General features: G+C 37.5%; 1 protein-coding gene across 4 annotated transcripts; it reads right to left on the bottom strand.

Annotated features, from left to right (window-relative positions):
* Positions 1–28,339: 28,339 nt before the first annotated feature.
* Positions 28,340–40,196, bottom strand: LOC104891005 (uncharacterized). 4 transcript variants are annotated; one of them, XM_057394340.1, is made up of 13 exons: positions 39,861–40,196; positions 39,626–39,730; positions 38,529–38,649; positions 34,916–35,050; positions 34,495–34,604; positions 34,235–34,412; positions 31,307–31,426; positions 30,905–30,949; positions 30,316–30,435; positions 30,089–30,133; positions 29,461–29,580; positions 28,862–29,006; positions 28,340–28,609 (listed from the first exon to the last, which is right to left on the bottom strand). In XM_057394340.1, exons 1-13 carry the CDS (start codon positions 39,929–39,931, stop codon positions 28,494–28,496), a joined length of 1,431 nt encoding a protein of 476 aa, XP_057250323.1. In that variant the 5' UTR covers positions 39,932–40,196; the 3' UTR covers positions 28,340–28,493. The 4 variants fall into 4 exon arrangements, with proteins under 4 accessions (XP_057250323.1, XP_048499211.1, XP_048499212.1 ...); XM_048643254.2 differs by lacking the exon at positions 29,461–29,580 and having other exon boundaries at positions 39,861–40,187; XM_048643255.2 differs by lacking the exons at positions 29,461–29,580; positions 30,089–30,133 and having other exon boundaries at positions 39,861–40,193.
* Positions 40,197–72,089: the final 31,893 nt, after the last annotated feature.

Here is a 72,089-nt window from a genome sequence, read left to right on the forward strand (position 1 = left end):
AGTTGAACATGAGACAGAGGAGATGGCTTGAACTTATTAAGGATTATGATTTGGAGATATTGTATCATGAGGGTAAAGCGAATAAAGTTGCTGATGCATTGAGTAGGAAGACTAGTCATTCGATGAACATGATGGTGTTATCTGAGAGATTGTGTGAAGATTTCAGGAGATGAGTTTAGAAGTCATGGAGCAAGGGCAAGTGGAAGCTCAATTGAATGCACTATGTGTGCAACCCACCTTATTCGAGGAGATTCGAGAGAAGCAAAGTAGTGATGAGTGGATGGTGAAGATAAAGAAAATGAAAGAAGATGGAGTTGTCATCGAGTTTGACATTGATGAGAATGGTGTTGTGAAGTACAAGGGAAGATGGTGTTGTGCCTAAGGATGAGGAGTTAAAAAGAAAGATTTTGGAAGAAGCTCATAATACGCCATATTCTGTGCATCCTGGAGGAGATAAACTCTATAAGGATTTGAAGCAGCATTTTTGGTGGAAAAATGAAACGTGAAGTGGCAGAGTTTGTTGCAAAGTGTTTGACGTGTCAGAAAGTGAAGATTCAGCATATGAGACCTGGTGGAATGATGCAACCTTTAGAAGTGCCGAGTTGGAAATGGGAGTCTATTTCAATGGATTTTGTGATGGGATTACCACTTACTAAGTCAGCTAAGAATGCCATATGGGTTATAGTGGATCGATTGACAAAGTCGGCCAGATTTATAGCAATGAAGGATACATGGAGTATGCAACAGTTGGCTAGTGCATATGTGCGAGAGGTTGTTAGACTGCATGGAGTACCAAAGGATATCGTTTCAGATAGAGACTCGAGATTTTTGTCCAAGTTTTGGGAGAGGTTACAACAAGCCTTTGGGACATTGCTCAAATTTAGTACAGCTTTCCACCCTGCAACAGATGGACAGACAGAGAGAACAATTCAAACATTGGAGGATATGTTGAGAGCATGTGTGATAGACTTTGGAGGATCTTGGGATGATTATTTGCCAACTATAGAGTTTTCGTATAACAACAGTTATCACTCAAGCATAAAGATGGCACCGTATGAAGCATTGTATGGGCGAAAATGTAGGAGTCCTTTGTGTTGGAGTGACATAAGTGAGACGATGACTTTAGGGCCTGAGATGATTGAAGAAACAACGAAACAAGTTAGGCTTATTCAGGAGCACATGAGGGCAGCTCAAGATAGACAAAAGGCTTACGCAGATCAGAATAGAAGGGAGATGGAATTTGAGGTTGGGGAGAAGGCTTTGCTAAAAGTGTCACCAACAAAGGGGGTCATGAGATTTGGTAGGAAAGGAAAGTTGAGTCCACGTTACATTGGACCATATGAGATCTTGGAACGAATTGGGGAAGTAGCCTATAGATTAGCCTTACCAATGGAGTTAGCTAATGTCCATAACGTCTTTCATGTGTCTCAACTTCGAAAATATGTCCATGATCCTACCCATATCATTCAACCTGAAACCATTGAACTAGATGAGACCTTATCCTTTGAGCAACGCCCAGTTAGGATCCTTGATACCAAAACGAGAAGTACCCGGAACAAGGCGGTAAAATTGGTCAAGGTGTTATGGTCAAGTCAAACTTCTGAAGAGGCTACTTGGGAAGCCGAAGATGATATGAAAAATCGATATCCCGAACTTTTTCAGCAGGTACGCTTGAGTTTCGGGGACGAAACTCTTTAAGGGGGGTAGAATGTGATACTAACTTTTTGTTTGCATATTAGTAGCGAACGATAACGTTAAAGTTCGAGGACGAACTTTCTTTTAAGGGAGAGTAGATGTAATATCCCAAATTTTGTAACTATTTTATAAATTTATTTTGTTATAATAAGATTTTATAAATATAAAATTCTGAAAAATAAAGTAAAATCATAACAAATCAGATTTTTATGAAACTATTTTATTTATTAAATCAGATTTTTATGTTTTAAAAAAAAAAAAAAATTCGAAATGAGATTTTTTTTAAAAATCAGATTTTTTTTTCGTTCAAAGAGAAAGATAGAGAGAAAAGAAAATTCTGAATTTTTTTTAAAATACTTATCTTTTAGTGAAACCCTAGATTTACATACATATATATATCCCCAAACACCCAGAAATTCTCACATAATTCACTTTCTTCATCTCTTTGGTAAGTTCTAAATTTCAGATCTAGAATTACCATTGTTATTTTCGAAGGTTTTAAACAGAAAAATGATGTAAATTTTTAAAACCCGACGTGACTCCGGCGACTTGACCGGAGTCCGCGACCGATCTTCTTCTTCTCTTCTTCCTTCTTCCGTCTTCTTTATTCTTTCTTCTGTTCTTCTGTTCTTCTGGTTTTTCGATGGAATAATGGTTAAATAGGAACAAAGGTTCCTTTATAGGCTTGATGTTTTGAAAAAAAAAAAAACAAATTATTGAGTGTGGACAGCAAGTTCACGGAGAGTTGTGACTTGCTGCCACAACTCACAGGGTGTTATGATATATATTGAATTTTGTGCACCTGTTGCACCTGTCACGCTTTTCCTCAATTTTTTATTTTTTTTTATTTTTTCTTCTTCTTTCTTCCTTTTGTTAATTATTTATCTTGTAAACTGTGGTTAATTATTTTCGAGATATTACATTAAATGACTAACTTTAGGTAATATTATTTGTTGTAGACGGAAACTTCGTAGAAGACGACTTTTAGTTGATATTGCTATATTTGGGACGCGTTTGAGGTAATTCACAATGTCCATCAACAACTAGAATCCCGTTAGGAATTGTATGTGCTATGTGTAATACATGTGGTTATGTGATTCTATGTTTATGTTAGATGTATATTATGTGACAGGAATCGTATAGTACTTTCTATGACTAAAATTATTATTATTATTATTACTATAGTACTATTATCCCTGCGTATAATATATATGTATCTACTGGTATTGTTGTTATATATGGAAGTGGATTTTTTTAATGTACCTAATTATACCATCGTATTAAAATTATGCTAATATTGACAATGTACTTAATGGGTATAACTAGTGTGTTAATGATGTAGCGAACGGTATTATAAGTTGACATATATTGTGACTCTATGAGGCTCTAATGATGGATATATTGGTTACTATGAATTATGGACGTTGATTAGTATAATTTTATTAAGTGGCTAAGTTGTGAAAAATATTATTTTGAACTAAAGATGTTCCTATTAATGTTAATGTGATGTTTGATGTGTCACAACTTTTAAAATCGATTAATCACGTAAAATTGAAATATTATTGAGGGAATTATCCTGTGGACTTGGATCCTCCATAGGTGATGAACAGTATTTGATTTTATTATGTTACAACTCTTTATTGTCTTCCTCCTAATACTATTGGTGCGCATTGCGGATACCCATTAGATTAGTGAGGGGTGTGCACACTAGGGACGTTCTGCAAAACGATATTGGTCATTACTCTTAATTATCTGGGTGACGACCCATGTTGAAGTAGGTGGTTACTGGGATTAGTCCCGGCCTACTGACGTTCGATTCCCTTCTAATAAATAAAATTGTTGTGTATGACTCATATAAACTTGAATAATTGAAATGGTTAATCATATGTTATACTTGTCTATATTACATTATATTTGTCTGTATTATGCTATAAAAAAATTATTTTTTTAAAATATAACTATTATTATTATTATTTTACGGGATGGAGTTGTAATTACTTAGCTTTCGCTAATTTTTGTATTTTTGTTTTTCTTTGCTCTTTTCCTATTTATATTGTGCAGGTTGGTGAAAGGGACTACGTTGTAGGAATGAGTGAATTTATAGTTTTTAAGTTCACCTAGTTTAATAAACACTACAGTACTGCCATTTGAGATTGTTTAGTTTTGTTTTGGTATAAAGTAGACAACTTAGTTTGGTTTATTTTGATACTTTGGTTTGTGAGTAAAATTTTTATTTCTAATAATTAGCCTTGCATTTATTTTGAACAATAGATGCGGCGGTAACACCCTAAAGGTTTGGTCAGATATTTTAATGAAAAGTGAATATTTTATAAAGTTTTGAAACCAAAGTTTTGGGGTGTTACATAATGATATAAGGGCCTTTAGGCTACCTACAATTCTTATTGTTATAAGATGAACCGTTATAAGAGGTATTCTACCCTAGCCGTACGGTTGGGGGGTGATGGGTAGGGGTTCTTTTTGAGAAGAAAGAAAGCTCCTTGCTACGGCTATTCAAAGAAAACTCACTAGAAAGTCTTGGGGACTCATTTTGACTGAGAGAGGGGGTAATCTTTACCCTAAACTCCTCTCCTGCGCCTATTGCGATTGAGAGCTTTTCCTTTCCCGCAGGTTAACTTGTGTCGGTTTCCCACGGGGTTCTAAAAGAGATTACAGTGCCTGCCCCTCCAATTCAAAAGACTCACTGATTCTTACCTAAAGAATCTAACCGAACCTACTTTGTCTTAAAAAGCCTCTTACCTCTTTGTAGCATACTTAAGATGCTGCGGGATGATGTATAATTGTGTGACGAGTTTTTGGTTAATTTTTCCAGCTTATATTTTCGCTTATCTAAATTTATTTGATTTTATCAGAGTTTGTATGAACTCAATTAAAATTATTAATCTTTGTTAGATCTTATTTGAAACTTTTTTTTATACAAATTGTAAATAAGTCAAAATAGGGCCTTTGTCATGAGGAGTATTCGACTGCATTTTTTATGACTAAGTAACATTAATACATCAATTTCACCCGCGTAAAAACAAGTGTGCAAATTTTTTGAATACAACATGTGTTAAGGAGTTTTTTTTTTTCCATCCATCTGAGTCAGGAAGACTGTACAAAGTATAATGAAGGAGAAGAGGGATTTGAACCTGTGACCTATCGTTCACAACACCTCAATTTTAATCACTAGGTCAAGACATCCTTGGTTAATGCTTTAAGGAGTTTAATTATAAATATAGAAAGTTACAACTTTTATCCTATATTGAGTGCACCGTGAGTATGATACATCCAACTATTATTCATTTTTTGTTTATTGCTCATTTTTTAAAACGACAGATAAGCAACAATTGCGAAATGGTGAAAAATCCAAATGGGTAAAAAATAGTAAAATAAAGTAGATGAGAACGTCCTCTTGTTGCTCTTTATCAACATTAACAATCTTTCATCTCTAAATAGTATAGTTAGGATTATTTTGAGAGGATTCCTTCCAAAAAAAAACTAGAAATTATTTCTAAATAATTAAAAGATTGAAAAACGAGATTACTAAGGTCAATTTTCCTATATATACATATATAAGACGTCTTGGATGGACCACACAATAATTTATTGTGCACCCGTAATGATTTTATTACACAAAAGCTGACTATATTAGAAAAAACCGATTATATGTATCATACGAAAACTGATTATATTAAATGAAAACTAACTTTATCAAATGAAAACTGACTATATCATATAGTTTCTACTTTAATGTAATAACTTATTGTCAATTCGTTCCATTTAAAGCTTTTTTTTTTACTATACAATATACATACATAAAAGTAGGACTTGTTACAATAAGGAAATATTTCGAATACGTTGAATCTTGGGCCAATCCCTGGCATTTGGCGGTCGGCATGTTTGTTGCAATCCTGGACAGCAGAAGAATTGGAGTTCCTTCGGCGAGGTGAGGTTGCGAAAGTTGTTTGGTAAAAATGTCAATTTAGGACTATAAGATTAACAACCTAAACATTCTGGCAATTCCTTCAATTCGCTATTGCGATAGAAATAAGAAGAATATGAACAATATTCTGATTTAGAGAGGAAATCTCATTGATTGAGAATAGAATTTATCATAATGAAAAACTTACAAAACTTTCCTCTAGGTAATATGTATATACAAGAGTGTTAAGAAGAAAAGAGAAAGGGAGGAAGAAAGTTAGTTATAACTAACTCTAACAGATATACAACTAATTGTATAACAGAAAATATAATTACCTTAAATTAGAAATAATTATATATTTCCTATATCCCCCCTGCAAGCTGGAAGGTGGATGATGAACAAGGAAGTAACCCCAGCTTGAGAGAAAGGAATTTGTGTTGATTAGCTCCTAGAATGATGTCTGCAAGTTGCAAAGCAGATGACACATGAAGAAGCTTGATTAAACCAGCTTGAACATTCTCCCTGACATAGTGCACATCTAACTTGATATGTTTGGTCCTTTCATGAAGGACAGGATTTTTAGCAATATGTTGAGCAGAAGTGTTATCAATGAACAAAGTGATAGGCTTAGAAACAAAGACCTGAAGATCTTGTAATAACCCTTCAAGCCAGACAACTTCACTTGTGGTATGACTCATGCTTTGATATTCTGCTTCAGCTGAGCTTTTAGAGACCACTTCTGTTTCTTGGTTTTCCAAGAAATCAAAGAATTACCAAGAAAGATACAGTAGCCAGTTAGAGACCTTCCAGATATAGGACAATTACCCCAGTCAGCATCATTATAAGCCTTGAGTTGCAAATCAGTATTGTGATCATAGAATAAGCCAAAATCAACTGTGCCTTTCAAATATCTAAGGACATGCATTGCTGCTTTCAAATGAGGAGTTCTTGGATCACACAAAAAGTGACTTAGTTGTTGCACAACATAGGAAATATCAGGCCTTGTTATATTTAAGTAAAGAAATTTGCCAATTAACCTTCTATAAAGCTCTGGATCCTCCAATCTTTCACCTTCATGGTTATTGAGCTTTAAAGCTTTAGGAAAAGGGAAGGCAACAACTTTAGAATTGTCCATCTTAGTATCTTTCAACATGTCGAGCACATACTTCCTTTGATTGAGAAGAATGCCAGCAGGAGTTCTAGAAACTTCAATACCTAGGAAGTATTTCGACTCCCCTAGGTCCTTGATAGTAAAAGCACTATCTAAGGCCTTTTTGATATTCTGGATAGTAGTTAAATCAGATCCAGTGAGAAGTAAATCATCAACATAGGCAACAATGATAGTGAAATGAGTACCATCTTGTTTAGTAAACATGGAATAATCATGTTTGGATTGAATGAAGCCATGACTAATTAAAAACTTGCTCAACTCTAGATTCCATTGCCTAAAGGCTTGGCTTATAAGCCATATAAGGACCTTTTGAGCTTGCAAACCTGATCAGGCTGTGATGTGTAACCAGGTGGAGGTGTCATATACAATTCCTCATCAATGAAGCCATGTAAAAAGGCATTATTTACATCTAATTGATGTAAATGCCAACTGTGAGCAGCAACTAAGGCTATAATGGTCCTGATAGTAGTGAATTTTGCAACTGGGCTGAAAGTATGCTTGATCTTTCCCTTTGATCTGTTTATCACCCCTAGCCATAATTCTGGCCTTGTGTCTTTCAATACTTCCATCAGGTCTAAATTTGACCTTATAAATCCATTTACACCCAATTGCTGATTTGCCTGGAGGTAAAGTAGTTAGCTCCCAGGTTTGATTCTGTTCTAGGGGCAGATAACTCTTTATTCATGGCTTCAATCCAGCTAGGATCATTTTTAGCTTGATGATAGGAAGTAGGTTCAACAATAGATAAGACTGTAGAAAGACTAGCAGAGTGTTGAGTGTGAGCAGAGAGTAAGAAATCTTGAAATTGGGATGGCATAGTAACAGTTCTATTAGATTTTCTAATAGGAACCACAGGTGAAGTAGGAGTAGAAATAGGAGATATGTGAGGAGACACATCTAGAAGAGATGGTGAAGGAGAAGGAGAAGAAGAATTTGAAGGAGGCATAGGTTCATAGAGAGGAGGAATGTATGTAGGAGGTGGAGGAGAAGAAAAATCTAAAGCAACAGTAGTAGGTTGCACAAAAGAAGAAGAGATAGACTTAGGTAAAGAAGTGTTTAGTGGCTGGAAAGGAAATGTGTGCTCATGAAAAAGCACATCTCTGCTAAGAAGAACTTTATGATTATCAAAATCATAAAGCTTATATCCTTTTTGAGCATAAGGATAACCCAAAAGAACACATCTCTTGGCTTTTGAAGCAAACTTATCACCAGTTTTAACAAGAGGATAACAAAGACAGCCTATAACTCTTAAGGCATTGTAATCAGGGACTTTACCAAGAAGCAACTCACTAGGAGTTTTCCAATTCAAAACAGAACTTGGAAGCATGTTGATTAAAAATGCAGCAGAGAGAAGACAATCACCCAGAACTTGAGAGGAATATGTCCTTAAAACCTAATTGCCCTGGCAGTTTCAAGAAGGTGTCTATGCTTCCTCTCAACCCTTCCATTTTGCTGAGGGTTTCCAGGAATAGATCTCTGATGAATAATACCCTTTTCAGCAAATAAAGTGGCAGACACTTCTTGAACAATTTTTGTACCATTGTCACTTCTGATACACTTAATGGCAATGTTAAATTGATTCTTCACATAATTCAGAAATCCAGAAATAACAGAAGGAACTTGTTGCTTAGTATGAATTAAATGTGTCCAAGTTGTTCTAGTATAATCATCAAGTATAGTTAGAAAATAAGAAACACCAGATAAGGTGAGAGTCTTGTAGGGACCCCAAAGGTCCATATGAACAAGCAAAAGGCTTTTTAGCTAGAGATTGTGAAATAGAAAAAGGTAATTTGTGATGCTTGGCAAAAATACAAGGTTCACAAGAAAAATCATGTGCATTACTGTCATATGAAACTGTGAGATGTTTAAGCTTGCTTAAAGAAGGATGACCAAGTCTAGCATGTAACAAAGATAAAGGAATTTTATTCAATGCAACACTATTTACAGAAGAATCATGTTGATTAGCAACACTATTATCATCAACATGAGAACCAGTAGAAACAATAGGTTCTAAAGCAGACTTAATAGTAGGAACATGATAAGAAATAACATCAAAGGATGATGTAGAATTGCTACTGAATTTGTATAATCCAAAAGCTCGTTTTCTAGTGGCCTTTGACTTGTTCGTTGAAAGGTCTTGAAAAATACAATAAGAAGGATAAAAATGAGCAACAAGATTATTTTGATCCAAGAGTTTTCCTACTAATAGCAAATTATGATTAAAATCAGGGATAAAAAGAACTTGTTTGAGCAGAATTTCAGGTGTTAACTGAATATTTCCAATTTGAATAACCTTTTTAACAGTTCCACCAGGCAAGCCAAGTTGAATAGGTGAATGTAAATTTGTGAAAGAAGAGAACAAGGATCTATTTGAAGACATATGATCACTGGCACCAGTTTCAATTATCCAAGAATGATCATCAAAATTATGAATGAAAGGAAGAACATTAGACACATCTATCATACCTGCAGCTGTAAAAGCGGAATAAGCAAATTCTCCTGAACCTGAACTTCCTGAGCCTGAATTTTGTTGCATCATCTGCATTACTCTTTTATATATTGCAAAAATCATTTCTTGAGAATCAATAGAACCAGATTGATCCTTAGATACTCCAGAAACATCATAATCAAGAGGTGTGTTACCAACAGATTCAATAACAGTTGCATTAGCAACCTTAGAAGAAGACGGAGTTGATTTGCCTTTCATGTAAGCAAATTTTTCAGGATATCCAATGATCTTGAAGCATTGATCAATAGTGTGCCCTCTCATTTTACAATTATCACAGAATCTATCAAACTTAGCCTTCTTATTATCAATTTTCTGGAAATACTGCTGTAACACCCCCGAAATCCACGCGCGTCTACCACTGCTACGTCGCGTCGACCTCGGGGGCGTTACCGCCGCGATGGAACGCAAGGCATAATAAGGGTTAACGATAACTTAAAACATTGTCTTGAAAACTAAAATGCAGCGGAATTAAAATAAATACAACTCGGGAATCATCAATGACCCCTTTCCTTCAAACCCCAAACCATTTATATAAGTCTTAGAAAAACCAATAATACTTATTTAAAAATGCTTTAATGTAAATACCAAAGCCTAGTCCCCGTATGCTCGAGAATATGCAGCAACACCAGCACGCCTAGTCTGCTCCCCATTGTAGCATCAATGGTTCATTGCAGTTCATCAAACACATAATAACACACAATCAGCTATGCTGAGTACGTAATGAACCATTGAATACATATAAGCATAAATGATGCACACATGAACAATCTTAAGCATGGTGCTACATTATTTTACATCCTTTAACCTTTATATCTTTAATCTTTAATTGGCATCGAACGGGCACCGTCATCTTACTAGAATCATACGGGCTACTGAATCCTTAACAGACACTAGGTATGTTAGATGAAATGCAAATACGGTTTTGTTCCGTCTCACACCCATCAACTTAGTATGCATACCCCCAAGATCGAACGAAACCTTCCGCCTACTTGAGTGTCAAAAATATAAGGACACTACTGTCGTCACAGTAGGCATGCGTAGGAGCGTAGGACAAGTCCCACACTCCCCCCATTGTTCATCACTTGTAGGGAGTCCAGCTACAAGATATTGCCATAATTCATTTTAATATTAATCATTCATTTCATAACCACATATAGTCATTTACCTATTCTCTTAGTTACAATGCTCAAATCGTATCTCTTGTAACACTCTTGTTACACTATGGATACATAGAATCATTTACCTGTCCTCTTAGTTACAATGCTCGAATCATACCTCTTGTAACAACCTTGTTACACTATGGATAGATTAAAAATGCTCTTGTTTATACTACGATAGAATTACGCATTCCAATGCAACATATCGATTTCAATTACAAATGTCTAACCAGACAATCTCAATCAATCAAGCGTTCCCTATCATGCTTCTAGGTTCCAATAACATAGATTGCAACCTAATCATGATACTAATACTTGGGATTAAACTGGTACGCGTACGTACCTTGTAACGGAGAATTTTCGCTGTCTTAATCGAACGTTTCGCTTATGAAATTGGGACCTAAGCCGTTAAATAAAAGCTTTAGTGCTACGTCGTTAGTAATATTAACAACTACTACGTAACTAAGACTATACGGTTTAATAATTCGAAGTAAACGATTAATAAACCCCTTGTTTAAGAATTTTCGTTACTTTTCTTATTATAAAGAGTTTAACGTCTTTTAGGAGTCAAAGCTAGTGAACATACTAATATTAGTTAGTGTCATTAGTCCACTATCTTTACCAAACCAGTTAAATTATAAGTCCAACCATGTTTTATGTCCAAAATCTTATGTCCAAAAGTCTTAGGTCCAATCCAGTATTATGTCCGAAAGTCAGATCCCCAATTATACTCAGATCAGTAAAATAAACTCATTAACTTGAATTATTAATTAACTAATTATAATTTAACATAATTATGAAAAAATAAATTATAATTAAACTTAATATAATATATTCAATATATAAAAATGTTTTATACCGTTAAGCTCGCCGGAAATCAAATTCCAGCGACCGATTTCCGGCAACGGTGCAACACACTCGCGCACTACCGCAGCCCTCGATCCAGTCTCGTTGCTCGCAGCACACACACGACAACACGCTTCGTCGCTCGCAGCCCTCGCACCAGCTTCGCCACTCGCAGCCCTCGCACCACACTCCAACGCGAGGCTTCGCACACCCCCCCTCGAGCCTCGTCGAAGGCTCGCACACACACGCTGCACTCTTCGCACAGCACTTGAACCCCAACACTTCGCACTCCCTCCGCACGAAACCGCTCACTCGCACTTTTTTTGTTCGACGCGCAGCAGCACACATCACTCGCCTCGCACCGCCACGCTCGCGAGCCTAGCCCTCGCCTGTCGTTCGCACAACAGCAACGCTCGTGCGCTCGTCTCCGCACGCCCAGCAGCCTCGACGAGGATCCGTGAAGGAACCAGCGAGGGGACGACGAAGAGACGAACGGTGAGGGAGAGACAAGAGATCCGAGAGAGAAGATGAGAGCAGCGAGAGAGGAGAGGGGTTTGAGGGAGAAGGGGGAATGACGGCTGAAGGATGAGAGAAAGAAATTTAGGGTTTCTCAATTCCTCCTCTTATTTCCTTTTATAACCTCTAAAAGTGGTAACTCTAGATCGGGTAAACTCGACTTAACTTTATAAATCCGAAATTAACACAATCGACTCGTATTAATATTATTATATTCTTATTATTCTGTAAATAATATTAAAATACCTTTTTATTATTTTCTTGGTATATCTTAATTATTACGAATTAATTTCAAAAATACGGAGTATTACAGGCTTTCCCCCTTAAAAGAAGTTTCGTCCCGAAACTTGGAGGTAGCCAGTCTTAACGACGATCTTTTGCACTTCTAAGTCCCAAAATTTCATAAGTGTTTTCTAACGTTCGCACAACAGATCAGCAATAATTACAAATAACTATCATAATTAACATACTTTAGGGTGAAAGCGCGAAATTCTATCGCATTCTTCCCCCTTAAAAGAAAAGTTACGTCCCCGTAACTCACGTACCTCTTGAAAAAGCTCAGGGTACTTCAGACGCATTGCATCTTCGGCTTCCCAGGTGGCTTCTTCAGTATTTTGATTTCTCCACAACACTTTGACAATTCTGATGTCCTTATTCCTCGTACTACGCACTTTGCGGTCTAGATTGGACAGGTTTCTCCTCATAGGATAAGGTTCGTCTATTCGACATTTTCCGGTTCAAGTACATGTGACTCATCCGGTACGTATCTCCGGAGTTGGGATACGTGAAACACATTATGGACCCTTTCTAAGTTATTGGGCAAATCTAGGCGATAAGCGACTTTGCCTACTCTCGCCAGAATCTCATATGGTCCTATGAATTTAGGGCTTAGCTTCCCCTTTTTCCCGAATCGCATCACTCCTTTCATTGGAGACACCTTAAGCAATACTTTTTCCCCGACTTCGTAATTCTCATCCCTTCGCTTCTGATCCGCATAGGATTTCTGCCTGTCCTGTGCAGCCTTAATCTTTTCTTGAATGAATCGCACCTGATCCACTGTCTCCTGAATCATCTAGGTCCTAACACCACAGTCTCACTAATGTCGTTCCAACACAAAGGGCTACGACACTTTCTCCCATAAGTGCTTCAAATGGTGCCATCTTAATACTAGCATGGTAGCTGTTGTTGTATGAGAATTCTATGAGGTCCAAATGGTCTTCCCATGATCCTTGGTATTCTAAGGCACACTCTCGCAATGTCCTCTAAGGTCTGAATAGTTCTTTCGGTTTGACCGTCTGTAGCTGGGTGAAAGCTGTACTCATCAATAGCTCACTACCAAAAGCTTCCTGAACCTTTTTCCAGAAATTCGAAAGGAATCGCGAATCTCTATCTGATACTATACTCGTGGGTACTCCATGCAATCGAATGACATTTTTCACATAGGCCTTGGCTAAGGCTTCCATACTCCACGTATCTTTCATAGGTATGAACCTTGCTGTTTTGGTTAGTCTTCTACTATCACCCATATGGTATTATTGCCTCCCCGACTCCTAGGTAAGGCTACAACGAAATCCATGGATATGAGTCCCATTTCCATGTCGGAATGTCTAAAGGTTGAATCTTTCCTTGAGGTCTCTTGTGTTCACTTTTGACTTTCTGGCATGTTAGACATTTTGAAACAAATTCAGCTACTGCTCTTTTCATCCCAGGCCACCAAAACATCTTCTTGAGGTCCTTATATAACTTATCTCCCCCTGGGTGGACGGAATAAGTCGTGTTATGACCCTCACCATTATCTTTTGTTTCAATTCTTCACATTTTTGTGGACACACCACCTACCCTTATATCTTATGCTTCCATCCTCATGGATCGCAAACCCTTCTGCTTTTCCCTCCTTAAGCTTTGCTTTGACTCGCTCAAGCTTCACATCCCCAGGTTGATTTTCTCTTATTTCGTCTAGAAAGTTGGGCTCGATGGTTAAGGCACTCACAATCTTTCTACCTCCCCTTCATGAACAACTTCTATCTGGAGTCTAGAAATCCTCACAAAGTTTGTCGGCAACGACTAATGTATTCAGGCTATGGCTAGACTTGCGACTTAACGCATCAGCAACGACGTTGGCTTTACCCTCATGGTACTGGATGTCTAAGTCATAGTCCTTGATGAGCTCTAACCATCTGCGTTGTCTCATATTAAGGTCTTTCTGGGTGAAGATGTATTTGAGGCTTTTGTGATCAGTGAAGATTCGACAAGTCACCCCGTAAAGGTAGTGTCTCCAGATTTTTAGGGCAAACACTATTGCGGCCAATTCTAAGTCTGTGTTGGGTAATTGACTTCATACGGCTTCAACTGCCGAGACGCATAAGCTATGACCTTCCCATTTTGCATAAGAACACAACCCAACCCATTCTTGGACGCATCACTATACACATCATATCCCTCATTCCCATTAGGCAAGGTTAGGACAGGTTAACCTTTCTTTGAGCGTTTGAAAGGCTTTCTCACTGTCCTCATTCCAGTTAAACCTACAATCCTTCTTCATCAAAGTGGTCATGGGCTTTGCTATTTTGGAGAAGTCTTTCACAAATCTCCTATAGTAACCGGCTAAACCCAAGAAACTTCTTATGTCTGTGACATTCTTTGGAGTAGGCCATTCACTCACGGCTTTGATCTTTGCAGGACTCTGACACACCCTCCTTGGAGAAAAGTGACCCAAAAATGACATCTTTCCAACCAAAATTCACACTTCGAAAACTTCGCATATAGTTGGTTGTCCCTAAGTGTCTGCAAAATGACTCTCAAATGACCCTCATGTCCTCCTTGCTCCTAGAATAGATCAGTATATCGTCTATGAACACAACGACAAATTGTCGAGGTAGGGTCGAAAGATCCTATTCATAAGATCCATGAAAACTGCAGGTGCATTAGATAACCCAAAAGGCATTACCGTAAACTCATAGTGGCCATATCTAGTCCTGAAAGCAGTCTTAGGTATATCATGATCAACAATCCTCAATTGATGGTAACCTGACCTTAATCTATTTTGGAGAACATCCCCGCACCCTGAAGTTGGTCGAACAAGTCATCAATCCTAGGCAATGGGTACTTGTTTTTCACAGTGACATTGTTCAACTCCCGATAGTCTATACACAACCTCAAACTACCATCCTTCTTTTTCACAAATAAGACAGGTGCTCCCCATGGTGACATGCTAGGTCTAATATACCCTTTGTCTAGTAGTTCCTCCAACTGGTTTTTCAACTCGTTCATTTCTGCTGGAGCCATTCGATATGGGGCTTTCGAAATTGGTCCAGTCCCAGGTACTAGGTCAACGGTGAACTCTACATCTCTCCTTGGTGGCATACCAGGTATATCTTCAGGAAAAACATCCTGGAACTCTCGGACTATGGCACATCCTCAGGCCTCAACGGATCATCCTCAATTCTTCTCACCGAACACATAAAGAGAGGCCATCCCTTGTCTACGTAGTTCTTAAGTTGTAAGGCATTGATCACCTTAATCCCGGGTTCTCGAGGTATTCTCCTATATGACACTCTTTTTCCCAAAGGATCTCTCAGTTCCACTTTCTGCGCATCGTAGTCTATCTTAGCCATGTACTTTCCAAGCCAATCCATCCCAAAATAAGTCTAGGTTATAAGTTAAACTCTATCAGTCAGAAGGAAAGAAACTCTCTCCTATTTTCAGTGGCACTTTTAGAAATCTTTTAGAGCAATTAACAGTCTCCCAGACGGAATGACTATAGGCATAGAAATCGACTCAGACTCGATCAATGTTAAAGTCCTAACAGTTGAATGGGCAATAAATGACAATGATGCTCCAGAATCAAACAATACTTTAACAGGAGTGGAGTTGATAGAAAATGTACCCGAGACAACATCCCTTCGAGCCTCTTGTTCTCTAGTCGACATCATATACAGCTTCCCCTTGCCCTTATCTTGGGAATTGGTTGCATTGTTCCCATTAGATGTCTGATTATTGGTGTTGGTTACAGGCTTGGAGTAGTTAGAATTCCATTGTAAGCACTTCCCCCATTTCCATTCCCGTTTCCATTTCCATTTCGAGGTTTGTCCCCATAATTCCCATTCTTTTGGCCATTGGGTCTGATCAGTTTGTTCTTCGAGTAGCACTCATATGCCCTATGTCCCAATTTCCCGCATTCTCGACATTCCACCTTGTTACCCTCACAGTCTCTACCAGGATGGTTGTTAGGGCACTTTTACACCTATACACACGCTCAGATCTGCGGTTATTGTGTTGTTATTGCGGTTATTGTTGTTGGGATTAGCGTTGTTGTTATTGGGTCCCTTACCGAAATTCCTTTGAGGGTCTTGATGGTTTTGGTTCCCATTATGCTTCTTCTCAAACTTCTGGACCTCAGGGTTTGGATTATCCTTTCGTTTCTCACCCTGCTTACCCCCTTCCTCTCTCTTCCTGATGGCATAAAGATGAGCAGCTTTGCCAAACACATGATCTAAAGAGGTGAATGTATCTCCCCCTAGTCTTCCTTGCAGGTCAAGGGTAAGTCCTAGTTCGAAACGTGAGGCTTTAGATTCCTCAGTAGGTGCTATTTCCGGGGCAAATCTCATCAGCTCGATGAATTTCCGATAGTACTCCTCAACAGACAGAGTCCCTTGTTCCAACATCATAAATTCCTGGGCTTTCTGCTTCTTAAGGTATGGAGGGTAATATTTGTCCCTTAAGGCCTTTTTGAAAGTTTCCACCCAAATCAGGCTGACTCAGGAGGTTGCTCTTAGCTTGGGTCCACCAGAAATGAGCATCTCCCTGAAGGTAGTAGCTCGCTAAGGGCACAGTTTTCTCATCAGGGCAGGATAAGGTGAAGAAAAGTTTATCGAATTCCCCAACCCAGTTCTCTAATTCTTCAGGTCCCCTTTCCCATTCAGTATTGGTGGGTTCCTACGGGCAACCTTTTCAGATAAATCCCCTTCACGATTGTGACCTTGGGCTAGGTTGGCAGTGATTTGCACCAAGTCACGTATCGATTGCTCGATATTCAGAGAGGTTTCAGGCGTGCCTCCCTCCCGAACCATTCTACGCTGAAAATAACATAATAGCTATCTCAGTGACACACATCATCCTGCCTTTCTTAACCAATACACATTGCACATATAGCAAGCAGTTGTCACGAACAAATATTAAGTCTTTATTGACTTGCAAACAAACATCTCACATGAGACGTCACAACCATAACAAGGAATATCATAAAGTATCATTAAAGGTTTTGAAAACATTTATATATTATGATTTAAGAGATAAAACGATCGTTTCAATCAAATAAAGAGTTTTGTCGCAAAAATAAGGTTTTAGTTCAACACCATTTTTGAAACATCCTTGTACATCCTCTTAACCTATTCATATTCGAATATTGCAAGAATCGTTCGCAACTTCAATTTGAACAATCAAACAACACATTCGAGTTCAAGACACAAAACGAAATCACATCTGCAATCATTCCTATGACTTAATGCACATAACATAATATGTTCTATATACTCCTATCCCATACTACCCATTTTGAAATCGTTTTTAAAACGTCTTTGAAATTCAGAGCCTTCGGCTCTGATACCAGTTTTGTAACACCCCCAAAATCCACACGCGTCTACCACTGCTACGTCGCGTCGACCTCGGGGGCGTTACCGCCGCGATGGAACGCAAGGCATAATAAGGGTTAACGATAACTTAAAACATTGTCTTGAAAACTAAAATGCAGCGGAATTAAAATATAAATACAACTCGGGAATCATCAATGACCCCTTTCTCTTCAAACCACAAACCATTTTATAAGTCTTAGAAAAACCAATAATACTTATTTAAAATGCTTTAATGTAAATACCAAGCCTAGTCCCCGTATGCTCGAGATATGCAGCAACACCAGCACACCTAGTCTGCTCCCCATTGTAGCATCAATGGTTCATCGCAGTTCATCAAACACATAATAACACACAATCAGCTATGCTGAGTACGTAATGAACCATTGAATACATATAACATAAATGATGCACACATGAACAATCTTAAGCATGATGCTACATTATTTACATCCTTTAACCTTTATATCTTAATCTTTAATTAGCATTGAACGGGCACCGTCATCTTACTAGAATCATACGGGCTACTGAATCCTTAACAGACACTAGGTCTGTTAGATGAAATGCAAATACGGTTTTGTTCCGTCTCACACCCATCACCTTAGTATGCATACCCCCAAGATCGAACGGAACCTTCCGCCTACTTGAGTGTCAAAAATATAAGGACACTACTGTCGTCACAGTAGGCCTGCGTAGGAGCGTAGGACAAGTCCCACACTCCCCCCATTGTTCATCACTTGTAGGGAGTCCAGCTACAAGATATTGCCATAATTCATTTTAATATTAACATTCATTTCATAACCACATATAGTCATTTACCTGTTCTCTTAGTTACAATGCTCAAATCGTATCTCTTGTAACTCTTGTTACACTATGGATACATAGAATCATTTACCTGTCCTCTTAGTTACAATGCTCGAATCATACCTCTTGTAACAACCTTGTTACACTATGGATAGATTAAAAATGCTCTTGTTTATACTACGATAGAATTACGCATTCCAATGCAACATATCGATTTCAATTACAAATGTCTAACCAGACAATCTCAATCAATCAAACGTTCCCTATCATGCTTCTAGGTTCCAATAACATAGATTGCAACCTAATCATGATACTAATACTTGGGATTAAACTGGTACGCGTACGTACCTTGTAACGGAGAATTTTCGCTGTCTTAATCGAACGTTCCGCTTATGAAATTGGGACCTAAACCGTTAAATAAAACTTTAGTGCTACGTTGTTGGTAATATTAACAACTACTACGTAACTAAGACTATACGGTTTAATAATTCGAAGTAAACGATTAATAAACCCCTTGTTTAAGAATTTTCGTTACTTTTCTTATTATAAAGAGTTTAACGTCTTTTAGGAGTCAAAGCTAGTGAACATACTAATATTAGTTAGTGTCATTAGTCCACTATCTTTACCAAACCAGTTAAATTATAAGTCCAACCATGTTTTATGTCCAAAATCTTATGTCCAAAAGTCTTAGGTCCAATCCAGTATTATGTCCGAAAGTCAGATCCGCAATTATACTCAGATTAGTAAAATAAACTCATTAACTTGAATTATTAATTAACTAATTATAATTTAACATAATTATGAAAACATAAATTATAATTAAACTTAATATAATATATTCAATATATAAAAATGTTTTATACCGTTAAGCTCGCCGGAAATCAAATTCCGGCGACCGATTTCCGCCAATGGTGCAACACACTCGCGCACTACCGCAGCCCTCGATCCAGTCTCGTTGCTCGCAGCACACACACGACAACACGCTTCGTCGCTCGCCGCCCTCGCACCAGCTTCGCCACTCGCAGCCCTCGCACCACACTCCAACGCGAGGCTTCGCACAACACCCCTCGAGCCTCGTCGAAGGCTCGCACACACACGCTGCACTCTTCGCACAGCACTTGAACCCCAACACTTCGCACTCCCTCCGCACGAAACCGCTCACTCGCACTTTTTTCGTTCAACGCGCAGCAGCACACATCACTCGCCTCGCACCGCCACGCTCGCGAGCCTAGCCCTCGCCTGTCGTTCGCACAACAGCAACGCTCGTGCACTCGTCTCCGCACGCCCAGCAGCCTCGACGAGGATCCGTGAAGGAACCCAGCGAGGGGACGACGAAGAGACGAACGGTGAGGGAGAGACAAGAGATCCGACAGAGAAGAGGAGAGCAGCGAGAGAGGAGAGGGGTTTGAGGGAGAAGGGGGAATGACGGCTGAAGGATGAGAGAAAGAAATTTAGGGTTTCTCAACTTCCTCCTCTTATTTCCTTTTTATAACCTTCTAAAAGTGGTAACTCTAGATCGGGTAAACTCGACTTAACTTTTATAAATCCGAAATTAACACAATCGACTCGTATTAATATTATTATATTCTTATTATTTTGTAAATAATATTAAAATACCTTTTTATTATTTTCTTGGTATTTCTTAATTATTACGAATTAATTTCAAAAATACGGAGTATTACAACTGCTGAAAACCAGAATTATGCTTCTGTGGTGGTCACTAAGAGTATAAGGCACTTACTTCAGGAATCTAGATTATAGGAATAGCAAGAGATTTTTGTTTTTCTATTTGTTGCAAAATATGATAAGCACGATTAACAGGAGGCAAAGGATCCATGCTAAGAATGTTAACCTTAACTTGATCATAAGAAGGATTTAACCTAGCAAGAAACTGAATCAATTTCTTCAGTTGATCAGCAGCTAACATTTTCTTTAATAAACCACATGAACAAGCATCCATTGCACCACATTTACAAGTTGGAATCTCATCCAAAACTTATAACTCATCCCAAACACGCTTCATTTTTGCATAATATTCAGCAATTGAAAGATTACCTTGTTCAATTGAAGTAAGAATCCTATGCAAATCATTAGGGGTGTAAGTTCGGTTTTTGGTTTGGTTTTAGGTCAAAACCAAACCAAACTGAAATAAATTCGGTTTTGAAATTTCCAAACCAAATCCAAACCGAAATTCGACTCAATCCAAACCAAACCAAACCAAAATTTGAAACCAAAAACCAAACCAAACCAAACCGATTTTTTTTATATTTCAAAATCCAAACCAAACCGAATTTTTTTCATATCCCAAAATCCAAACCAAACCGAAATGAAATTAAACCAAACCAAGATAAAACCAAACCGAATTGAACAGAGACAAAAATAACATTTTTATAACAGACTAATTTCGTATTCTGAATGACATTAATTTGGTATAAACAAAATTATCATATACACATCTTTCAATAATCACCACATGAAAGATTCAAAGAGTTCAAAGCATATACTGACATTTACACAACTAATTTAAGGGACAATATTTTCGTAATATCGTAACTAATACTAAAAAAATAAACACAAAAAAAAAGATCAAATTCGTATTTTAAGTGACAATATTTCTGTATTTTCGTACTTAATATTAAAAAAAAATAAACACAAAAAAAATAACAGAGTTCAATTCGTATGTTAAGTGACAATAATTTAGTATTTTCGTAACTAATATTAAAAAAAAATAAACACAAAAAAAATAACAGAGATCAATGACAATATTTTCATATTTTCGTAACTAATATTTAAAAAAAAAAAAAAAAAATTACATAGATCAATGACAATATTTTTGTAACTAATATTAAAAAGAATAAACAAAAAAAATACACAAAGATTAATTACTTGATCTAAGATCTCAGGCGAGTGGCGACCTTCTTCAACCGGCGAGAGGAGAGAGAAAAATAGTCAAAAGAAGAGCAACATTTTCGACCGGCGAAAGGAAAGAGAGAAATAGTCAAAAGAGGAGAGAGAAACGGCGTGGAGAGAGGAGAGTGGAGACTGGAGAGGAAAGGAGAGTGACTCTTAGGGTTAGGTTTGGGTAGGACTTCAAAAGATAAGTGGGCTGGGCTTTGGGTTTGAGTTTTATTATTTCAAGCAATTTGGCAGTTTCAGTGTTCCTATCTCTATTTTCGGTTTTTTCGGTTTTTTTCGGTTTTATAAAGCTAAAACCGATCCAAACCGAAAAAAATATATTTTAAAATCCAAACCAAACCGAATTTCAACAAAAACCAAACCAAATTACTAATTCGGTTTGGTTTGGTTTGGTTTTCGGTTTTTAACCAAATAACTTACACCCCTACAAATCATACAAGAGAGGAGCATTTGACTGACCATATCTTTCATTAATTTCTTCCCAAAGATGTCTAGCAGAATTAGTGAAGATAAAACTCTCAGAATATGTGGATTTCATTGAATGATTAATCCAAGAAGTGACTAAGTAATCATTTCTAATCCACTTCTGGCAATCATCTGATGTAGCAGCAGGTTTGCTCAAGCTTCCATCTATGAATCCAAGCTTATTTTTGGCTCCTAAAGCCAAACGAACACCTCGACTCCAATTAACAAAATTTTCTCCATTAAAAAGATGAGTTCATAACTGCTGCTTTGGATGATCTCCATTAGAGATGAAATATGGATCATTATAATTGATCGCATTGTTCTGTGAACTAGAATTCTGTCCAACAGAATTATTTTCAGAATTTGAATCATCTTCTGCCATATTCAGATGCTAAAAGCTTCAAGAAACTGATTCAATTTGAATTTGAAGAAAATAAGAAGATCAAATGATCAAGAAACTTAAAGAAGAAGTTTATGAAAACTAAGAAGAAGAAATAATATGAGAATGAAGATTTCTGAAAATTCCAGATCGATAATACAGGAGCTCTGATACCATAAGAAGAATATGAACAATATTCTGATTTAGATAGGAAATCTCATTGATTGAGAATAGAATTTATCAGAATGAAAAACTTACAAAACTCTCCTCTAGGTAATGTATGTATACAAGACTGTTAAGAAGAAAAGAGAGAGGGAGGAAGAAAGTTAGTTATAACTAACTCTAACAGAAATACAACTAATTGTATAACAGAAAGTATTGAAATTGCTCTCAAGAAATAAAAGCCCTTCTTCTCTATTGTAGTCTCGTGTAACATTACGTGTGTTCTTATTTACGTAATTCTAATATACAAAGTACGTGAGTGTCAAGAGCTGGTTTAGACGGAGTTTGGGTACCATCACAGGAACCTCTTAGTGCGGAAGATAGATATTTCGAAAAAAATCCTGTGACAATTCGGTCCGACCTGCCGGAAAAATCTAAGACATTTTCAACATGAGAACCCCGAGAAGGCACAAAAAAGGTGTTGTGTATGTCGACTCTCCTTCATCAGTCCCGAATTATCCCTCTATTGACGGGGCATAACTTGACTCTATCCTCAACAAGGAATGTAGAATGTTCCAAAAGGATGGAGTACTTGAACGACTTGGCCGGATCAATCTTTGACTCCGACCAGCCGCTAGAAACACTGAATCGACTAAAAACCTTGGTGTATAACAACCAGGAAAGCCTATGGAACGATCAGAAAGATGATGTCGCTAATGGTCGTACATTCGAAATTGATGACAAATTGTCGGGTCTCCTAAACGGATGGTGTTCAAGGATTGAGAACCTAGGGGATCTTGTTGGAACCCCATTGCCAACACCTCGTCCCACATCTCCGATAGTTGGGCTCCTAGAGAAGAAGAAGTCGGGTATGCGCTGTCTAGGGGGATGGCTTGTTGGGGACGAATTGAAGGCATTGGATGAAGTCTCGGAATTGCAGAATGTTGCAGCAAGTAAGGAAACAATTGCGCCAATAGAGCCGAAGAGAGGTGGTCGTCAACTTTGATAACGAATCGGAAAGTGGAGATCCTTGGATGAAGTCGGATTCCTTCGCAAACTATTATGGGGGTAAGTATAGCGATGAGGACAAAGATACACTTCTACGTCCCAATTGAAGGTTCAGTTCGGTCCATTCCAACCGTAAGTTGGCGGGCAGTTGGAGTGCTTGGTGAACCCCCCCTTTTTATATTAGATTGTGTAAATTGTTGTTGGTTTGCTTTGGTGTGTTTCGTTTGTTGTTAAAAACGTTGGATTGTTTCCTTGTTTTTGATATTTGAATTGCAACGTAAGGATTGTTGTATTTGCGTTTACGGAGGTTGGCTTGGTTATTCTTGTTTTCATTGCCACCGAGCCGCAAGCTCGCGAGTTTAACGCTAGCCAGATTTGGGCCCATCTGAACCAACGCAAGTTGGGATGACCCATGGTTCTGTCTAAAGGGCTATGCAATGAATTGTAGAGAAACGCTTTGATGTGAAGAGTGGTGCTTGTTGACCTTGTTCATGGCTCTAACCTAAAGGAATCCCGAAAAGATGGAAAAAGTCCATTCTCACGGCAACTATGTTGTGGGTTACGCCAGTTCTTTGGGGCGGAGCATGAACATGGAGTCATGGTAGTCAAGACAAGACATGAAAATCTATGGTCATTGCCCCGAAATCATAAGTATTGAACTTGTGTATTAACCAATCCCCTGCCACAATTGAACCGCCGGAAACCCACCATCGAACCACCACGACCACCGCAGCACCGCAACCAGAACCGCCAGCCAAACACCCTCCCTTCACGTCACCCTCACCTCCCTGCTTCGCGACGCCTAGGGATGGGCAAGGGTAGGGTCTGGGTCGGGTCCAGCTGGACCCTAGACCCAGACCCTAATTTTTTTGCAGACCCGGACCCTAAGGGTCTGAAAAAAATTGGACCCTGACCCGGACCCTTAGGGTCTGGAGGGTCTGGAGGGTCCAGGCCTAAATTTTTTATTTTGCTAAATTTTCAGCTTTATTAATATCAATAATCATCTTAAATTCGCATGAAACAAACACAAAAAATCGCATGAAACAAACACAAACATATAAATTGAAAAAAAACGAAACAAACACAAACACAAACTTATAAACTGAAAAAAAAACGAAACAAACACAATTCACAAACATATAAACTAAAAAAAACGAAACAAAAACACAAACTTACACTGAAAAAAAAACGAAATAAACACAACTTACATAAGAGTTTAGAATGGGTGTTTTGGTGTTTTAGTTTAGGTTTTAGTCTTTTAGAAAATCAGTTTGTTTTTTCAAAAAAAAGTTAAAATGTATATATTAGATAAGTTTAGAGTCTAAGGGTCGGGTCTGGGCAGGGTCTGGGACCAAAACTTTAAGACCGGACCCGGACCCTAAAAAATTTACTTGGACCCAGACCCGGACCCGGACCCTTAGGGTCTGAAAAAGTTGGACCCAGACCCTTAAATTAGAGTCGGGTCCAACAGGGTCCGGGTAGGGTCCTGGACCCATGCCCATCCCTAGCGACGCCTATATGCTGCTCCTTGGCTGCAGCCCGCACTCAATTACCACCGCACCACCACTCGAAAAAAAAACCACCAGTTGAGCCACCTGAATCTCGACCAACCACCGCGACAAACGCAACCACTAGCGCCACCTTTCCTACTTCTCCACTATTTCGCCCCTCTGCCGCCCCCTCCTTTCATTTTCCTCTGTTTTGTTTCTCAAGTTTGAGAAACTGATATTTTGTTTTAAAACTTCCCCCTTCTCTTTTCCTTTTTAGTTTATCCAAGTTTTAATTAGTTTTATTATTACTTTGTTTACCTTTATATTTGAAACTAAAACCCATCACTTTCCTAAACAAGCTTACTGAATTAAGTTAGTATGTTTTAGTTCACTTAATCTTTTATAACTTGATAATGTTTCCTAATTTTCTAAAATAAAATAAGAAGTAAAATAAAGTTAGTTTTCTATGTTTAAAATAATTGTTTAAAGTTAATAAAAATAAGTTGAAGTAATCTTTCATTACTAAAAATGATTTCATAAATAATTTACTTTGATTTATAAACTCTCTTAAAGATCATTAAAAACTTCTTTAAAGTTATTTGGATTATTTAAGTCGCTTATTATATATACGTATATAAAAAGGGGTAATTTAGGAACTAACTTAGATCTCGTTAACATCTATTGTAGACTCCGATTTCGTAGATGAGGAATATCAAGAGTGCTAATCCGTTTGGTGAACTTAACTTTTGGGCACGCGTCACGAGGTCATCTCCGATGTCCATCTAAACGTAGATCCCGTTAGTGTAAAACGAATAGATTACGTGGTTATTATGTGCTTATAAGAATTTATAAGTATGGAGTATAATTATGGATTATCGACTTAATGCGGATTATAAATACGAATGACAAAATGATAACGACTATGGATTGGATTATGAACATGACTATGGACGATGTAAGATATGACAACAACGATGTTTATTATAACGTTGTTAAAATCGGTTAATGTCATTTTATAACGTTATGATTATCATCATCATCATCATCATCATCATCATCATCATCATCATCATCATCATCATCATTATTATTATTATTATTATTATTATTATTATTATTATTATTATTATTATTATTATTAATTATTTTATTCTTATTATATTATTATTATTATTATTATTATTATTATTATTATTATTATTATTATTATTATTATTATTATTATTATTGAGACTTTATGAAAGTTGAAATTACTAAAGAACTTGTGATAAAGAAATGATTATGAATCAGAAGTGATAAATGAACTCAAGTGACGGTTGTCTTTATGAAATGAGTAATTGAAACCGCTATGAATGGATTGAGATTATGATGGATTGAATATGTTCACACTGGATTGAATAAGATGACGTAAATGTGTACGTGGTATATGTGATGATTTGATTAAAAGATGTTAATCACGTAAAGTGAACTATCGGAGGGAAATGGAGAACAGGTTACCCTGTATGAGTGGTTCAACGCCCCCTACAAGTTCTTTGGTTACTATGCTGATTATTTTGTTATTGTCTTCCTTCTATCTTGTTGTGATCCAAGTAGAAGCGGTGTGCACACTAGGGACTCTGTTATTATGGCCATTATGATTCTCCGTAAGTGGTTACAGGGGTTTGCCCCGGCCTACAAGTAGGTGGTTACAGGGGTTTGCCCCGTCCTACAATGTTGAAGTAAGTGATTACATGGGATACCCCAGCTTACTGGCGTTCTCTTTCCTCTCCTTGAATAACTGGATTAATTGAATTAATGATGTGATTATTCGGTGTATATATATGTATATGTGCTATGACTTCCAGAACTATTAAATCTACTATTTTACAAAGTATTTTCAACTTAAGTAATTTACGGGATGGAGTTGGAATTACTCAGTTTTCTGATTTTTGAGAGCTTGTCTCTCTTGTCTCTTTTCAATGTATTTGTGCAGATGGGTGATCGATCGGGGGAACAAGAGGGAGATCAACTAGAGTTGTCATCCACTTAGCCTATGATTAGCTTCCGCTGGAACTCTGAGACACTTAATTAATTAGTAATGTTTAACGAACAATTTACTTAGTTGTAATGATTAATGAATTTGAGTTGGTATGTTTTAACTTAGCCTTGCATTTATTTTCTAAGGAGATAAGTGCGGCGTTAACGCCACCCGTCGAGTCGAACCCTCATGGATTTATTTTCTCCCCCAAACTTGAGCTTTGTCAATTGAAAAAGGGTTCGAGTTGGCGGGGGTGTTACAAAACAAACCACCTCCTCACCACCGCCAACTATAATCGCCACCATGCAAACACCCCCCCCATCACACCAACACTAACACCACCACAACACGAATTACAAAAAATCAAGCTACAGTTTAAGAAAAAAAATCTGGCACAACCCAAAGAACAAATAGATTACCTGAAAACCGAACAAAAATCATGAGGAGATGAAAAAACCTCAAAATTCGAACAACACTAATCATATCCAAAAGAAAAATCCCAAACAATCAAACACTAACCCTCGAATTTGGGGTTAATTTTTGGTTGAATATGGGTGAATTTGGGTTTAATTTTGGGGTGGAGTTTGGCTTGAAATTCGATTGATTTGGGGTTGATTTTGGATTGAATTTGGGGTGGATTTTGGGTTTCAATTTGGGTGGTTTTGTTTATGGTTTGGTGGTCGTTCTGCCGGTGGATTTCATGTTGGATGTTGGCGATGGTGGTTTGGTGGATTCGGTGATGGTGGTGGCTAAGGACGACAATCCAACCCGAATCCGCTCCTGGTCCAATTCGATTCGAGGGAAAAAATTCAATTCGAATACGAGAAAAAATTAAACTGAATCTGACTTCGATTAAAAAATGTAACTCCAAGTCAAAGAAGGGTCGGAGTCGGATTCACAAAAAATCCGACAATTCAATCTGAATTCGACTTATGATTTTATTGATAAATAATTTCAATTATGTATCTAGTTTTGTTTACTTAGTACGATTTAAATTATAGGCTTAACGTTACTAAATATCATTTGTGGTAGATTATTTATATTATATTAATATATTTGTGGAAAAATTAAAAGGGAAAAATCCCTAATTTTGATTGAAAAAGGGAAGAAAAATCCAAAGTCAGATCGGATCGGATGTTCGAAATTTAAAATCAGATTCTCGAAGCCGGATTTATAATACGCCTTTTTGCAGGGTCAGAATGGGCTCGGATTCTCAAATCCGGATTTATAATCCTCCCTTTGCAGGGTCGGAATTGGGTTGTGCATAATCCACTCCAAGTCCGACCCTTTGCCATTCCTAATGGTGGTTGTGCGATGGTGGTGGTGGTGATTTTGAGATGGTGATGTTGGCTGCAATAGGTGGCAAGCCGGCTATACGTGGTCAAAGGTGAGATAATAGTGATTAGAGGAGAGAGAACAATTGAAGTGGGTCCCACTGTTAACTCCACCATTGCGTAAAAGTGAAGTGGAAAAGTGGTACCTGTTTCGAAAGTTTTGTAAAAACCATAGTATTTACGTAAAATAAAAAAAGTTTGCAGATTAAGTAAACCTTGGTATTTATTACCAAAAAAAATCTATAAGGATATCACAGTTTGGGGAAAATAGTTTTGAATTTGAAGGGAAATTGGAAAAGAAAAAAAAACTAAAAATTATAATTTAATAAAAACAAAGTTCTTATTAATGATTAGACTTAAATTTGGTTTATTCAGCTCCAAGCTACCATTCTCAAGCGTTTACAAATCATTCACAGAATTTCATAACGCCAAAAGGGTTGAATTGAATGTAATCAAGCCCTAGGATCACAATGTCTCACAAAACTGCAGTATCAATGTGCAAATCCACGAGTTCCCAATCGTCATCGTCATCGTCATCATCATCCTCTCTAGTTTCAATGTGCAAATCCAACTTATAATATTCCTCAGTCCCTGCAAATCAAATAATATTAGTGATACTGAACAAATGTGATATCCACACCACACCCACTTGAGAAGTGTTTGAAACTCAACTGCACATATACAGATGCAAGATATTGTATTGCTAGCAGATGAGGCAAGGACTTGTAGTAAGTTATACCCATACAGTGTATAGCCAAATCACATGAAAAAACACAGTGCAATTCATATAGCCTAACTTTGAACGACGACATAAATTCCATTAAAACAAGGATAGACATCTACCTGGTGTAGTTACTTCCTTAATGTTCTCATCAACACCGTTGTTTCTTTTCATGCCAAGTTGAGGATCTGACACTGTGGATTGTTCCAAATTATATACATTGGATGGATCTTGCTGCTTCTTGGTGTCTTGTCCCTGTTGTACTTCCTAGTGAGGAGCATAATAAAGCAAACGTAAATGATTATCCTACAAAGTTATCCATCAAAGCCAAAAGTAACAAATTGCCCATAACTCTCATCACTCGGATCAAAATGAACTCAAAAAAGTTAAATCTGGCTGATGCTTTCGTTATCAGAGAACTCTAAAGTAACTTTCGTCTTAGTGTTTTTTGATAAGTCGATACATTGTTTGAGCCTCTTCAAATTTTCTACATGATGACTGGTTGCAACATCAATCTAACAAATCAGACATTGGGTTTAAGGCAATTTCATGAATAAAAAATGAAACATGCTTTAATATTAAGGCTATTTTATAGGTGATACTCTGTAATAACAAATGTATCTTGCTGTCAGTCTTCATATCAGGTTGCAACTGATAACACACATTCAGACATCATTTCCTCTTCATCATTCTGATCAAATTGAACTCTAACAAGACAAACCTGGCTTCTTATTTTGTTACCAGAGGGGTCTGAAGTCACGTCCATCTTAGACTTATTTGATGAGTTGACATATTGTTTGGCACGCTTTAATCTTTCTAGACAACAGTTTACAGCATCAATCTAACAACACAACATTTGATTAATTTATAAATGATAATAAAAAACTGATAATAAAACAACATGCTGTCTAATAAGGCTATTTCATAAATGATACTTTATAATAACAATAATTATATTGTTATTTCATTTGCCAGAACAGGTCGTATCTGAAAAGATCACACGCGCACACATCAAAAAAAGGTTTAGATCAACCAAATCAAATTATATTTTGCACATCAAATCACATCAGTTGAATAGACATAAGGTAAACTAAACTAGACTAACCAACAAGATGACATGCATTACATCAGTGCCTCTAGAAGAAAAAAATGTGTGTGCTGTGCATGCGCGCACAAGTGAACTAATAACGATAACACAAGTTCAAGATGTCTGCTACAGGTAGAGACATCAAACACAAGTAGACCCTTCTAATAAAACTAGTTTGAACCTGCAAAATATCCATGAAACTAGTACCACAAATGCACAAGCACACACACACAATGCTAGCTCCAAAAACACAGTAGCTCACCTGTGCTCGGTCCTGCATTTGTTTGACTAAGGGCATGAGCGGAACCTGCAATTTATTACCATCTATTATCCTAAAAGAGCATAAAGACAATGAAAGTTGATTCGCAAAACTGCTCATAATGCAAAGAGTGCATAGTGTCTCGGTCTCCACATTATGAACTCAGTGCAAACACAACTGGAATCAAAACACACAGATATCAATTCCTATTAGACTCTCACAAGACAAACCTGGCTGATTTTCTTGTTACCAGAGGGGTCTGAAGTAATATCCATCTTAGACTTCTTATTTGATGAGTTGACTTGCTTGACAAGCTTCAATTCTTCTACACGACGGTTTATAGCATCAATCTAGCAACACGACATTAGGTTTAATGCTACTTCAAAACAGATAATAAAATAACTGCTTTCTATTAAGGCTATGTTATATACAAGTATAATACTTCATAATAACAATAATTATATTGTTATTTCATTTGTCAGATTAGATCGTATCTGATAAGATCACACACGCACACATAAATATATAAAATTTAGATCAATCGAATCAAATTATATTGTGCACATCAAATCATACCAATTTAATAGACATAAGGTAAACTAAACAAGTTTAACCAACAAGATGACATGCATTACATCAGTGCCTCTCTAGAAAAAAAATTGTGTGTGCTGTGCATGCGTGCACCAGTATGTTTGCTGATATAAATAACACAATTTCAAGATGTCAACTATTTAGATCTTGCAAAAAAGCCATGATACAAGTACCACAAGTGCACAAGCGCACACACACAATGCGAGCTTCAAAAAAACATTAGCTCACCTCTGCTCGGTTCTGCATTTGTTTGAATAAGAGCAGGAGCGGAATCTGCAATTTATTACCATCTATTATTCCCAAAATAGCATAGAGACAATGAAAGTTGATTCACAAAACTGCTTATAATGCAAAGATATGATGAACTCAGTGCAAATACAATTGGAGTCATCCAGATTTAACAAAACCATAACAGTACCACAATTGTATAGTGACTATATTCAAGAACTCAATATGATGATTAAATGTTTGTGCCTGAAAAGATATCAATGGCAAATTAAGATATTTTAAATTCCACAATAATAAACTAAAAAAATTGGCCACGAATCAGCTAGTCATGCTCTTAATTGCACATTGAGCATGATGAATTCCTGAAACACAGGTGCCAGTTCCAAAAGCACAGTAGCTCACCTTTGCTTCGTCAATAATAATTGTTTTTGTTTCAACTTCCCTGGCTGCCAGAGTTCCGAAATCAGGAACTGCCATTTCTTGAACTCTATGAAGTTGTTTGACCAATGGCATGAGCTGCTCCTGCATTTTATTACCATCTATTATCCACCAAAAAAAGCATAGAGACAATGAAAGTTGAACCTACAAAACTGCTCATAATGCTAAAAGTGCATATTGTATCCACATTATGAACTAAGTGCAAATACAAGTCACCAGAATAAACAAAACGATAACAGTACCACAGATGTATATTCCAGTGTTACATATTTCGCTCTCAACTCCCCATGAATTGCAAACAAAAATGACCAGATTGTGGTCAGTTTTAAGCTATCATTTGCCCAATTTTGGTGAATGTTGAATTCTAAAAGCAGATTAGACAGTGGATTATGTAACACTAGTAGATTCAAGAGCTCAACTTGATGAAACAAAAGTTTGTGTAATCCACGGGTGACAGACCCAAAAATTAGGATAATATAAACCTAACAATCACAAAAAACCTTAATATTCCAAATTTCACAATAATGAACTAAACAAAAAAGGCAATTCATACAGCTAGTCATGCTCTTAATTGTATTGAGCAAGATGTAATCCAGACTATTCCTGATGCTCTTCATGACTTAATGAATGTAATAAAATGAATACAATAGTATCAAGGAGTTTTTCAAGCACTCAATCTGAAAATTGTAGCTAGCTTCGACAGCAAGTCAACACGTATCGAAAGGAAAAAACTTTTAAAAATTAAAGAAATAAAGCACATTATGTTGAACTAAGTTTTTTTAATGAAATGCAAGCCAGTATATAGCTATTGACATCACCCTAATAATTCTGAACAGAACATATGTGTGATTATGGAATAAATTTACAGCCCATTTCAGCACTACTAGGTGATATAAATGCCTTAAATCAAGTGATTTGGCATGTTTTTAAGAGCCAAATGAATTTGAAAAAAAAATACAAAAAACATGGCAACCATGTCATTCTCACTTTTTTTACTTTAATTTTTTGTTTTTTTCAGTCAATTTCACTTAGCCAAAGTAGGCGGTTCAAACCAGTGCACTTTATCAAGAAAGATCTATCCAAGCTCACCTTTATCGATTATCTCATAATTCAATGCCTACTACTTTATGGGGTTTAAGCTGATCCTCATCCCCACTCCATCTAAATTTAGAACCTTATTTTGCTACAGAGTACAGACATGCTAAATATTTTTATGCAGTTGATGTTAAATACTAAAATCAAGTCCTAAATCATCTGAGTTTGTTGCTTTCTTGGGGTAATGTCCCAAGGTTTCCCGATTGATCCTTAAAAGTGGTATATTCTATTACATACACTTTATAATTAGTTTATTACATCTTATGGGCCTTTATAGCTTTCAAGTAGCATAGATTAGTTAGTTGTTTTTTTTTTATGGAACTTTTCTAAGCTTGATAGTGTTGGGAGATGATATGATTTCCTAACTTGTTTGGTTCCTTTTCATACTAGGCTTCTTGGGTATATTTTACGCATCAGTTGCGTATGATCAACATTTCATCAATGTTGTCAGGATCGCGATCCTACTTTGGATCGTGAGGAGCTAGCAGGATCGAATCGCAGGATCGAATCGTAGAATCGTAAGATCCTATGAAATTTGAAAAATTAAGTCAATTTTAGCTAATCTGCTTGTACATTCCTCATACATGGAGTAAAATGATGCTAAAAATTATCATTTATGATAATAGTTGATATTGCATAATAAAAGATTCAAACTACAACCAATGTCAGAAAAAAAAATATATTGAAAATGTTAATAATACAAACCAACAATACAAAGACATCTTAATAAAAGTTATAGCAAATTAGAATACAAATATGTTAATCAATTACACAGAAAATTGACATGATCTAACTTCTAACCACATAGAAAATTAAAAAATGAAAAATAATTAGAACAATGAAGAATAACACTGATTGAAATAGAGAAACGAAAAAAGAAAACAAAATAAAAAACAGAATACAAGGAAAATAAAAACAAAAATGAACTAGAGCAATGAAACATTGAAACTAATAATCTACAGTACTACTGTAAATCTGTGATACAGTCAGTAGCACTATAGCACACATCACATGGCTTTAATTTCATAATTTTGCAAAATTCATATCATATAATTTCAATGGCAAAATCGAGAGAAGCATATTTTCTGTCCTAAAGTTCAACGCAAGCTGGGAGTTTGGAGGAATTCAGCGTGAAATTACAAACAAATAGTCAAGCATAGAGCGAAAATTAGCTTCAAATTGAATCAGAGAGCAAAAATTAGTGTTAAATCAGCTTAGCAAAAATTATCTTCGAATAATTGAATTATTACTATATACAACAAGCAGTCAAGCACAAAGCAAAAAAAGCTTCGAATTAAATCAGTTTAAGACAAATTAACACCGTGAAATTAGAAAATAAATTAGAGAGAGACATAAGCTTACCACAAAATAGGGATTTAGCTGAATTTGCAGAGTAGAAAGAGAAAATGGGAGGAAAACGATTTGGGGATTTCTCATGTTTAGGAATTTCGCATGAACAATTTCATACTTCTATTTCATCTTTTAGTTTATTTCATTCAGTCTCTTCTAAGAATGTCACTACAACTTCCTTACATAAGACAAACATTACCATGTAGCTGACTAGCTGTTAAAAATTATAGGAGGGCACCTTATAAAAAGAAATTATTGTTTCATTAGAATAGAATTGATAAACTGAATTTTTTCTGGGTATTTGATCAGTTAAATATTGGTAAAAAAAATCAAAACAGGAAAACAATGGTATTCACACATAAGAATCTGAAGAATAAAATATGAATAAAACATCAACATGCGTTGGATGCTACTGTAAAAGTTTAAGAGTTGCATAATATCACAAACCTCCATTTCTTGCAGCACTTCACTAAGCTTTTCACAGCAGTTAACATTATCATCAACATTTCCTCCTACTTCCTGAGTAACTAACTTGTCACTTTCCACCACAAGTTGCCCATGACACTTATCCGAAACAACAGTTTCACCATCATCGGAAAAAAGCCATTCTGCATTCATAGTATATCTGGACATAGAACAACAAGATCTTAAATTTCCAAGAATGCGTAAATACATTAAAGCTACTAAGAAAAAAAGGTAAAAACTACCTTTCTTTACAGTTTGGGCATAAATGCTTCTGCATTCTTCTATTGATATACAATTCGTAATTTGATTTTATCTTCAGGCAATTAATTTTGTACCTTGCAACACTGTAAATCTGCAAAATTTATGGTTTTGATCCCTTAGAAAAACCCCTCTCATCTGTTCAAACACATCAGCTAATTACCAATCACTAAATTTATTTAGTTGAAAAAAAAGATCGGTGAAATTTGATACAGATAAATCAAGATCGGAAACTTACATTCATTATTAAATATAGGGAAATGGTAAAAGAATTATGCGAAGTCCTACTCATGGTAATAACTATGGGGTAGGATATAACACAAACTTACATAATTGCTTGAAGGGAAGAACAATAACAATTTTTTGATGCATCACAATATATAAAAATTATCGACAATAAGCAACCTGTCCATAGTCCAGACACCAGTATGTGTGAAAAACCACTTTGTTAAACAACGGCAAACTATTTTCGTCTCCTCCTCTTCCGTCATGCTGAGCATCAACCCCTGCAGCATGCAATCTTGCCACATATTTTACTATCTGCAGGTAATTAAGTACATTTCAGACAATTTAAAAAATAATAATAGAAAAGATAAAACTTTCTACATGTATGCAGGACTTATTCTATGCAGAGTAGATCAGAAGCAACAAGAAAGAAAACAAAAAATCCAAATTGCACACTCACGACCACAACATCATTCAACATTGCAGAACTGAGAAACAGAAAACAGGCACATCAACCATCAAACTTTCCTCCTCTCCCTACAATTTGTCATCCATCTCACCAAAGCCCAAAAGCCCCAATTATTAGATTAGTATTCTAGTCAATGGCTAAACTCCAAAGAGAGTTAAAAATGGTCTTGAATTTCCAAAAAGAAGAGCAAGAAAATACAAATGGGAAAGCCCACAAGTGGATAGAAGATGCAACAAAGAGGAAAGAAAAAGGCAATATGAGAAGCAGTAAAGAATGGAACAGATTTATGATTTACTGCTCCCTTCTCTCATCATGTCAAATTCTCAGTACAATTATTTTTTCCCATCAGATAATACTTCATTTTGTTCATCCTTCACTTAGAAAATTAAAATTACTTATCTTGTAAGCATGTCAGTGTTTAGTCTACAGTTATACGAAATCAAGTTAAGATTTTCTTATTAAAGATTAAAGTTTATGGGATGAGTGCAATGTATACTAATACATATAATAAAAACATTGTCATCTTAGATCGAAATGGCAAGCCCTCAGGCGAACTTATGCAGAAGGCAAACAGAGGCATAGCAACATCAGCAATGCTTGGGGAGACACCATGGAATTAAAACTCTCCCGTTCCGTTACAGAACGGCCGTTCTGTAACGGATTTTGGATTTGCCGTTCCGCGAAATCCCGTTACGGAACGCCATAATAAAATTCACATACTTCTCGCTGCGTTGTCCGTTCCGTAACGCGAACTCGCCGCGTTAGAACGCTTTTATCCCCGTTACATCCGTTTTTTTCAAACATTGGCCAAATTCTTTCTATGATTTAATTATATAGTTGATGAAACATGATATTCTATTAGATTTGATTATATTATGTTGTAATAATGCTTCATAAACTAAAAAATGCAAATAAAGTTGAAACATATTTATGTGAATTTTTTTAAAAAATTTACGCCGCGTCGGCCGCGAAACGTTCTATTTGCCCGTTACAAGCCGTTCCCGCGAAAACGTGACCGTTCCCGCGAACGCGACCGCGACCGCGTTTTTTTTCCCTGGGAGACACACACCTTGGTTATCTTTCAATTCGAATAGCTTTTTGTTAAAAGTTTTTCAACTTCACAATTCAGTTTACCATATCTCACAAATTACACAAATAATGCAAAGTAAATCAAAATGATATTAACTATTATGGTATTATCAAAATTCAATCATTAAAACTTAAAAGTATACATGAAATAGAGGATTAAGTTTCAACAAAATTTATCTTGCTTTCTCCTATTTTTTTTCTTTTGGAAAATTAAGTAACATCTAATAACAATAATGTGCTAAATAAATTTGCTTTTAGTGATACAAACGTGTAAAAAACAAAACAAGGTTAGAAAAGATATAGATGAACAAAAACAAAAAAGAATGCATCTGATAAACTAATGGTAAAAAAAATCAAATAGAGAATGAGGGAAAGTTTAAATATAGCTAATTCGCTAATTGCATTGAGCAGCGAGTCATACTTTTGACCTACGTGCAAGGTTTTCCTACTAACATTGCCAATGAGCTACCTTGCAAGCAGTGTTTATTATATGCATATTTGCTTTTATTAGGAAACTATGGAGGCAACTTTATAATCCTATGGGCAGCGAAGCTTGATCAAGCCTCCATGACCCTTCCATTGCAGCATTCCCAGCTCTTGGACCCAACCCATACCCAGGTTCAAAATCCACAAAGTTTTGACCAACAAAGGAAAAGTCTGAATTGTAGGGAACTACTTACATTGTGACTTCCAATTGACTTAATATACTACTAAAGAAATTGAATACTAACAGTAAAACCTCTAAAAGGCAGCTTTCCATTTGGAATAGTGCTGACCAACCTAATGTGAGCTTTCAGGCCTACAGCAGCAACCCCAGGTACAAGGACTAAAATTAAGCCCCTTTAGAACCACCATTGCAATGCAACCGTCACCATTGTCCACCAGTCCCCCACATGGATTCTGACCCATAGGGTAAATGATTCTTCCGGAAACAGCTGAAAGAATCCACACTAGTTCACCCAAATCTCATCTTCTATAAACTTTAGAGTTGGAATGTTTTTCATCATTCACGACAAATTATAGAAGTATATACTATATACTGCATGAGGCTGAGGGATTATTCATTTGACTTGCATCCCAGAAAGTGGGATAGTTAATACAAAACAAACCACAATAAAGCTGCACATGAAACACCAAATCAGAATTACATATTTAAAAAAAAAAAGCTAGTTTCTCAAGGGCCAGGCTAGTTGATGATTAGATGCCCCTAAGCAACACTCCCCCTCATCATGGTACCCCCCCCTCTCTCTCTCTCTCCCTCCCCTAGTGGGTGTTTCAAAATTAATACGGATGCTTATGTCGTGGAAGGTGTGGAGGTAGGCCTAGGTGTGACCATGTGAGGTACCATGCAGCAGGTGATCGGAGTCACAACTTTAACTGAGGCTGAGGTGGCGAGATATGGCATTTGGCTAGCAAGTAGCAACAAGACTTGGTTTTGACAGAATTGTATTAGACTGTGATGTTGCAAGTGTGGTGAAAGCTATCAACTGGCTTTTCTCCCATTAATATTTTTTACGAACATATTCATGTAGCTAAATCCTCTTTTACTTATTTGAGTGCTCTCACATTCGGAGATCAGGAAATACCCTTCCTCATTTTGTTGCTCGTCTTGATAAGAGAGGTTGTAATGAATATGAATGTTTTGGTCCCTCCCGCATAGTAGCTCTACTTTGGCAGATTTGGACATTGCTTGATCATTAAATTTTCATAAAACATAAAATAAAAATAAATAATTTTCCTCTCACAAAAATAAAAGGACAAAAAAAATACCTAGTTTCTCTGTAGAATTGTACACCTAGAGACTAGATGGCAAGACATTTTTAAGTGTTCTAAGCGCTAACTCACCTCATCAATCCCCTTCCACCAAAACACAAAAGAGTGCAAAAGGAGAGAGACAGAAGAAGATAGGGCAGGAAGAACTTGACAAGGACAACAATGTAAGAAAATCAAAGAAACCTGAAACGAAATATAATTCCAATTAAAAGACAATGAATCAATCAGAAATTAGTCCCGCGTTTTAGATGACAGCAGGTATAAATAAACCATGTAAAGTCAACTACCCACTATAAATAACACAACCATTCATGCATGATACTCTTTGACAAGGACTAATAATTGAATGACATAAACTATTTAGATATGCTTGCTGACTTGCACAAAGTCACCAGGTAGATGGACTAGAAGACTGGTGTATCCCAAATCAATCAGTGTGTGCTTAATAGAAGCAAAACAAACCTCGCCCTTTTGCTCACACTTGACCAGCTTCTCTTTATGAAGGAACGACAGTATCTGTTGAAGTACCTCAACAGTAACTCTTGCATCCTTGACCAAATCTCTCTCCCTCACCCACTGATATCTGGAATTGCAAACGTACAATACAACCACCAGAGATAAATTATTTTTTGTGATGCAATAACAGTAAAATTACAATAGTACATTGCTTTGCCAACATTATCAATTTAGCTCATGTTATACAGTTTGTTTGACTAAGGTTGTAAATGAGCCAAAACTACTCGTGAACTACTTGGGCTCGGCTCGAAATTTTCACGACCCGAGACACAGCTATGTTCGGCTCGAAAAGTTCGCGAACATGCTCGAAATATTTTAATTTTTTTTTTCAACATAATAATGTTAATCACTGGTTAAACACCTTTAATAAGTCTAGGAAAAATCGATAAACTAAATTAAAATATATTATATCTTCAAAATAATTTTTATATTGTTATGATTTTCAAACTTATGTCGAATTTTAGTATAACTAAAATTTATGAAAATTTAAGCTCGAACTCGAGAAAAGTGTAACGAGCCGAGCCGAGCCTGACCCACACTCGGGCTCGGCTCGGCTCAATTACACCCCTAATTTATTCAGTATATTACAATCGGTGGCAGATAGGATAGAATAGGATAACTTCTCCATCCAATACCTCCTCAACTAAACACATTGTCAGTTGATTGTTTACATTGAAGTAGATAAAACATACTTTATATCAAATGAAGTTGATTGCATATATCATTCATGTGAAGTAGAAACGGATAGGAGTTAGCTCAAGTGGGTAGAACGCTCCCCTTTGACCCTTGAGGTCAGCGGTTTGGTCCTTACCCCAGCATTATGCTGGTTTTTTTTTTCCTTTGCATGACCAAAGCCCAGCATAATGCTGGGGTATTTTTTTTTCCTTTGCATGTTATGCATGCGTTACCAACTAACGTCCAACGTGTTGATGTTTCTTACAGGCTAGTAGCCTTGTAGAGGTTAGTCCTTAGGTTGACTTAATTTCCTAATCCAAAAAAAAATCATATGAAGCAGAAATACATGTATACAGTGATATACGTACCTAGTGAGGACATTAAGCATATACTCTGCTCTTGAATTAGCTCTATTATTTGGTGCATTATCACCGATTTCGCCATACAAAGCTCGGGCTGTAAGCTTCACCAATCTGCAAATAAATTTAATTAAATTGAGTCATAATAATAAAAAACCAAAAAATTATACTCCTACTTCTTCCATGACGAAAATAATCGCAATCGAAATTATATGTTTGTAATAATATGAAGAAGAAAAATCACATATTAAAAGGTTCTAAGTTTGATAAATTGCTCATGCTTTCACCCGAATTGAATTCACAAGCGTTTTCCATATCTCCTAGAAACAGCAGATAAACAAGTTAAATTGCAGGTGAATCAATGATTGACGAAGCACAATTCCCCAGAAGAGTGAGAAATATTTACGGAGTAGTTCCAATTTTTATTTACGAAGTACTTTTTATTTTTTATGGAACGGAATTGTGTAAAAAAGTGTTTAGGGTTTAATTACTTGTCTTTTCTATTGATAACAATTATATATATATATATAGTACATCAAAGTAGGAAACCATATTAACAAAGCGTCCTATACATAAAGATAAAGATATTAACAAATCCCCCTCAAAAAAAAAAAAAAAAATATTAACAAATCCTATACAATCTTTCCTAACAAATTGCGGAAAAAGAGATATGACAATCTATCTAATCTAATGTTCGTGTCATCGTGTATAATATATACTCGTAACAACCAATTTATCCCAGAGATTTTTTTTCCACTAATAAGTCCTGGAGAGAGAGACACAAGAGCGATTTTTTTATTCACTTTTTCAGATTTTATCTTTTTATTTTTTGAATTGGTATTGCATACACCAGGTTTTCAATAAGGTTAATGAAAATCGGAAAATTTTGGCATGACTTAAACTAGTTTTAGGATAACTTTAACGACTTTTTGGGTAACTTTCAAGTTTAATGATTATAATGGTAAGGGTCTGTTCTCCCCAACTTATTTTCAGTTCAGTTCAATTCAGTTCAGATCAGTTCAGTTCAGTTCAGATCGGATCAGCTCAGCTCAGCTCTTGACAATACTTTTACTCTCACATATCACTATTCATTTCAGTTCAGTTCAGTTCAATTCAGTTCATCAGTTCAATTCAGTTCAGTTCAGTTCAATTCAGATCAGATCAGTTCAGTTCAGATCAGTTCAGTTCAGCTATTTTATGCCGAATAGAACAGGCCCTAAATCAAAAGGTAATTTACAATAGATGAGTTCCATAAAATGTAATTTCATTATTTTTATACATTATAAATGATTTTTATGTGGTAAATTTATTATTGAAAAAAATGATTAACTTTAGTTAATATAACAGTAACTTATAATAGTATAAAGGTAACTTTCAATCCCTTTTTCAATAATTTAACGTAAACCCGCCTTTTTTAAGTCTTTGTCTTAATTTTTTCATTTGTTTTCATTTATTTACAGTTTTGCCACTGAATATGCAAATTCTGAGATAAACTAGACATTTCTCCTCCCTATGTCCCTTAATTTTTATCACATTTAGATTTTTGCTACTATTCACTTGGTAACTTTGACCCTCTTTAATTTTACAATGTTAATGCTCAAAAATATAGTTAAGCGGGATCTCGTTTGATTCTATTCGATGTGTTTATATTTAAAGTTGTGTTTTGGGAGATGTGAAAATATAAATATAGCAAACATAATGGGACGGAGGGAGTAAATATACGGACTATATATATACGTTGCGCCTAAGTAGGCGATATTTATATTATGAGTCAATCAGATTTCGGATAATTAATCATTTGATGCAAATTTAATGGTTTAAGCTTTTGTTTATTGAGAAAGTATATTTTTTTAAACATATGAATTTATTTTAGAGATACTTTAGACCTAATTATGGGCTAAGCTGGGCTGCGGACAAAAAATTCAGCCTAAATAAGGGCGAGGAGTTGGGATGGGCTAAAGTTCGGGCCGATAAAAGCTTGCCCAGACCTGCATTATTTGGGTCAAAAATGCAAGATTTTTGGGCCAAAATCAGGTCCGACCTGACATTTTCACTAAAATGTGATTTTTTTTGTTTGTCCAAACCCATAATTTTTTTCCAAAATCAAGCCAAGCCCAAAAAATTGCCCAAACCCAACAAAAAAATCGAGTCGGGCCAGGCCATGTTGGATCAAGTCTAAGATACTTTTTTTCTTAGCAAGTGGAAGGTTAATTCTTTAATTGAAAGTCATACGACATCTACAATGGAAATCAGTAACAACCAACTACATATCAAAATGAATCATATTAAATTCTACTTTGACAAAACTTAGATCGCTGTAAATGATAATTGATACTCCGTATCTGCTAATACAATCACACCTCTTTCACTTTACTAGCTACTTCTTCATAGAGCTTTTCGCGAAGGGTTCATCGATCTATAGTAGTTCTGAAGTAGATCTTAAATTGATTCTAGAAGTACAAAAATCTGTTGTGATCCCGTGTTGATCTCCGTTAGAAATTAATTTTCCGAGAAAAACAAACACACATGATCCAGAAAAATCTCACAAACGAGAATGATAAACCTGATACAACAAAATGATTGATCTTGTGAAGAGAATAACAAAATAGCCATATTAAAAATTAAAAAAAAAAATAACAAAAGAAAATAAAGAGAGAAAGGGGCTTATCATCAACCGTACAAGATTGATGGCAACCCCAAAATAATGGAGGATGAAAAAGGGGTTTCAAACAGATTTGGCATTCTAAGTATCCTTCTCAGATCCTCAATACTTTTCAAGTGATAATCACAGCATTGAGTGACAAGTTATTGAATCCCATGAGCTCGAGTTGCAAAATACATGGAAATGTCATGCTTTAGTTTTTTTTTTTATTGAAATAAATATAGAATTGAAGATTTGAATTTGTCAATAATTAAGATCCTTCTAGGAAGAGAAAAAAAAATGTAAATAAGGTGAAAATCTATTTTTGATTGAGAGCGAAATATCTATCATTAAATCACACGTAATATCTCATGACTTAAAATGACACGTAATATCCCATGACTTAAAATGACACTTTGCTTAGACAAACCCATCACTTATATCACTAGGCCTCATAAGTGTTGAAATGGAAAGACTTTTAGCTCAATATTCTTTTAGGGACCTAAGTATTATCATGTTATTTTATTTACTAGCGAACTCAAAGCAAAAATAAAGCAACATACATAAACATAGAAAATACAACATTTTAAACATAAATAAAATGCTAAAATAGTTAAATGTGATCCTCGTATGGCCCCTAACCTAGAAAACTAATCTTCTTTGGGCCTCCAACCTTCATTCATCTCGAATTCGTATTCGAAATTGATCATGGACTTCTATTTAAGCTTGAATCTCCATTCTTGATTCTCCAATCATTACTTACGTTATTTGAAATTTAAATGAACTATTCTCAATTACAAATATACTTAATGATTCACATATAGTATTTTAAATTACAACAAAACTATACAAGCCCGAGGTTAATTGGCTTGTCTGATTATTTTCCTTCGAGGTTTGAGTATATACAAGCCTGAGATTAGTTGGCTTGTCTCACTGTCTTTCTCTTTGGAGTATGTATGTTAGTTTTAGAGTTTTAAGGATTTGTGCTTAAAGTCTCACTTGAAGAAAAACTCTTTGACTTTATTCATTGTGTATATCTCAGTACAAAGAAGGATTACATATATATAATTAAACAAAGAAAGCTAGAGTAGGTAAGTATACAAAAAATGAAAATAATTATAAAGAATAATCATAGACTAATTACATTACAACTCACATACAACTATGTACTCGAAAATACTAGACACTACTAGAGACTACTCGAAGCTATTCTCTTCAACCCCCCCCCCCCCCTTCAAGTTGGACTTGGTGCAAAGGAACAAGTCCCAACTTGACAGTGAGGAAGTGATGTTGTTGCTCAGCAATATGATTAGCAGCCTTATTGTCACAAAATAAATGAATTGGTTTAGGGATAGACATAAACAAATCATCCAAGATATCATCTACCCAAACCAACTCACTAGTAGTGTGGGACATACTTCTAAACTCGGCTTCAGTGGAAGACTTAGAAACAGTCTTCTGTTTTTGGTCTTCCATGTAACCAAACTTTTGCTAAAGAAAACACACGCACCATCCAGTTAATGATTTTCCCGAGAAATCGCAATTTCCCCAATCTGCATCGCAAAAAGCAGTTAATTTGAAATCTGAATCACGAGGATAAATTAGTCCCAAATCAGAAGTTCCCTTCAAATATTTAACAACTTGTAATGTTGTATGCCAATGAGGCTCCCTAGGACAAACATGAATTGGCTAAGTTGTTGCACTGCATATGATATATTTCTGGACGTGGCAGATTTAAATATAAGAGTTTTCCAACCAAGCTTCTGTATTTTTTTCTGGATCAGACAAAGGATTTCCCTCATGTTGATTTAATTTAATATGCTTCGGAAACGGACAACCCATTGCCTTGGCATCCTTGAGACCGGTTTCGTCCAATAGATCGCGGATATATATTTCTTTGATTTATTAGTAATCTTTGCGGCTGCGAGAAATTTCCAACCCCAAGAAATACCTCATGTCGCCCAAGTCTTTAATAGTGAATTGACGATGCAACATATGTTTCAATTGATCAGTAATGTAACACTCGTCATCGCCAATAATAATTAAATCATCAACATAAGAAAGAACTAGACAATATTGCCCATTATGCAGACGACAAAACAAAAACTCATCTCGAGCACACTGTTTAAGGGTTGCTTGAGAAGAAAATGCTTCAATTCCTTATTCCATTGCCGCGAAGCTTGTTTGAGACCATATAGACTTTTCCGTAATTTGCACTTCATTCCTTCCGGGACCTTATTATAGCCTTGAGGTGGTTTAAGGTAAATCTCTTCATCTAGGTAACCATGCAAGAACGCGTTGTTGATGTCCATTTGATTTAGTCTCCAATTCTTCATAGACGCCAATGCAAGCAAAATTCATATGGTAGAAAACTTAGCCACAGGGCTGAAATTGTGTTTATGATCTTTATCTTTGATTTGTCAATCTCCCCTAGCCACGAGTCTAGCCTTTAATCTTTCCACCGTCCCATCAGCTCGGTACTTAATTTTGTAAACCCATTTGGAGTTTAGAGCCTTTTTTCCTTCCAGCAAATATGTGAATTCCCATGTACTATTTTCTTCAAGGGCATCTAGCTCTTTTTGCATGGTGTCCCTCCATCCTTCCTCCTTGAACGCTTGAGCATAAGAGATTGGCTCGTACACCTTCAAGGCATTGTGAAAAGAAGCTATATATATAATCCGGTGAATAAAGTTCTTCATTGTACACGCTACTTGTACTAAGATGTGCACTTTGAATGCTTCGTGGCAACTCATATTCAAAGTCAGCAAGCTTGCTAGACAACTTCCTGTCACGTACTGGTCTAGTAGCAACAGAGGTGTCATTAACACCTTCTCGAAGCGCATCATCATTCATCACGTTTGGATCATCTTCTTGGGCCTCATTCCGTGAGGTGTCATTAACACCCTCTTGAAGCATATCATTATTATCCAACACATCATGGGCCTCGTTTGGGGAAGTAATACCAAAATCAACATTCTCTTCTGAAGTGAATGTATCAACCCTTTGATTAAGTCGACTTGCAAGATTAAAGTCATCAACAAAATAAAGTTGATTAAATTGTTCTTTGACAGAATCATTATTTTGTCCCATCTTTAGGAAAGGGAAAATTTGTTCCTTGAATGTCACATGTCTACTCACAAATATTTCCTCCTTTTCCAAATCATATATTTTGTAGTCCTTTTGACCATAAGGATAACCCATGAAGACTCCTCTAATGGCTCAAGGTTCAAATTTATCATATTGCCTTTGCCTTGGACTAGCATAGCACAAACACCCGACAGTTCTAAGATGATCATAAGAGTTTTTTTTTAAATAACCTCTCATAAGGTGTTTCCAGTTTATAACACTACTAGGAATCAAATTCAGAATGTGAGTGGCCGCCAAAATACATTCTCCCCAAAGAAATTTAGGGATCCCTGCATGAAGTCTAATACTCCTTGCAATCTCCAAAAGCGATTTATGCTTTCTCTCAACTCTCCCATTTTGTTGGGGAGTCCCTGGTATACTCCATTGATGGAAAATTCCCTTTGCTGCAAAAAGGTTTTGAAATTCCTTCTAAACTATTTCATTGCCATTATCACTTCTCAGCGTTTTTACAGTGGTATTGAAGTGATTTTCAACATATGCAAAAAAACATTTCTAAAAAATATTTCACATTTTCTTTATTAGCCAACAAATATGTCCAAGTTGCCCTTCTGAAATCATCAACCACTGTAAAAAAAAAATATTTTTCTCCATTTATATTAGAAACCCTATAAGGTCCCCATAAATCCACATGAATTAATTCAAACACATTTTTCGCCATGTTCTTATTAATTCCAAAAGGTAAATGATGATGTTTGGCCAAAGCACACGTATCACACATGAAATTACGAATATTTTCACAATCACAAAACTCCAAGCGTTGCATTCTAGATAAGGAAATATGCCCTAATCTAGTATGCAAAATTATCAAATTCACAACTTTATTATCGGCACAATCTGACATAGCATATCCAGTCAAAGCAAAATCCTTCACTTCAACGTTATTGTGGCCTTTATTATCAACAAATCCTTCAACATAATAAACACCATTAGATTCTATTCTTGTAGCCAAAACTTCTTTAGATGAGGGATCTTGCACAATACAACCCTCCGTATCAAAAATCACCTTGTACTTCATTTCATGAATTAATCTACTCACTGAAAGAAGATTATTCTTGAACGCAGGAATATAGAGAACATTCTTTAGTTTAATCTTATCTGACATAATAACTTCACCAATTTTATTAACTCTTCTAATACTACCGTTCCATTGATCAAGGGCAACATCATCATGTAGTGGGCTTTGGCCATCTTGCTCCTTTCCTCCAGTAACGAACTCTCGTGAACTTCTATCCTTCGGCTTGATAAACGAATTGGCGTATACAGCTTGTTGCTGCGAATTCTTCTGTTTGCAGGCAGAAAACGCCCTTGTTTTCGATTGAGCAACCATACGTGCCGCTATCCGCCTTTGATACCATGTACAAGCCTGAGGTTAATTGGCTTGTCTGATTATTTTCCTTCGAGGTTTGAGTATATACAAGCTTGAGATTAGTTGGCTTGTCTCACTTTCTTTCTCTTTGAAGTATGTATGTTAGTTTTAGGGTTTTAAGGGTGTGTGTTTAAAGTCTCACTTGAAGAAGAACTCTTTGATTTTATTCATTGTGTATAACTCAGTACAAAGAAGGATTACATATATATAGTTAAACAAAGAAAGCTAGAGTAGGTAAGTATATAAAAAATGGAAATAATTACAAAGAATAATCATAGACTAATTACATTACAACTCACGTTCAAATATGTACTCGAAAATACTAGAGACTACTCGAAGCTATTCTCTTCAAAAACAATAACAATACGCAGATCGTATTTTCAATCCTAAATTTTGGACATACTAGTCACCTCATGTAATCACACAAATATAGAAAATATTCAAAATATATCATATGTTGTAAATAACATACTCAATATATTTTGGTAAATATATCAATATATTTTGGTAAATATATCATATATTTTGGTAAACTAAATAACCATCAATCAATATTGATGGCTTCCTACATAAATACTCAAACTTTACTAAAATAAATAATGCAATTTTTAATTTTATGAAGAAACAACTTTCTTAAAAGTTAAAATTTCATATACATGCAATAATTCCAATAAAATATGCAATAAAGTAACATGCTAAGGTTAAAGATATTAAATCAAGTATTTAAGTAAAGAATTAACCATCAAACAAAATATTGCTTCCTAAAAATAATTTGATCAACATTCTTTAAAGTTTGAATATCAAAATTAACATTTTCCATAAACTTATTTAACTTAATAAATTTAATAAAAAAAAATTTTATTTTAATTCAATTATAAATTAGATAAGGTATTAATCTATACTCTTACTACATGAATTTGATCATATAATAAAAATAAAATAATTGGTTAACTAAATTAATATATCTGAATTGGGCAGGCCCGAAGACCCAGCCCAACCAAATTTGGCCTAATGAAGCGGGTCAAACTACACAACAGCCACACAACGAACAACCACGAGCAGCTTCCCTTGCTCGCCAGCTTGCCGTATAACAACCATCACCTCTTCGAAAATCGCCACTACTTTGATCCATAATAAGGATGGAAAACTCCAGTTTCAAGAACAAAATCATTGCGTGTGAAATTAAGCCTAGAGAAGGTGCTTTGTTCATGTGGGAGCATTGTCGTGATGCTCGTAGAACTATGATCAATCCTTATGATTTGTGTTGATAGAGACTTGGGGTCGAGTGAGACCTTGGTGCTGCTTCCTATGTGAGTATGAAGTGGCTCTACACTAGGTGATATATGGAGAGTGATGATAACAAGTTGAGATCGTGGCTACTTATTTATTAAGGGTGTGTTCTTCATTCATACGGATCTTCTAGGTGGGAGATTGTAAGGTGTATTGAAGATAAATCATGAAGTGAGTAGGTGAAGGAACAAGCTAAGATATTGTGTGTGTGTGTGTGTGTGTGTGTGTGTGTGTGTGTGTGTGTGTGTGTGTGTGTGTGTGTGTGTGTGTGTGTGTGTGTGTGTGTGTGTGTGTGTGTGTGTGTGTGTGTGTGTGTGTGTGTGTGTGTGTGTGTGTGTGTGTGTGTGTGTGTGTGTGTGTGTGTGTGTGTGTGTGTGTGTGTGTGTTTTGAGCTATAACATTGCACTAAACTAGAGCATTTGGGGAAGAACTAGAGCATTTGGGGAAGCACAACAATGGATCAAAGCATGAATAATAGAACATCACGACCTAGTCGTGGTGTTGGATGAACTCCAAAACCGGCCCGTGGAGTTCACTAACTAAGAGTTTCTTTGGTGCTTTATACATATCAAGTCCACGGGCTGGGCGTGGCTTGAGAGAAAGGCCACGACCTGGCCATGGTGTTCCCTGGCTACGGGATTTTACTTGTTTTCCTACTAGGATTCGATTTTCTATGCATTAGGTTTTGCATTTTAACCCTAGTATAAATATGTTTGAGCATTTTATTCATTATATGCTAAGTGAGAATCATTCTTCAAACTAGAGAGACTAGAGAACCTAGAGAGAGGTTAGATAGTCTGGAGAGATTAGAGAATTCTCATTGTACATATCATGTCATATTCAAATTCCTAATGCAGTGTTCGTGGTTTTCTCCCTATTCAAGGGTTTCCACGTTAAATCTTCGTGTGTTCTTTAATTTATTGCTTTAATTCTTTATTTCTCGGTATATAATACTTCGATTGCTTGATTTGTTTGCGCCTACGATACATATTCCTAACAATGGTCATCATTCTGACATAGTTTGTGGAAGAACATTCTTGATCCAACCATGTTGACCGCATTTGAGTTTCCAATATCTTTTATATATGTTGATAGTCTTGAACTTTAATCAAAAATAACAATTTCCAATAACATTTTCTACACTTTCAAGTGGAAAGAGAATAAATCGAACTCCAAACTCCCGTGAAAGGAGAGAAAGAAACCAAAAATTAGGTAGGAAACTCTAAAAAAGAAAGAGAATGAGAGATTACTAATACGCAAAGCAATAAAAATTAGAAGAAAAAAGAAGAATCTGGGGCTTACCACCATCGAAAGGATGATGGCAGCCCCCGATTTAGAAGATTGAATTAGGGTTTTTTTTTTAGGAAGAGGAGAAAAGGGAAAAGAATTTTAAAACGTTGTACTTGGAGTATTAGTGAGAATAACACCCCTATACTAAGGATGTGTTCCACGCACACATTTTTTTCTTCTTCTACCAATATTGATTATATCTGAACTAAATGCCTATGTAAATTTTCTATCATTCGTATATTGTTCAAGTCAGTGCTATACTTTTCCGTTCTTAAATAAATGAAACATTTATCATTTAGGTCGTATTAAAATAAATGATTATTTTATCTAGTACGTATCTACTTCTCTCTATCTCTTGCTCATCACATGAATTCCTGTTTTTCTTTCTATCTCTCCCCTCTCCTAAATTCTCATGTCAATCCTCTATGTTTCATTTAAAACAGATTTGAGGAAGTATATTTTCTTCTTTACTATCATTGTTATCAATATGATCTTCCAACTAAAATATTATGAAATTTTTAGTTAATTCTACATATATGCACAATACTCCCTCTTTATTTTTTTTTCTTACTACTTTAGTTCTACACGTTTGTCAAGCGTTTCTTTGACCTTAAATATCTGTACATATTAGTAAAAGATATTTTGAATATTTATTAAAAAAAACTCATTGAGACGAATCAAACAAGACCCCACATGACTATTTTTTTTATATATAGTGAGAAGAATTTAGAAGATCCTCTAATTGATATTTTTCCGCACATAGTGAGAAGAATTTAGAAGATTTTCTCTAATTGATATTTTTTCATACATCATCAGAAGAATTTAGAAGATTTTTTCTAGTTTTGATTAATGTCCAGATGTAAAGTAGGAAAAGGAGTACCTGTCAGAGCCATATCTATTAGGGCGTCTAAACAGACCAACAAAAAAAGCCTCTCATCTTAGAGGCCCCAAATTGTGAAATTTATTGTTTGCTTTTAATCACATGATCCTATTACTCATGCATTTAGGAACTTCCTTTTTTCTAAAAGTTAATGTTATATGTACTTTTCTAAATAATCAAAACTTATGTTTATAATTATGCATAATAATTTAAAGGGACTAATGTCATTTATTAACACAACGCCTTCATCCTTTTTAAGATGACCCGGGTACCTTGTTAATCTAGTTTCAAGGATTAACTAGTGTTTAGGCCCGGGCGATGTCCCGGATTTTTTCTTTGCTACAATTTATTAGTAGTTAAATAAGTATTCTCATACTCATTTAAAAAAGTTATCTTATTCATTGTATGTATTTCAAACATTTTCCATTCATATGTCATCATTAATTTTGATTACAAAATCAATAATGGTATGGTGGAGTAATGGTTGGATTTCTTATTTTCATACTTAAGGTTGTGGGTTCGAAACTTCGAATCTTTAAGTAAACAATTCTTCTTCTTTTTTACTATATGAGAAAGACGTGAATAGAATGTTATTGGATGAGGGAGGGTGACACGTGGCACATATACGTTCTTAGGGACACCTTTTAATATATTAGTATAGATAGATAATATAATTGAAGTACCACATATCTTATCTAGATCTTCCGATGGAAATTGCTCATGCATGTAATTAGCAGATTACTAAAAAGCATTTGTTTACGTTGTACGCAAAAGTCTTAAATCTTAAAAGTATGCTAAAATAGTTTCCAGAAAAACAAAAAGAAAAGGAAAGAGAAGTAATTGGTACCTAAGATATACAAACTTTTTCTTTGGAAGAGTAGAGTAAGCTAACTAGCTAAGATTACACTACGTTGAAAAGCATACTCACTATTGTAAGATTTTTAATGAGATAAATTGGGAATATATTCACCGAGAAAAAAAATTATCCAAGACCCTTCCAAATTAATCAAACGTTATTAATGCTCAAAAGCTAACAATATGAATATCTTAAACCTCTACAAATAATCATATGTGACACATATGGTGACATACACTTCCCCTCATATTTTTCAAAGATTATTCAAAACGATCAATATCTTATAGAGTATAAGCATATATAAGATTAAGCATAGGCCATAGAGTAAGATCTTGTGAGATTCGTATCAAAATATGTCTTGAAATAATTATCAAACTTCATATGTATACATAGGATATTAGAACTACATAATGACAATTGATCAAGAAACAACTATTGTATATCTTTAATCTAACAAGAAAACTTATTTAAACAGTAAAGACTCCAAGCTATATCTTATTAGATGATGAGCGTTGCAGTGGCGGTTGTATCCGCGGCCTTATTAACCATGAAGACGACGACGGCAGCTCCAGCGGCGGTGGTGAACTCTTTGGTGCACCAGAAACAGTTGTTTTAGTTTCTTCAATTTGTTTAGATTCTTCTTTATGTTTTCTCTTGCATGTTTCTTTAGGATCAGAAGCACATAATAATGATGCCATAAGACCCCGCAGAATCTCTCTAAATTTCTTAGCCATTTAAACTGCGAGGAAGGCGTGACTATGCAAAGATGATCAACAATTTTTTTACTAGAATATCTTTGTTCGTTGCTTTGTTAGAAACTAAAGTGACGCTTAAATAGACCAACTACAAACACAAAATCAAATAGTATTGGGAAACCTACCTATCCTAAAAGATTAGACTCTCCATAAAAGATATTGACAAATTCGATTATAGAAAAAAGCTTCAACTATTATTAATCCTAAAGGATATATATTGTACATCATATAAAACCGAACCTATGTAAAACTAGGAAAACATATTCTAACATATTTTAATTACTAGCTTTTTATGTATGCATCCAACATTTTTTCTGGTCAGACTTTCATATTCTCAAATAACTAACTTTCTATACGTGCAATACATGTACGGCGGCGAAAACTTTTCTAATAGTGTAAGTTGTCAATTGTTTTTCAATGGTATAAACAAAGTATGCACTTACAATTAATATAACATTTTAAAATGGACTATATAAGAACACCGCATAAATTTATTAAGTTTGAGTTTTAGTTTTTTTTTTCTTTTTAATTTCAAGTTGATTTGTGTTTCTTCATTGTTATTGCTAATTTAAGTTTATTAAAAATATTTTAATCAATTTATATTTGTAAGATACCTTATATATTTGTAGGCTAACTTCTATTAGCTTTGACTTTTTGTGTTGGTTTGTAGAACAAATTTAAGGATAGTTTTATTTTTGTTAAGTTAATAAGTACCTAAGTATGGTGCACCCTTTTCTAAACTACGTCGTTTTACCATTTTTAGAGTCTATAATTTTAGAAAATTAGTGTTATTTGCTTTCTTAAATTCTGCAACTAAAGATTCCTTTTTCAAATTTAGATTTAGAAGGCATATGTTCTTTTACCTTAACGGCCCGTTTGGTAGTTGGTTATAAATGGTGGTAATGGGAACGAAGTTGTGTGTAGATTTGTGAAGAATATCATTGTCCATTCCATGATAATGTTAATTTCTACTAAAGTATCCAGAAATCCTATTTTTCGCGTTCGTATCCTGCTCATCTAGGCCCAAAATCGTAGTTTTAGCCTAACTCCTATCTCGGACATCAGAATTGAGCGATTCCAAAGCCTAACATGTTTTTTTTTACCATTTCTAAGTGGTTCGTGAGTTCACAAGCTGAATTCGTTGAAGTCCGATTTTTCACGTCTGTTTCTTGCTCATGTGGGCCCAAAATCATAATTTGGGCCTAACTCCAAGCTTGGACATCAGAATGTTTCCTGCCTACTTACCTTGCGAATTTTGCAAGAACTGAACTTTCTACAAATAGCTTTGATGTCATGAACTAAAGTGGAGATTTCAAACGGCTGATGGTGGTTGGAGATTGCTTGGACAAGTTCTGTAATGTTTGAGTGGATTTGAACACATCTTATCCGTTTGTTGTACGCTTCGTTAAGCCGTTGATACAACACGTATGCTTCAGTTTGCAATGGGGTCAGGGCCAAAATCTTTGCGTTGCCTTCGAATGGATTTATACTATTTATTAAGGCTGACCAACCTATTCCTGCTCTTGGATAGTGCTTCTTGTTTTTCTTCCAAGCTCCGTCTACTGAGATGATGTAGTTCTCGTGTTGATTACTATTTGTTGCAAACTCCACCTCTAGTTGGAACTTGGTTTCGTTATGAATTAATTGTAACTGCTGCTCTCTGGTCTTTGTAGCTTCGTTCAACTTCTTGAGGAGGGCGTCCTTGTGTAAGAGGATGGTGACCGGATTCTCATTCAGATTCCTGAATACAACGTTATTCCTCTGTAACCAGATAGCCCACAGAGTGGCTATGAAGTCCTTTGATCTCTCAGACTTTACACCATCTTCTTTCCAGAATAATTTAAGAAAGTTTTTTGATTCATTCCTCTATCGGTGTTGGGGGTATCGAGCATGCTTTAATTCCCAAGTTAGAGCACGCTCACACACGTGCTGAGATGTCGCAATCTCGAAAAAGGTGGGTCGTAGTTTCCTTGTACTTCTGGAAAAGATAACAATTTTCCTGGACCGGAATATTTCTTTTTAACAGATTGGAGCTCGTAGCAATGGCTTTGTTGAGCATTCTCCAGACAAATAATTTCCATTTGGAGCTGATGTCCATTGACCAAAGCTTATGCCAAAACTTCCTGTTATCCTGTGACGTGTCCAAATTTCCTTTTAGTGTTAAGTAGAAAGAGTAAACATCCTTGACTCTTAAATTTTCAGACTTAGATTCACTCCAACAAAATTGATCTTGAAGATCATCCTTCGGAAGGTGGGTGGCTAAGATTCTGACCGTTGTATCGGTTGCAAAAATTCTCCAAATAAGAGGAGGATTCCAGACTTCATGATTTGGTAACATTAAGTCCTTGACTTTATGGACACCTATAACCCCTGGATTGATGCCCTCTTTAAACTTTACTGAATCCTCTCTGAGTTATTTGTCAGTCAGAATATCCGTTTGCGAGTCATCCCCAATTCTCTTTGTAAAGCCTTCGCGACAATCCTGAATTGATCTACAGAGTCCGCGAAATCCCCAGGAGACTCTGCCTAATTGAGATCTACGTAGAGCAATGTTTACTGTGGAGTCTTTGTACTTAGCGCGCATTATTTGCGAAATCAAAGACTGAGTGGAGTTGTGGATCCTTACAGCTTGTTTTTGCGAGAAAAGCTTTATTAAAATGATGGACGTTCTTAATCCCAAACCCTCCTCCCTCTTTGGGGAGCTCAAGAGTTTTCATGCTTTTCCAATAAATAGGCTTGGTCTCCTGGGCGCCAGCCCATAAAAATCTAGCAAAATCGAGTTTATCTTGTCTGTTATTTTTTTAGGGATAAGGAAGACACTAACTATGTTGAGGCTCGGCATTGCTAGTATACTATTAATGAGGATGACGTGCCCTGCATGAGATAGAGCTAGATAATGCCAACTTGAGACTCTTTTCTCGACTTTCTCAATCAAAGGTTTAAACGTTTTAGTACTTCTGCCGTCGATTTCAATATTACACCCTAAGTAGGTCCCCAATTCGTCAGCTGAGGGGGTACCTAATACTTCTCATGAAAAGCTTGAATCGTGGGGGAGTGTTGGGACTGAACATTATATGAGATTTGTTGTAGTTGATCACTTCACTTGAAACACGACTGAAGCAAGATAAAATTTTCTTCACCGCTTCACAAGCGCATGTCGTAGCCTTGAGGAATATCAAAGAGTCATATGCAAAGAACAGGTGAGACACAGCCGGACATGATCTAGCTAAACTAATTCCTTGGAACCGACCTTCATTTACACCATGTGTTAGCATTCTAGACAGGATATCCATTACTAAAATGAAGAGATAAGAGGAGAGAGGGTCTCCCTGTCTAAGCCCGCAGGTAGGTTTGAAACGCTTCGTAGGCTCACCATTGACTAGGATAGAATATGAGACAGTAGTGACGCATTGCATGGTCCACTGACGGCATATTGCAGGAATTCCCATAGTATTAAGCAACCATTCAAGAAAGTCCCAGTCAACCTTATCGTAAGCTTTGAGCATGTCTATTTTGAGCGCTGCAAGAAGCTGATTACCTTTTTTTCGATGCTTTATGATTAGGGATGGGTATGGGTCCAAGACCCTACCCGGACCCTGTTGGACCCGACCCTAATTTAAGGGTCTGGGTCCAACTTTTCAGACCCTAAGGGTCCGGGTCCGGGTCTGGGTCCAAGTAAATTTTTTAGGGTCCGGGTCCGGGTCTTAAAGTTTTGGACCTAGACTCGACCCTTAGACCCTAAACTTATCTAATATATACATTTTGACTTTTTTTTTGAAAAAACAAACTGATTTTCTAAAAGACTAAAATCGAAACTAAAACACCAAAACACCCATTCTAAACTCTTATGTAAGTTGTTTTTATTTCGTTTTTTTTTTCAGTTTGTATGTTTATGTTATTGTTTCGTTTTTTTTCAGTTTATATGTTTGTGAATTGTGTTTGTTTCGTTTTTTTCAGTTTATAAGTTTGTGTTTGTATTTTTCGTTTTATTCAATTTATATGTTTGTGTTTGTTTCATGCGATTTTTTGTGTTTGTTTCATGCGAATTTGATGTGTTTTAAAATATACCGCAAGTGCACGGTGTCTGTTTGGCAGAAACTGGCAAATACGGGTCGATCCACAGGGAGAGGAGTTCTACAGATTTATGTTCAATTATCTAACTACTTCCAGAGAGGAAATGATTGAGTAATTAATAACTAAACTAGACTAAACTAGAGCGCAGAAAAATGGGAATTTATCAAATAATTAAAGGTCTAGGGCAATCGATCGGTCCACCATGCTTATACCAGTTTAATCAATATAATATAGTTCAACAACACTTGGATTGAGGTTCAAATAAATGAAGTATTTCGCTAATCCTTGGTCAGGCATTAACAACTCCTAGATTAACATATGCCAGTACGGTCGCTCAACATAATCAAATCTACCTATTGTAACAAGCCTCTAATGAATATGATCTTTCGATTCTAATTCTTATTAGCTAAACATAACTCATGATATTGCGCAATTACATGAATTAAACAAGTATACAAATCAATAGGAATTATTCTAATTCAATCCAATTATTGAAGAACATCAAACCACAATCAAAAAGGTATAAACATGGCTTCCCTCTCTAAACCCTAGAAATAGACTACTCACTCATTATAACAAAGAATCAATAAACATGATCAAAGTAAAAGAATTCATATAAATTAAAGAAGTAAAGAAGAATACCGAATGATTAAGAACATGAAAATGGAAATCGACGATCTATATAATCTTCCAATGTAAAAGTTCAACAAAAGTAGAGAGAATAAACTAAGTGTTTGGCCCTAAAACGTAGAAAATAAGATAGGTTTAACGAAAATACTAAAAACCTATTTATACTAATTACAAAACCGGCTAAAAAAACCCGAAAAATCGCGTCCTGAGAGTCCGCCCGGTCGACCGGGCGAAATCCGCCCGGTCGGGCGACGGTGATCAGAAATTTACGACAAAAGATAAATTCCGCCCGGTCAACCGGGCGAGCCCGCCCGGTCGGGCGCGTAAGCGGTTTTCTTCGTTTGTTCGCCCGGTTAGCCGGGCGAAATGAAAGGTGGAAATTTGAAGTTTCGTGTTTCGCCCGGTCGACCGGGCAAGGCCGCCCGGTCGGGCGCGTAAGCAGTTCTAGCTTCCATATCTGCAGCAGCTAAGTCCGAGGATTCGCCCGGTCGGACCACACCGCCCGGTCGACCGGGCGGAATCCTTTCCTTGGCTTTTTCTTCGTGGAATCCAACCGAAATGCTTGTGTGGTTTTCCGGATGCTCCTTGGACCTTGTGTAGTGCTAGACTTCCGTGTCGCGACTCAGATAAATGCACAAAGTGCCTAATCTGCATCAAAACCTGCAAAATACGACAAGAGCTCCAAACACATCAAATCCACAAGAAAAGAGCTCAAAAGAGCCCAAATCGACTATCAAAACTAAGGGGATTAGAGTAAATAATCGATAAATGATGAACACATCAAAATCCCCCAAGCTAACCTTTTGCTTGTCCTTAAGCAAAATCATGACATGAACGAGAATATGATTGCCTCACCCCTTCAAATATGAAAACAGAGATCAAAATTTTTTTATAAGGCTCATAAATCATTCAAGTAAGCACAATTCAAGTTCAACCGTTCAGATCACCCTATTTACCAATCCCAAAAACGATCCAATGCAGCTGCCTTATATGACATACAAATCTCGAAAAGGTACTCACTGGGGTGTCACTCCTCTCGACATTTTTGTGGCAGGCAAAAGATGTGCCCGATCACTCACCACCCCAACCATAATAACCCTTTCCACTCACACTCTCATGTGTTTAGAAAGGTGATAATGTCACTCAACTAATCATGTCGACTCAAGTAGCGAACGTACTCTTTAACCATGACAAACTGACCACATCAATCCGATAAACAATATAAGCGCAAGCTCAAGAGGACTTTTTCGGGGTTGTAATGGGGCTTAGGTATGGGTATGGATTATGTATGGGAAATGTGGTGGAAACAACCAAGAATAGGGGAGCACAAGTTATTAGAAGTATCAACCTGAATATAGCCAATAATAGTTTCCCAATTCTATAAATCACCAAATTTGCAATAAACTCATTATAGAAGCAGCGTGATGAATTTTTTTCTTTGCAAGCACTTGGAAAAGAAAGAATTTTTGATTTTTTTGTTCGTTTCTTCTTTTTCAATCTTTCTTTTTCTTTCTCTTTGCATTTTTTTCAATCCCATAATCACATGTATTTCATTTTGCTCATTCTTTTCTTTTTCTCAACTTTTTGTACCTTAATACAATCATTTCCATCCAAAGTTACTCATAAAAACTATCTCAGATGCTAACTCAACCATATGCTCCCCCAAGCTAGGCTTGGGATTAGTATCAAAACAAGGTCATGGGCATGTAATGAGGTTAAGTAACATGAAATAGTCATTAGGCTCAGCAGGGCTAAGGAGGATAAAAGTATATCACGAAAATCACTTTAAGGCTCAAAAAGCAGACAAAAGAACGCCTCTATCACAACAATTGCCACAAGCCATCAAATATTCAATGCGTACGATGTCAAAGTCAAGATCAGTCAGCTAATGAGGAACTAACACACAAGAAAACAGAATGGATATAGAAATGAATCCATTGGCAGGAATGAATCCTCACAGTCTAACCAAATCAAGTATGCAGTTAAAATAAGCGCTTTATTATCAAAACTCATTGAGGGTCATGGCATTTAGAGTTCACGTTCCAGCATCACAATCTCAAGTACCCAACTATCCAAATAAAGAGCCCAAATACATTTTCAAAGAATATCATGGGGCACAGGGAAGCAATCATACCAATCCAGTCAAAGTATATTTTTGGTATTTTTTTTGAGCAATATATGATTTTTTTTTTTAAAGCAATGAAACTAAACTATAACAAACAAACTAACTAAACTGACTACACTAAAAAGCAATAAAAAGAGAGGGTGTACTTACAGCAAATCTCCCCCCAAGCTGAACTCGGAATGACCTCATTGCAGCAAGAGGGAAGAAGAGAGGACTCATGTCTCATCGTCAGACATATCAGCAGTAAAAACCGCCTCCAGAAGTACCTGCAGCACCAAAAACAGCATTCCAAAGGCATCCTCCCCCATATGGTCAGTGGGGTCAGGTAGTGTGGCGTATACCAAGACGGATGGGTATGGTCATGGGCGATAAGCCCCTGGTGGTAATAGTCATGGTAGATGGGGTAGAGGGCATGGTGCATGTCGGACTCCACGGTGGTCAACCGTGTGTCCAAGGAGGTCAGGTGGGTCTGAATGGTGGCCTGACCCAACTCAAGACGGCCCATCTGTGAGGTAAGGGACTGCTGTCCCTGCTCGATGCGAGTAAGGGCGGCCATCATAGGGTCTACAGGAGCGGAGGAAGAGGCTTCCCCCGCCGACTGCCTATGGTAGGTCCTCAAGGGTCGTCGAGCAATGGGCTCCTGACCCCGCAAAGGAAGTAGGTAGGAACCTACACCAGGCTCAAGGCGGGTCTGGGCGCGGTCAGGAAGAAGGATGGACTCCTTCTTGGCAATGTACCACCTAAACTTGTTGGCCGACTGGGCAGTGATCCACTTGGCATTGATCATGTAATCGATGCCAATCTCTGCAGGGCCAACTACTGCATTGTTAACGTCAGGCACAAAACCAAAATGAACAGCAATAACAGTTATAAGTCCACCTACAACAATAGGTTGTCCCCTGACACTACCATCCTCAAATTGGGCAGGCAAGCTAGTGGCGGTTCGTTTGAGCTGGGAGACAAACAAATAGGGCAGGCACAAAGCATAGTCAAGATCGGGAAACAAATAGCTCCCATCAGAAAAATCTCCTGTTTTTGACAGGAGTGGGGCTCAGCTCGCCCAAAAAGTGTGCATCCCAGAAATCGCTGCAAGTAGCGAAGACTGGGAAGGTGCAAATGATCGGCAGACATGTGTTGGGTGTTGACCTCATCTTCACCCGTAAAGGCTGCCCAAAGTGTGTTTATGCGAAGTTCTGGAGGGTGACGATGTTCCCCAGTGAGGGGTAGGCCAAAAATAGCAGCTAGTTGGCCCAATGTTAATTCCCGATCCTCATTCATGAGGCGAAAATGAAGCACCTGATTTTTATTCCCTACGTCTAGGGAACTCAGAAATTCGAGGGTTAGGTGTCTATAGGTCCAGAAAAACATGCCAAACATAGTACCCCAAACCCAATTTCTCAAATAAAGTCTTTGTATCACTAAATATTCCCAATGTATGTAGAGATTGCGAATCAACAAATCTAGCAGGAACAATATTTCTATGTTTCAATTTCTGAAATTTTTCTTTTTGTTCTAGAGATTTGAAAATTACCTCGGGGAAGGTTGAATCCGGTGGGATGCGAGTGCTTGATTCTCCTCGTGAACTTTGCCTCCGCTTGCTTGGCCTTGACATGCTTGAATTTGATGTGAAAGTGGATTTAAGTGAGAGAGAGAAAAGATGGAGATTTTCTGACTTTTTCTTTTGTTTTTGTGAGAAAGATCAAGAAAATCAAGAAAAGTGAAGAAAATTTGAAGGAGGGGATGAGATTGGTGAGAGAAGAGAGGTAGGAGAAAGTATGGAGATGGAGGTAGTGAGGAGAGAGAAAACAAGGGTTTAGAGAAGATGAAGTTGTGAGAGAAGGAAAAAGAAAGAATGAAAAGGAGGGTGAAATCGAGGGCATAAAAGGTTGTCGGGGTATCTGCCCGGTCGGGCCGACCCGCCCGGTCGACCGGGCGAAAAAAAAAATTTCGCAGATTTGTGCTATTTTTTCGAACGAGGCGATTCCGGAAGAATAAATTCCGCCCGGTCGGGCGATTTCCAGAATTCTCATTTTTGTTTCGCCCGGTTGACCGGGTAATATACCCTCCAAAAATACTTCACTTTTTCTCGCGTTTTTTCGTTCGCTCTGTGGAAAAGTGCTTGCGCGGCCGGTCGGGCGAGCTCGCCCGGTTGACCGGGCGATTTCAATTTTGCGCGTTTTTCCGTCAAAATTTTTCCAAGTCCAAAAATTTGCCTCCTGCACACATTAGACTCGTCCAAATATTAGTACACTCTCCCTCACCACACTAAGAAAGTAAACTAAAAAATCAAAAGAAAATAAAAATCGAAACTAACAAAGAGAAAAGAAAAGACGGGTTGCCTCCCGCAAAGCGCTGGTTTAGATGGTCCCGCACGACCTTAGTGCCTCTTCTCAAAATCAGGGAGTGACTAGGTACATACCTCTACTTGGCCGATGAAGGCGCCCTCATGGTACAGTTTCAGACGCTGCCCATTCACTTTAAACTTCGTTCCAGCTGCATTGGCCACTTCAATAGCTCCATGTGTTTTCACGTCAGTGACGACAAAAGGTCCAGACCATTTTGACTTAAGCTTTCCAGGAAAAAGCCTCAGTCTAGAGTTGTATAATAGGACTTTGTCACCAACATGAAACTCCCGCTTTACAATCATCTTGTCATGAAATCGTTTGGTTTGCTCCTTGTAGAGTTTGTGGTTTTCATATGCTTCCAGTCGAAGCTCATCTAACTCATTCAGTTGAAGAAGTCTTGCTTCCCCTGCAGCCTCCAAATCCAAATTAATTTCTTTAACTGCCCAAGCTGAGAGATACTCCATTTCAACTGGTAAATGACAAGCTTTGCCATAGACTAATCGATATGGGGTGGTTCCTAGAGGTGTCTTAAAAGCAGTTCCAGAGCCCACAGAGTATCATCCAATTTTTGTGACCAATCCTTCCTTGACCTGTTGACTACCTTCTCCAAAATGCGCTTGATCTGACGATTGGAGACTTCAACTTGACCACTAGTCTGAGGATGATAGGCTAAACCAACTTTGTGAGTGACTCCATATCTCTTCAGTAAAGCTTTGAAAGTCGCTGGTGAAAGTGAGATCCCCCATCACTGATCAAGACTCTCGGGACTCCGAATCGAGGGAAAATGACCTTCTTGAAGAGCTTCATGACTACCTTAGAATCATTGGTAATGGAAGCCACAGCTTCAACCCACTTAGTCACATAGTCCACAGCAACCAAGATATACCTGTTCCCACAAGAAGAAGGGAAAGGTCCCATGAAATCAATACCCCATACATCAAAGGGTTCAATCTCCAAAATACCCATCTGGGGCATCTCCTGCCTCTTTGAAATATTACCCGTTCGTTGACATTCATCACAAGAGAGACAAAAAACACGAGCATCTTTAAAAATGGTAGGCCAATAAAAACCACTCTGGAGAACTCTATAAGCGGTGGCTTGTGAGCCCAGATGTCCACTGCAAGGCATACTATGACAATGTTGGAGAATGCCAACTATCTCCCAATCAGCTATACATCGTCGGAACAAGCCATCTGAACACTTCTTGTATAAGAGGGGTCATCCCAAAAATAATGCTTGGCATCTGATGAACTTCTTGCGCTGTTGGTATGTCAAATCAGGAGGATGAGAACCACTAACACAATAATTAGCAAAATCAGCATACCATGGAGATTGAGTAGACACAGCGAAAAGATGGTCATCTGGAAAAGCATCATCTATGGGACCGTCAGCACTTGACTCAAACCTCAACCGGGAGAATGATCTGCAACTACATTCTCAGCACCCTTCTTGTCACGGATCTCCAGATCAAACTCTTGTAGTAACAATATCCATCGTATAAGTCGTGGTTTGGCCTCTTCTTGGCCAAGAGATACTTTAGCGCAGCATGGTCAGTATGAACAATCACTTTCGAACCTATGAGGTAGGTCCGAAACTTGTCAAGAGCATACACAATGGCCAACAATTCTTTCTCTGTAGTAGCATAGTTGACCTGGGCTTCATCTAAGGTCTTGCTGGCATAGTAGATGGCATGGAGGACTTTGTTTTTCCGTTGACCAAGCACAGCACCAACCGCATAATCGCTAGCATCACACATGATCTCGAAAGGAAGACTCCAGTCTGGAGGTTGTATGATAGGGGAGTGATCAATGCTTCCTTAATCCTGTCAAAAGACTCCACACACGCATCAGTAAAATCAAAGGTGGCATCCTTGAGCAACAATTGAGTAAGGGGTTTCGCCAATTTTTGAAAAGTCTTTTATAAATCTGCGATAGAAACCCGCGTGACCCAGAAAACTTCTCACTCCCTTGACATTCACAGGAGGAGGAAGTTTCTCAATCACCTCAATTTTTGCTCTGTCCACCTGGATGCCACGCTCAGATATGAGATGTCCAAGTACCACTCCATCATTCACCATAAAGTGGCACTTTTCCCAATTAAGAACCAGATTAACCTCAGAACAACGTTTCAGAATTTAGAGAGATTATGCAAACACACATCAAAGTCAGAACCATAAACACTAAAATCATCCATAAATACCTCCATGATATTTTCGATGAAATCAGAAAAAATGGCCATCATACATCTCTGAAATGTGGCAGGGGCGTTGCACAAACCAAATGGCATTCTGCGATATGCAAAAGTGCCATAGGGGCAAGTGAACGTCGTCTTCTCCTGATCAGCTGGGTGAATGGGAATCTGAAAGAAACCTGAATATCCATCCAAATAACAGAAAAAGTTATGTTTTGCTAATCTTTCTAACATCTGATCAATAAAAGGGAGAGGGAAATGATCTTTCAGAGTGGCAGTGTTTAATCTGCGATAGTCAATACACATCCGCCAACCTGTAACAGTACGAGTAGGAATTAGTTCATCCTTATCATTCTTAACAACAGTAGTCCCCCCCTTTTTAGGAACAACTTGAACCGGGCTCACCCACTTAGAATCTGAGATGGGGTAGATGATGCCTGGTAGGCGTGTCGCGCACCTATCAAAAGTAATTACCTAACTAACTTCCTAACTATGTAGCAGAGCAAGTCAGGGTCGAATCCACAGGGACAAACGTATCAAACACTAGATATCTTGACTCAATTTAACTAAACGAGTGACAAACAATGATGAAAAGGGTGTTGACTAAGACTAACACTAAACTACGATAATTACTAAGAACACACAAGATATAATCAATTAATTAAAACATCTAGAATTAAGCATCACCACTAGCATGACCAATACATGAATAATTTCCATCCCAAATGATATAATCAAGAATTCAAGAGGAGTAATGCACCCTATAATTACCAAAGATCTCTCCCGAGTACCAATGGCTACTCTAAACAAGCAATCAAACCTATTACCATAGAATCATGCAAGAAAGAGGCATTAAGCATAGCATCACAATGAAATTCCTAGCAATCCTATCTAACTATTCCCATAGAAGATATTCATACCATTGATTGGATCAACAAAACCATCTAGATTCAATTCCCATTGAAAATAAGATATACGGAGTCAAATCAAAATCACCTATCCCTAGTATGATAATGAGCATAAGAACAATCCAATCAAACAAGAACAATTGATCATATAAACTTGGGATTAATGGAGAATTCAATATTAAATCATTGCTAGGGTTTTACTTAACCCTAGATTAATAGACTACTCACTCATAATTGAATAACAAACAAATAATAACAAATTAAAGACATAATAATAATGAAAGGAAAGAAGAGATTAAGAAAACTTAGTCTTTACTTGAAGGAATCAAAGCGTAGTAATCAATGTTAACAATGGAGTAAACTCAAAAGCTCTCTAAAAAGTTATAAAATGTATTCTCTAGTAAAAAGGCGTAGTTTTTAACTCTAAGAAAATAGTATTTATATGTCTCGTAAATCCGGCGCAACACGCGCTCAAAACAGCCAAAGGATCGTCCGCCCGACCGGTCGGGCGGATTTCGCCCGGTCGGGCGGTCGTCAGGTCTGATGCTTCTTCGTCGCGCCTGGCCGGGCGCCTTTCAGCACAATATCTTTCGCCTCGCCCGACCGCCCGGGCGGATTTCGCCCGGTCGGGCCCGCATGTAAATTCGCCTGGCAGCTTTAATTTCTAAAATTGGCTAAGTAGCATTCGCCCGACCGCCCGGGCGGATTTCGCCCGGTCGGGCGCGGGAGCAAATTTCTTGGAACTTCAGCGTTCGATTTCTGACTAAGTAAGACTCGCCCGACCAGCCGGGGCAGATTCGCCCGGTCGGGGGTCATCAGGTTTTTAGGCAAATGTGAGATTTTCGCGCGTCCCGACTTCATGTCTCATGTAGCGATGTCAAGGATTAGGAAATGCACCAAAATATGCTATTTCCTACAAAATCAATCTGAAAACACAACCACACTACAAGACACACATTAGTACTAAAAAGGGCTCCGAAGAGCGCAATTAATACCAATAATCCATGGGAAATGGGGGTAAAATTCTATATAAAATAGACATATCAAACTCCCCCAAGCTAGACTTTTGCTTGCCCCTAAGCAAAACCTGTCTGAAAATCAACAGTTCAAAGCATCAATAGTAGTTTCACCCCATCATAAAATTCTTGAAATGACAATAGATCGAATCCAAACACACCACAAGTCATAATCGATAAGGTTCGACAAAAAAAATACCAATCAGGGATAAGAATCAATGAGAGGCCACTAAATATGCGCTGCAAATCAATGAGAAGGATCTCACAAGGGGACTCACCACTCATTTGTAAAGCACTCTCCAAGCAGTTAAAATGACTGCTTCTTTCCATCCCCAGTACCCGTCCCTACTCTCACACTCGTGTGTTTGAAGGGTGATATATGGCGCTCAATTGCTCCACTTCACCAAGTTAGTCCATAGGCTTGTATCATCTCTCCACATCAGGTAGTTATACATGCAAACAAATCATATGACTCAATTAAGGTTGTAATGGGGCTTAAGGTGGTAGGTGTGGCAAATATTTGGGAATGTGGTGCTTAAGGTAGTGAAGTATTACTACAACTTTTGAACGAACATCCCACACATCAAATAAATTGCAACACAACTATGACCCATTTTTCTTTCATCTCACCTCCTTTATTCTTCATATAACCCAAGTAATGACTTCCAATATGACATAATTCAAATGAGACCTCTCTTAGAATTTTTTTTTTTTTTTTTTCAATTTGATTTTCATAATTGCTCTTGGAAATCTTACTTGTCATGTTTTTAGGAGTTCTCTACTTTAGCTACTAGCTAATGAGGATAGAGAAGAATTTCTTTTGCACATGTAATCAATCATATTTGTTTCTTTCTTGCAATCTTTTCATTCATACCAACAACCAATTTCATAATCCACAAGTTAATCAACCAAAAATTCCTAAATACTTCACTACCAATGGTAAAGAGACGTATTTTTGGAAAAATGAGGAGCTCATAATGTAGTTGTCAAAAGAAACAGGCTCAGCTCAGAGTGGTTAACTAGGGGAAATGAATGCAGGGAAGGTTATTTGGTCTTTTGGTGCAAATTCCTACGTGAGTCATAATCATTTTTGTTTAGACATTGTATAACTAATGCATCAATGGAGAGAAACACAAGTTCTAGCATCCCTCATGAAGTGGGCATACACACAAGAAAAGCATGAGTTAAGGCACAGAAGCTCACAGTTAAGCCTAAACATGCTTGCAGGACATATAGAGTGCCACAATCTTGATTCTTATCATAGATCTAAGTACAGTTATGCCATGCCTTGGTGATCAATCATTGTTTCGTGTCCATCAACAATCCAAAGTCAAAACAGCATTATGATAGCATGGGGCACAGGGAAACAACTATTCAACCTTGACTTTGATTTTTCTCTTTTTTTTTTTTTTTTTCAGCAGGCTTCACACATCATACATGTGAAGACAAAAAACAAAAACAAAAGAAAAAGAAAGAAGGAAAAGAAAAGAAAAACACACAAACACACCAAACACACAAAGAAAACATGCTAAACTAACTACAAAAGCTGTAAACTACCTAAGAAGTGATAGAAGATACCTATGTGCAGTGAAGATCCTCCCCCAAGCTGAACTTGGCAATGTCCGCATTGCAACAAGGAGAAGGCAAGGAACACGGCCCTCAGTCGGCCATAGAATCGGAATCAGAATCATCAGCGCCACTCCCTCCAGCTCCACCATAGGCGGGGTTCCAGGTGTACCAACTGGGGTGGGGACCCGCCTGTGCGATCGTACCAACCTGCAATAATCATCATACATAGGGAACATAGCAAGGCGCTGGTCATCGTAGATGGTGTCTAGCGGCGCTCTAGGCGCTCTAGAGCTTGAGTGTTGGCAGTCATATTTCAGGTTCCATACGCTGCAACACACTCATCATCCCCTCAAAGTCAGCAGTAGGGGAGGGGGTTGGGTAGAGGAGGAGGGCATGAAGGAGAGGAGGGCATGAAGGAGACGGCCTCTCGCCTACGGTAGACGTGTGGAGGCTCAGGTACGGGACCAGTCTCAGGTGGGTGGGCCGCATCTCCAACAGGAAGGAGATAGGTAGGTAGAGCGGCATTCCCTGTGTGGTCATCCTCTATAAGCGGCTGGGCTAAGGTGGGTCTGGAAGAAGTATAGACTGGTTAGCGGCAATCATCCACCTATAATTCCGACCACTAGGGACAATGTACCGGGCGCATAAGAAGTGGTCAAGGTCAAGGTAAGAAGGCCCCGGAACAGCATTGGCCCGAATCTCAACATGGCCGAAATGACAGCGATGTGGGTGACTAGTCCCCAATGACAATAGGTACGGAGGAACGGACACTGCCGTCCTCCTCAAAAGTGGGGTAAGTCGTAGAAATCTTATGCAGATGATGCATAAATGCATACGCAAGATCAAACTGCATAGGCATGGTGACGGGCCACAGATAAGTGCCAAGAGCACTTAGTTCCTCAGTCCTAGAGGTGTTGGGTTCCCACCGCCCAAAGATAGTACCCCAAGAATTTTAACAGGAATCGAATGCTAGGATGATGGACCGACTTAATCTGTAAATGCTGACAGTTGGGTGGTCTAACACCAGTGAGGGCTTCCCAAAGTTGGCCTAGCAGGAATGTTTCTGGTTTCTTCCTTTCCCCCTAACGGTCATACCAAATAGTTGGCAAATTGGCGAGGGTCAGTCCCTATCCACATTGGAAATGCGAAAATACAGGACATGGTCATTTTGAGCGTGTTTTCGAATCTCTAAGGAACTTAGAAATTCTAGGGTCAGGTCCGCATATGTGCCATGGTACAAGGTGAGGAATTGTTCTATTCCCATACCAACAAATAATGTGCGGGTAATTTCAGCAATACCCAAAACATGCAAGAGGTCACTATGAACAAATCGGGTGGGGCAATCATACGGTGCTTAAGTTTTTGAAAACGCACCTTTTGAGCCTCATCCTTGAAAATTAATGAGGAAAGTCAGGATCTACCTCAATTGCAGTAGGTTGAGAGCCACGTGTACCTCGTCGACCCGCCATTAGAGATGATGAAAAACCTGCAAAAACAGAGCAATGGTGGAGAAATTGAGAATTTCACAAAAATTGAAGGAAATCATCTCATAATGCACCATAAAGTTTGAAAAACGCAATTTGCAAGGTTAATCTAGCAAAAATCACCATAAAAATCAAACCTTTACTCAAGAAAAACCCAAAGAGGAGGAGTGAGAAGAAGGAGGAAGAGAGAGAGAGTGAGGTGGAAAAGTTTGTAAGTAAGATGGGGAATTTGGTGAGGATGAGTGAAAGATTAGAATTTTGAAGAAATTTGAGAGTGGAGATGGTGAGGAAAGAGAGAATTGGGGTTAGGGTTTGAGAGGAGAGAGAAAGAGTGAGAGGAAGAAGATGAAGTTAGATGGGGGTTTGAAAGAGAGTGAAGGAAATCAGAAAAAATCGTGGGTTTTATCTCGAGATTCTGCGTCTCGCCCGACCGGGCGGATTTCGCCCGACCGCCCGGGCGGAACTTTTTCCTTAGTTTTTTTCGTGTTTTGATTTTCTACTTTGGATCTGAGCTTGCGCGCCCGACCGGGCGGATTTCGCCCGACCGCCCGGGCGGAACTTCTTCCTTAGTCAATTTTCGTGTTTTGAATGTCCCAGCTGAAGTTCGCTTGCGCGCCCGCCCGGGCAGATTTCGCCCGACCACCCGGGCGGTGCCCAGTGCAATTATTTTCCGCTTTAGTCCGTTTTTCTCATTTCCTGCAGTAGAGTTCCACACTTATGCAAATTTTTCACTCCAAAATCACTCCAAAAAAAAATAAAATAAGAGAAAAATAAAATAAAATCAAATCAAAAGAAAAAGAAATGAAAAAGTAGGAAATTGGGTTGCCTCCCAATAAGCGCTAGTTTTTAAGGTCATTAGCTCGACCTCCTCTAGTATCACTCAGGTGAAGGGATGGAGAGTATGATGTCAACTTGCTCAGCAATGGGATCTCCAGCTCGGTAATGCTTCAATCGGTGGCCATTGACTTTGAAAGTGTCTCCTTGCCGGTTCCAAAGCTCCACTGAACCATAAGGAAAAACCTTGTAGACCTTGAATGGACCGGACCACCGCGAACGAAGTTTACCAGGAAATAGCTTCAGACGAGAATTAAAAAGAAGAACCAATCCCCTTCCTTGAACTCGCGGCGCACAATTCCCTTGTCATGCCATCTCTTAGTCTTCTCCTTGTACAATCTAGAACTCTCATAAGCATCCAGACGAAGCTCATCAAGCTCAGCAAGTTGAAGGAGTCTCTTCTCGCCCACCGTGTGAGAGTCGAAATTGAGGCTCTTAATAGCCCAAAATGCACGATGCTCTAACTCAACAGGGAGATGACATGCTTTCCCATAAACAAGACGATATGGTGTGGTACCTATGGGGTCTTGAATGCTGTCCTGTAAGCCCATAATGCATCATCAAGTTTAGCAGCCCAATCTTTTCGTGTTCGTGCAACCGTCTTCTCTAGGATAGTTTTGATCTCACGGTTGGAAACCTCCACTTGTCCACTAGTTTGGGATGATATGAAAGTCCCACTCTATGATGCACCCCATACTTCTTAAGCATAGCTTCAAATTTATTCTCCAGAAAATGCTTACCTCCATCACTAATCAAAACCCGTGGAATGCCAAAGCGAGGAAAAATAGTTTTCTTGAAAAATCTACTAACCACACGAGCATCATTAGTTGGAGAAGCAAGAGCCTCCACCCATTTGGAGACATAGTCCACAGCAACCAGAATATACTTGTTCCCATAAGAAGAAGGAACGGACCCATGAAGTCTACACCCCACACATCAAATATCTCCACTTCAAGAATAGGGTTAAGAGGCATCTCATTCCGACGGGAAAGATTTCCCGTTCTTTGACAGCGATCACAAGAATGCACATAATGATGAACATCCTTGAACAAAGTAGGCCAATAAAAACCACATTGAAGAATTTTCGCTGCAGTTTTATTAGTACTAGCATGGCCTCCACAAGGTAAATCATGACAATGAGATATAATAGAGGATACCTCATTTCCAGGAATACACCTTCTAATCACCCCATCTGCGCAAGACTTGTAAAGGAAGGGCTCATCCCAAAAATACCTCCTCACATCCTTAAAGAATTTCTTCTTTTGTTGAGATGAATATCCATGAGGAATAGTGTCACTAGCCAAATAGTTGGCTATATCAGCATACCATGGGATCTCTGCAGTGGCTAAAGCTAGAAGCTGCTCATCAGGAAAAGTATCATCAATTGGTAGAGCCTCATCACCCTCAGCATCCAAACAATTCGAGAAAGGTGATCTGCAACAACTTCTCAACACCCTTCTTGTCTCGAATCTCCAAGTCAAACTCTTGTAACAACAAAATCCACCGAATCAAACGGGGCTTAGCATCCTTCTTGCTCATCAAATATTTAAGAGCCGCATGATCAGTGTGAATTATCACCTTCGACCCCACCAGATAGGACCGAAATTTCTCCATCGCATACACCACTGCTAACAGTTCCTTCTCAGTTGTGGCATAGTTCATCTGGGCCGGAGTAAGAGTCTTGCTTGTATAGTAGATGGCATGCAGTTTACCATCCTCCCTCTGACCCAATACTGCTCCCACTGCGTAGTCACTAGCATCGCACATAATCTCGAAAGGGAGATTCCAGTCAGGCGATTGAATTATAGGAGCAGAAATAAGAGCCGCTTTTAACCTGTGAAAAGCCTCAGTACAAGCATCAGTAAACACAAAAGGGACATCTTTGCCTAAAAGCTCAGTTAGAGGTCGAGCAATTTTGGAAAAATCTTTTATGAAGCGGGGTAGAATCCCGCATGACCAAGAAAGCTCCTTACTCCTTTGACAGAGTTAGGAGGTGGTAAACGCTCAATGACCTCTATTTTTGCTTTGTCGACTTCAATGCCCCGATGTAGAAACAATATGACCCAGAACGACTCCTTGTTGCACCATAAAATGACATTTTTCCCATTGAGAATCAAATTAACTTCTTTGCATCTATGGAGCACCTTTTGTAAATTAGCAAGACAAACGTCAAAAGATGTTCCATAGACGGAGAAGTCATCCATAAATACTTCCATAGAGTTCTCAATAAGACTGGAAAAAATTGCCATCATGCAACGCTGAAAAGTGGCAGGAGCATTACACAGTCCAAATGGCATCCTTCGATATGCAAAGGTGCCATAAGGACATGTGAATTTTCCTGGTCACTTGGATGAATAGGAATTTGGAAAAAACCAGAGTATCCATCCAACCAACAAGAAAAAGAGTGTTTGCCAGTCTTTCTAACATTGATCAATGAAGGGGAGGGGAAAATGATCCTTGCGGGTGGCCTTATTCAATCGTCTATAATCAATACACATGCGCCACCCTGTCACAGTCTAGTGGGAACTTGCTCACCCTTATCATTCTTGACAACGGTCATACCTCCTTTCTTAGGGACTACTTGAACAGGGCTAACCCACTTACTATCTGAGATAGGGTAGATTATACCTGCATCAAGCAATTTAAGAACCTCTTTCTTGACTACTTCCATCATATTTGGATTAAGTCTTCGTTGAGATTCTATAGAGGAAGCATGTTCGTCCTCAAGAATGATTTTGTGCATGCAAAATGAGGGATTAATACCCTTGATATCATCAATGGTGTACCCAATGACATTCTTATATTTCCTTAAAATAACGAGCAATTTTTCAATTTGAATGTCATCAAGCTCAGCATTAACAATAACAGGGTATGTATCATTGGGACCCATGAACACATATTTCAAAGTAGAGGGGAGAGGTTTCAGTTCTACCTTAGGAGGCGTAGTACTCTCCTTAGTGTCCTCAGAATGCAGCAATTCCTGGAGAGGCTCTTCAGCTTCTTCAGTGGTCGTGTCTCCTCTAGAAGTCTCTTGTATTCCTTAGTCTCCCAATCTTCCTCATCAGCACTACCC

This window comes from Beta vulgaris, chromosome 4 (genome assembly GCF_026745355.1).
Source record: "Beta vulgaris subsp. vulgaris cultivar EL10 chromosome 4, EL10.2, whole genome shotgun sequence".
NCBI lineage: Eukaryota > Viridiplantae > Streptophyta > Magnoliopsida > Caryophyllales > Amaranthaceae > Beta > Beta vulgaris.

Coding starts and splice junctions, on each gene's coding strand:
- LOC104891005 (XM_057394340.1), bottom strand. CDS start 39,931: ATGGAAAACGCTTGTGAATTCAATTCGGGTGAAAGCATGAGCAATTTA. Junction 38,650..39,625: donor ATGCTTAATGTCCTCACTAG/GTACGTATATCA, acceptor TTGCAATTCCAG/ATATCAGTGGGTGAGGGAGA. Junction 30,950..31,306: donor TTATTATTGACGAAGCAAAG/GTGAGCTACTGT, acceptor AATAAATTGCAG/ATTCCGCTCCTGCTCTTATT.